Genomic DNA, 72089 nt, shown 5'->3' on the forward strand with positions numbered 1-72089 from the left:
CACTCACCTCTGGCTGACTCTGACAACACCGAAGCAGCTGAACTCACTGCTGGGGTCCTCGGTTCCTCGGGTCCGAACCTACACAGGTGGACTCAAATGAGGGACCAAACATACCTGAACATAACTATAAACTATTCCCCAAAAACCCCCTAAAACAACCATACAAAATCATGCAAAGGAGGCCTAGACAGGGCACTTTCGGCGGCAGGTTCGGCGGCCGAAAGTCCCTCCAGAGCCGAAAGTCAGGCAGGTTCGGTGGCACCTTCGGCGGCCGAAACTCCCAGACAGAGACGAAACTCATGCATGTTCGGCGGCACTTTCGGAGGCCGAAACTCCCAGACAGAGACGAAAGTCTCCTTTCGGGGGCAAGCTTCGGCAGCCGAAAGGCTGCTTCCCCAGCCATGTTCGGCGGCCGAAAGTTCCTTCGGCTGCCGAACCTGGTTTCTGCCAAAGGGCAGAAACTTGGCTCCCAATGCACATTTCGCCTCCAAACTTATCAAACATGCATCAAACCTATTCTACAACACACAAACGCAAGCATACATGTTCCTAGGGGTCTCAAACCATCATAAACCCCATCTACAACACATCAAGCATCCACATTGTTCAAGAACACACATTTATACCCATAAACATAACCATAACCTAAACATGAATTCTAACCCATAGATCTTGCATAAAACTTATTCAAAACATAAAACGAGCTTAAGATCGGCTCTTACCTCTTGAAGATCGAGAGAGACGACCAAAAACTCGGAGTTGGGAGAGATTTGGTTCTTGAACCTCCTAGCTCCAAAACTTTGCTCAAAAGCTTAAATCTTCAAAACCAAGTTAAAACAAGTGAAAATCTTGAAAGATTTAGAGGAAGAACATCAAAAATGGGTGAGGGTCGGCGGAGAGCTCACCTTGGCCGAAAATGGGGAAAAACTCGCCCGTTTTCGGCTAAGGGACCCTTTTATAGTGGCTGGCTAGACCACGTTCGGGGCCCGAATGTGCCTCCGCATGCATGCCATGTTCGGCGGCCGAACTTGAGGTTCGGCGGCCGAACCTGGACTTCCCTCACTTATGCTTTCGGGGGCCTAAAGCACACCCGCAACACATGCATGTTCGGCGGCCGAACTTGAGGTTCGGCGGCCGAACCTGAGTTTTCCTCCAATGCTATTTTCATGCAAAAACTCATTTTCTTTCATGCTTAAAACATAAAACACATTAAAACATTTCATAAAAACATGGTTTTACCCTACTAGAGGCTTCCGACATCCGAGATTCCGCCGGACGGTAGGAATTCCGATACTGGAGTCTAGCGGGGTATTACACACCTCACGTTCTCTTTTTTGCTGGTTTAGCCAATCACAACACAATTCTGTTTTTTGGCCACATCATTTGATCCCATTGTCGTGATAAGTCTATTGGATTCTCTCTGTTCCTTTGGATCAAAGTCGGTCTTTTACCTCTTTTCTCTCTTGAAATGGCTGGCAATTCACAAGCTGCTGAGATTTCTACCAATGTGGACATTATCGGTAGTGGACAAGACACAATCTCTAGGGTCAGTGAAGCATATCCTAACAATCTAAGCATCGAGCAAATACTTGTTATAGATTTGTAAATTAAGAAGAATTGTAGAACAAGAAAGAGAAAAGAGAGAAGAAATTAAGATAAGAATTTGAGATGAGAAAAGAGAATAATTGTATTCATCCAAAAAAACTGACAATGCCGTTCCGTACTGACTCATATATAATCATATTACTAACTAACTTGACAGCTAGGAATATTCCATCAGCTCATTAAGTAAATAACAACTAAAAGCATAAATGGTAAATAACAAAATGGATAGATTAAGCCTTGTTCTTTGGCCCAATGACACCTCTCTTCCTGAGCCCATAACCATGCTTCACAATTCCATCTAAGCCCTGGCCCGATTCTATGACATTACTCCCCCTTTTAAGAGACACCTTGTCCTCAAGGTGAAGTTCTGGAAATTGAGAATAGAGGAAAGTCAAATCCTCCCATGTGCTCTCATCTGGATGTAGATTAACCCATTGCACGAGTGCTTGCTTAACCAGTTGACCATTCCGAATGACTTCTCTCACCTGAAGAATTCCTGCCGGTTCTACCTTAGTAGTGCCATCTGTCGAACAGAGGGGAAGTGGAGTTGTCACAAGAGGATTTCCGACGGCTTTCTTCAGCAGTGATACATGAAAGACGTCGTGGATCTTAGCTTCTTCCGGCAACTTCAACTGGTAAGCCACCTCTCCTATTTTAGCCAAGATCTGATATGGGCCATAATATTTAGCACTTAATTTGAGATTTCGGCGAACTGAGACTGAGCTTTGCCGATATGGTTGTAATTTCAGGTATACGAAATCACTAACTTCAAAGGTTCTTTCCGATCTACCCTTATCGGCTTGCTGTTTCATTCTACTCTGAGCAAGCAGTAACTGATCTCGGATTAAGGAAGTCATATGCTGCCTTTGTTGAACAAATTCCTCAGCCGCGGCAGAAGGTGTGTGAAAATCAGAAATGAAATGGAAGACCGGAGGTTTTATCCCATAAAGAGCTTCGAATGGAGTCATTTTAAGACTGGAGTGGTAATTGGTGTTATACCACCATTCGGCGAGGCTCAACCAATTCTGCATAACCTCTATTTTACTGGGGTCTGTGTGTACACCGTTTTCATCAATTACATGACCCAAGTATTCAACTCTAGTCTGAGCAAAGGAACATTTTGACTGTTTGGCAAACAACTTGTGTTCACTAAGTATGTCAAAGACTTTCTTTAGATGGTTTAAGTGCTCCTCAAGAGTTCTGCTATATATCAAAATATCATCGAAGAAGACTAGAATAAACTGCCTCAAATAAGGCTCAAAGATTTGGTTCATCAAGGATTGGAAGGTAGCAGGAGCATTAGTCAAGCCGAAAGGCATTACCTTAAATTCGTAGTGCCCATGATGAGTTCGGAATGCTGTTTTGTAAACATCTTCCACTCTTACTCGAATTTGATGGTAACCGGCTCGCAAGTCGATTTTGCTGAAGAATCTTGCTCCGTTTAATTCATCCAGTAGATCATCTATGACAGGTATTGGAAATTTATCTTTGACTGTCATCTCATTCAATTGTCTATAATCCACGCAAAAACGCCAAGTTCCATCTTTCTTCTTAACTAACAGGACTGGAGAAGCGAAAGGACTGTGACTACATTGAATCACTCCAGTGTTGAGCATTTCTTTTACCTGTTTTTCTATTTCCGTTTTCTGAAAATAGTTGTGGTGATAAGGTCTGATGTTAACAGGTTTTGTGTTGGGCAGGAGATTAATAGCATGGTCATGTGATCTTTCCGGAGGCAGGGCCGTAGGTGTTGCGAAAATGGTCTCATATTGCTGCAATAATGCCTGAACTGGTTCTGCTATTCCGGTGTTCAACTGATTTTCCACCGTGGGTTCTGTAATTTTGATGGAGAATAGCTGAGCAGGTAGTAACGCTCCCCCTTCTTTGATAAGCCTTGTCATCTTCTTCCCACTCACACAATGCAGCTCTCCTTGGTCTTGGATGCCCTGTAATTTAACCTCATTCCCATCTCTGTTGAAAGTAAGAGTCATGCCCACAAAATCAAAAAGCAAAGGATTATACATGATCATCCAATCCACTCCTAATACAATATCATACCCAACCACTGTAAGAACCCGTAAATCAAAGGCGTACTCCTGTCCCTGCATATTCCATTTCATTCCCTGACATACTGTTTGGCTGAGTATTTGTTCTCCATTAGCTACTGTGACCGAAAGAGTAGCTGTCGTGACAATAGCTGCCTGCACTCTCGCAGCTATCCCAGCATTCATGAAACTATGGGTGCTGCCCGTGTCTAACAAGATTACCACAGGAACTCCATGAATGTTTCCCTTGATCCTCAGCGTATTGGGCGATTTCTGACCTGTTACCGCTGCGAGTGACAGTTCTCCTTTGAGATTTTCTCCTTCGGTTTCCTCACAGGTAAGTTCTTCTTGAACAATGTCATCTATATTGGCTTCCATAGCCAAGAGCGTCTTGTTCTTGCACTGATGTCCAGGGCTGAACCTATCACCACATTTAAAACATAACCCGGCAGCTTTTCTTTGTTCCCATGTACTGGTCTTCCCTCCCGAATCCTTATTAGTTTCTTCTTTCGGTTGCAGGATTGTGGGTTTTGGCGATGGAAAACTGATAGGATAGCTTGACTTCCCCGTAGTAATCTTACCCGGAATCAGTTTATGCCTCCTAAGGACAGCTTCAAACGATTGCTCCTGATATTTTGCTTGAGTGAAAGCCTGATTCAAGGTGATTGGTCTGTGTACCATTAACATAGCTCTGAGTTCCTCACTCAACCCACTTATAAAGCTCGAAATAAAGTATGATTCCGATAGCCCAGGATTGAATTTCTGCATTATTGCCTTCAGTTGCTCAAACCTCTCTTGATAACATACCACAGATTCAGCGCCCTGCTGCAGTTTGTTAAACTCAGCCACGATTTCCATGCTTGATTTCTCTCCAAACCTTTCACACAAATCTTTGGAAAACTGAGACCATGAGGAATTGGTTTGATCGCTGACCCATCCTTGAAGCCAATTGTCAGCTATATCACCAAATCGCATCGTCGCAATCTCAATCTGTTCTTCTTCTGCAATACTATAAAACCGAAAGTATTTTTCACATTTCCGAATAAAGTTCCTTGGGTTCTCACCATTAAAATCTGGGATTTCCACCTTGGGCATTTTTGCTCCCTTAGAGGAGTAGCTACCCTTGGTAGAGGTCGGGCTGTATCCTCCTTTGTCGGTTGTTTTGGGTGTAGGTAAAATTCCTTTACCTGTATTGGATTGAATCTCAGATCCTGAAGCTATTGTGTTAACAGTAACAGCAGCAGGTGAGTCTCTATTTTGCGAGATTTGATCCATCAATAACGTGAACTTGGATTCAAGATCTTCCATCCGTTTGGTTGATCGTTGCTGATTCTCCACTACTTGCTTCATGATTGTAGACTGTTCAGCGAGATTAGCAGATAATTGTTGAAATTGGGTTTCTAATTCCTTGATTGTCATTGTAATAGTCCCGGATCGATTGCTTAATGGTAGAAATTAAGCAACTAAGCTTTGATACCACTGTTATAGATTTGTAAATTAAGAAGAATTGTAGAACAAGAAAGAGAAAAGAGAGAAGAAATTAAGATAAGAATTTGAGATGAGAAAAGAGAATAATTGTATTCATCCAAAAAAACTGACAATGCCGTTCCGTACTGACTCATATATAATCATATTACTAACTAACTTGACAGCTAGGAATATTCCATCAGCTCATTAAGTAAATAACAACTAAAAGCATAAATGGTAAATAACAAAATGGATAGATTAAGCCTTGTTCTTTGGCCCAATGACACCTCTCTTCCTGAGCCCATAACCATGCTTCACAATTCCATCTAAGCCCTGGCCCGATTCTATGACAATACTTTAGTATATCAGAAGGTTACAGGTTATTTTTTAGCAATACAAAGTTCGAGAGAAGGTGTCACTCATGGGAAGGGAGGAAGCCTCCGTAGATGCCTCAAGGACTCGGATAAGGGCAATCCAGACGCAGTCCAAAGGGAAGGACAAGTTTGAGGAAAAGGAGTCCTTAGATGATGCTCTGAAGGACATTGGATAGAAGCTGGTACGAGCTGCTCAAAGGTACCAGAAAGGGCAGGAAGAGGATAAAAGAATGAGCCAAAAGTAAGACCAAAAGTTGGAAAAGTAAAGATATAAGGAGATCACAAAAGTTACCCGGTCTCCCAAGAAAGGAATGATCGAAGTAAGTATAAGAATTATATCCTATTGAATGACTCACGGACACAAATTTTAATGTGGATTAGGAAAAATAATAAGAAGATCAGGTGGCCATCCAAGCTCAATCCTAAGAAAGTTGGAAGGTGAGACAAGACTAAGTATTGTTGTTTTCATAAAGACTAAGAACATGTAACGGAAGAGTGCTAGCAATTTAAAGATGAGATCAAGAGATTAATAAGGAATTACACACTTTGAAAGTTCTCTAGGGAGAGTAGGGAGGAGAGGAGACCGAACCCAAGGCAACCACCCCTGATAGAGAACCTATAGGGGTTATTCATGTGCCTTTAGTGCAGGAGACTCAATCCTTAAAAGAACATATGTAATAGATGCCGAGTCTGGTAAATTGAACGAAATTTGGAAAAGACCATTTAGGGTTCCGGAGGTTATTCGTCCAGGGTCTTATAAGCTGGCCAAACTATATGGCCGAGTCATTCCTTACTCCTGGAATACTTATAATCTAAGAAAACTTTATTAATAATAGTTAATGATGTATTTTTCATGTGTTGTACTTGAGGTCCTCATAATCTACGAGATGCCTTCTTCAAAATAATTAAAAAGAATTCCTAAAAGGCAACAAGGCAGCTTCAGCCAGGACATCCGGGCGTCAGTCCCACATAACAAGGCATCTCATGCCAGACTACAAGGCGAGAATCGCCAGATCCTCCGAGCATTAGACCTACTAAAATAAAGGCCATAAGGCAATCGCCAGGCCATTTGGGTATTGGACCCACTAAAAAAATGCCATAAGGCAATCGCCTGGCCATTCAGGCGTTGGACCCACTAAAATAAAGACCATAAGGCAATCGTCAAGCCATCCGAATATTGGACCCACTAAAACAAAGGCCACAAGGCGGGTTCCTCCAGGCCATAAGACATGGTGTTGGTCCCACTAAAAAAGGCACTCATGCCAGGCCACAAGGTAGGTTTCACCAGGCTAGAAGACTGGGCATTGGTCCCACTAATCAAGGCATTTATACAGGACCACAAGGCAGGTTCTGCTAGGCTCAATGACCGGGCATTAGCTCCCTATAAAAAGTTTCTAAGGCATTTGATGCATATAAAAGTTTCTAAGGCATTTGATTCCCTAAGGTGGGTATCCACTATGTTTAACGACTGGGTGTTAATCCCATATACAGATTTTTCTAAAACCTTGCATGTCGCAATGAGGGTATCTGCTAGGCCACATATCCGAGTGATGATACCGTTTTACAAAAGAGACAAGTTATTTTATGGTCAGCTATTAAACCAATGATCGAGCGATATGATCGGGTGTTCACCTCTTGGCAATTCTTATAAATTATTCAAGTCTGGATTGGCAATAAATAGAAGAAGGTTACAGGCGAGTATCGATCTCACAATGCATGCAAAGATAATAAAAATATTTTTTTTATTTAAGCCTCAGTAAAATTACAAAGAAGGAGGGATGATTTTAGGAGTCTCAATTACATCAACATTCCCTGCATCCATTATATTTTTTGCAGGGGCTTGGTTGATATCATCAATCCTCTTCTCCTTATGCTCGTCCTCTTTGGGAAGGATGTCATCTATCTAAGCAAATTCTTCAAAAGGAAACCACTTCACTAGCTCCTTCTTGACTGAGTCTTGGCCTTCGATAAACATCTCCCTTCCCCGGGCCACCATCTCTTAAAGCTTGGCCTCTAATTTAACAATTCTATTGGAGGCGCCCTAGTTCTCCTCAACCTAAGTTTGCAGCTCCTGGCCTTGGTGCTGAAGCATGGCCACTTAATCCTCAGCACTTTTAGCCTGATTCTCAAGGGCAAGTCGGGAAGCATTGGCCTCACCCATGTCTGTATGGAGTTTGTTTACTGGCTTCAGAGTCTCTCTCATTGTGCCTTCCACCTCAGCAACCCGAGTCTTTGGCCTCAAGCATTCCTTAACCAGGAGTCTTTTGTCCATTTTTGAGCATCAAACTCCCGCCTTAGGACTTTATTGCACTCTTTGGCCATGTAGGCACAAAGGGCACTCTCTAAGGTAGAATGCATGACATTGTCAAAAAGCTCATCAGTCTCGACCTCGTTCAGGCGACGATAGTCTCTGGACCTCAGAGCATTCTTGGTTAACAGGACGGCCAGGCTAGGATCTTCAAAGAGAGAGGACATTCGGATTAGTGCCAGCACCAACCGTTGAATGCTAAGAGGCCACGAGGAATCAACCCCCACGCTCGCAGGAATGGACAGATGCAGAGGCACCTATTGTAGAAGAATCAGCCTGCGAGGGAGTCGAATCTTCTATTGTAAGTTGGGGAGGAGAAGGAGGAAGCATGATCACTTCTTTGGCCCGACGAGCACACTTGGGAAGGGGACCAGTTGCCCTAGTGACAGCTTTGCCTTTGCGGGCAACACACGCCACTTTAGCAAATTTGCTTTTTGACTCGGCCGTATTTGCGTAAATTGAAAAGTAAGTAAGGTAGTTTGAAATCTAAAATAAGGTAGAAAGAGAAATACCCTGATCTCTAGCTAGGAAAGTGCTCTCCCTAAGGCTGGAAAGGCCAGGCGGGTGAGAACCCCGAGTCTGGCTTGCCTAGAGATGACTCTGCCAAGACAAAACCACATTTCTCACCACCTTGGTAATGTCCATTTTCTTTGGGGACTTAGCAATCCTTAAAAGAAAGGCTAAAGGCTCATCCCTATCCCTCCATGGCTAGACCCCATCCTTTCACAACTCCACCCATAGGTTCCAGCTCGTTCGGAGGCGTCCAAAACCCCTGGATGTCTGGTGACTGATACAGATCTAATAGGGAAAATTTTGAACAATGGTGTGGAGCAATCTTATATTATTCAAATGGGTCTAAAAAGAGTTTAAAATCATATTCATATGATTCAAATATACTTGGAGCCTGCTTCAATTCATATGGGGCAGATTTGATGCAACACTTGCAATCATAGACTTAGGGAGCCTAATCAAGCCTATGGGCCAAATCTACACAAATGGAAATCTAAAGTAAAGATCAAGAAAGGTTTTTGTGAAGATTTAGCTTTGTGATGATGGGCTTGTTATGTTTTATTATTTAAACATTTACTTTATTTTGGCTTTGTTTGAGCTTATATTCTGAGCATATTTTATCTTTTAAGTTTTAAAGTGTTAGGTCATGTTTTGGGCTTATATTTAAACACTTATGAATTTGATGTATTATTTGTGTGTGATTGAGTTTAGACCTTGTATGTGATTCGGCCAAGCTTAAGAAGAATGTCTTAGGGTTTTAATTTTATCTTTACTATATAAGGATAAGGAACACTTATAAGAGAAAACTTTTGAATTACAATTTTTAGAATTTTCTTCATGCCTTTGGTGTGTTGATGAGTTGCAAAACTCACAACTTTTTTCTTATTAAATTCCATGATTTTGCTATGATTTTGATATAAATAATTAATTTTTACTTGGGATTTAGTTTTGGATGGGTTTTTAAGCGGAAGTTAAGAAAAGGAGTGAAAAGAGGCTGAATTGGAAGATTTTCGGACTGGGAGGATTACAGCCTTGGGTAAGGTTGTAGCCCAAGGTGATGGACAGCTTCAGATTTCAAAAAATGCCACCTCAGCCCGATTTTTCCACCTAAGTAAGGATAAGATCAGTTTCAAATTGAATTAAACACAATCAGATTAGGATAGAAATAAGATAGGAGCAGTAGAGTTTATTTCAAATTATTAAATTTTATCTTTTTGTTGAGGGAAAAATCTATATAAAGGCTTCCCAAGAATTAAACCTACATCATATTTTTTTTTCCCTCTCCCTCCTCGTCTTATCCTTCTTCTTCTTCTTTTCATCTTCTTTTCTTTAGTTTTTTTTTTTTTGCAATTTTATTATGGCCTTTAGAGGCTAAATAATTCTTTCAGCTGAAGGTTAATCTAAATTGAGTTTTTATTTAAGTTGTGAGATTATGTGCTTAAATTCTCTTCATTTTATTTCTATTTTCTATTAATTTCTGTTTTCGAGGAATATCACCTCCATTGTTGTCCTCTTAGAAATTCAAAAGGTTCATTGAATCCCTTGGAAAAATAACATATTGCTAATTAATCCAATTAAATCTGTAATTATTTAATTAGGTTAATAACAAGTAGAAATTAATATATTCGTTTATGTTAAGGAATTAACAGATTTGAATTAAATAATTTGCATTTTTTTATTGATCAAGTTTGGGTTCTTCTCTCTTAATACAGTTGAATAATTAAATCGACATGTGTGTTGGGATTGTTAGTTGACTAGGAATTAATTTAAGCGCGAGCGGATTAATTTAATTATAAGGAATAATTGAAGAAATTCGCGTGTTTGATCACTATAATAAAAAACTAGATAATAAAATGAATTATTTTTCTAATCAATGATCAACTGCCAAACCTCTCAATTTGATTTCCTTCAGCTGAATTTAATTTAATTATTTATTTTATGATCTCAATTGCATTGCTTGTTTTTTCTTTTAAGTATTTTTGGCTTGCCCAAGGCAAAAATCAATTTCATTAAAAACTCTATTCTTCTCACTTTTTGTATTAAACTACTCTTCTATTTCTACTGGCCATCTAAATTAAACAGAGTTAAGATCTTTGTGAGATCGATACTCACTTACCCTATCTACAAGTTCTTATTAAACCAAGGAAATGGAAGTAAATTTTAATTGACATATTCGACACCCGTCAAATTTTGACGCCGTTGCCGGGGACCTATAACAGTTTATTTTTATGACCAAATCTAAAAATAGCAGAATTTAGTTTGATTTAGAAATCGAGAAGACTGCAAAAAGGTCGAGGAAAGCAACCAAACTGCAAAAACATGCCAATTGGGGAGCCTCTCAACCATCTGCCCGATCCCCTCTGCCAACCGAAGACACCGCATCTTCAACACCAATCGAGCCTCCAATTATCACCAACCGAAGAGACACTATGATCGCTACTACCGCTGAAGAACAACCCCTTTGCTTCACATACCTAATGTTGAATGCACCCTTAAAATTGCGAACAGGTATTATTCATGTGTTACTAAAATTCCAAAGTTTGGAGAATAAAGACCCATTGTCATCTGAAAGAGTTTAATGTGGTTTGTTCACGTATGAGACCATAGGGTATAACTGACAAGCAAATAATGTTAGTAGTTTTTCTTTTTTACTTTGATTGAATTCGCTAAGGATTAGCTCTACTATTTGCCTCCAAATTCAATCACCACTTGGGCGCAAATTAGAGACTTTAGAAAAGTGTTTTTTCCAACAACCAAAACATCATCTATAAGAAAGGAAATAAGTGAAATCAAACAAAGAAAAAATAAAACTCTACTTGAATATTGGGAATGTTATAAGAAATTAATTGCAAGTTTTCCAAAACATCTTAACCTTCACTTCTACAAAGGACTTTTACCATTAGAACGGAGAATAATAGATGCTGCTAGTGGAGGAGCCATTGTGGAAATGGAACCCGAAGAAAGTAAAACTTTAATCTCCAAATTAGCTGTCAACTCTAGACAGTATGGCCAAGAGGAGGACATTTCAAGAAATGCCAACGAGGTAAGTGTAAGGAAACCCATAGATTACTGCAACCCAAAACTACACAAGGAAAAATAAAAATCTATGTTTCCTCTTTTAGGATCCGAGTGTTTCGTTTAATTCGAAAGGAAGGATAAGAGACTAACCTTTTGGACTTAACAAAAAGAGGCAATTCCGGACTGATGGTGCTGCTTTCGAAATGAACACCCTAAATGGTATCCACAAGAACATTTCCATCTGGAATGCTAGCTCTCTCAATGGATGGATAAGCTATGTGCTACCCAATCTGCAACCCAGAAAAACGATCACTCAAAAAAACCTTGCTCCTGCAATTCAAAGGACTTTTATTCGTTTTTCAGTCTTTTCGTTCTTCCACACTTTTTTTCGTAAAAGAGTTGTGTTCATAACCAACTATCACAATCTCGCAGATGCTCAGATATCTATGTGATAAGTTGATCGAGCATAATTTAACCATATTTTTATTATTATTATTACTATTTAAATATGCATTTTTCTAGTTTAATTTATGTATTTATGATATTTTTGCAGAAAAGGAAGAAAATGGAAACTTGGAGAAAATTTGCAGAAAAAGCTGGAAAGATTTGGCCGAAGTGATTTGGCCAAATCTTGCAGAAAGCTAAAGTAGAAAATTGGAATTGACTCACAAAAATGATTTGGGCAAGTGATTTGCCTAAATCAACTGCCCAAATCAAACTGCCTCCGGCAAAATCCAGCAGCGCAGGAAGAGAAAATTCAGAATTCTAAAAATACAAGAGTCCTATCCTACTTCAAACACTACAAGACCAATCCTATGACAACTCTAAGAGCCACACCAAAGAAAGTCCTTCACCAAAGGAGTTTTATTCATAATAAAATACAAAGGCAAAGGAGGAATTAAAAGACCATCAAGAGATCAAGTCAAAATAGGATTCCAATTCCAAGAAAGATTAGGACTCCTCACCTATAAAAAAGGACAGCAACCAACCAGCAAAATATCTTCAGAATTTCAACAGCAACTCTTCCTCCCCTTTCTTCTTTCTTTTTGTGTTCTTTGTCCACCATTAGTGGCTAAACATCTTTTTCTCTAGTTGAAGTTGGAGAAATTTCAGTTTGTGATGAATTGGGAGATTTAAAACTCCATTGTTAAAACTTCTATTTTTCAATATTTATGCAACTTGTTCTTCATGCTATTATTGCTTTGCTATTAGAATCAATTAAGACCTGTTGCTTTTAATTGCATAAGTAATTTATTGTTAGTTTTAATAATTTGGGTCCGTAATTGCTTAGATTGTTTGAATACAAGTACAATTGGTTGCATAATTTAAACTTGACCACGCGGTTGGCAAGGTTAGAATTGGGTTTCTCTATGTCTTAATGCGGTCAACGGTTGAAAAGTAAAAAACCCCAAGGATGTTCTTTGGCAACTCGTTGACTAGTGTTTGATTAGCGAACGTTTTCTAGTCAAACTAAAACTAAGGAGGAATTTGGTTGTGAGAAGCGTATTCCACAACCTAAACTAATTTATTGAAATAAAATAGGAGTATTAAAGAATCAATGATCAATTCCAAAACTGAAATGGATCCTATGCTTCAACTAGAGTCCTTCTCCCATTGTTTTACTCATCTTTTTAATTATTGCTTCCTTTTACTCAGTTTTAATTTTAGTCTACTATCATCTAAAATAAACCCCCATTTTTATTTTATTTTTATTTGTCCAAGTCATAGTTAGGAGAGTCCTTAGTGTCAAATCTCTGTGGTTCGACCCTATTACCACTATCTACAAGTTATTTTTGTTAATTGTTAATAGGATGATTTTTTACGGCTTCGACAATCGCTATAAAAAATTGACGCCGTTGCTGAGATTGATTTAAACTAACAAATTTTCCTTTTATGACTAGGGTTGATAGTAAATAAGCTCTTCTTTACGATCCAGAAATTGAACGTATTGCCAAGAGCTTGAGAAAGCAAGCAAACTAGAAGAATCAAGCCTTAAAACCATCTTCATTAGCAACAACAACAAATCTGGTGACTGCCATACAATCTGCTGCACATATTACTAAGGAACTTGCTGCTACACCTGCTGTTGAACCTACTACACCTGCTGCTATATCTGCTGCACAAATCACTGCTATATCTGCTGCACAAATCATTGCTATATCTGCTGCACAAATCACTGATGTACCTGTTGAACCAGTTGCTGAAACTATTGTACCTGCTGCACTTATTGAATCTGTTGCTGCACCTATTGCTGCACAAGCTGCTGCACCCATAACCAGCCCCTAAAACTACACTAGAATCAGCCCAAAAACCAAAAATTTTTGCTAAAAAAATCCCAGAACCAGCTCCTAAAATAGCAGCTGAATCAGGTACTATAAAGGTAGTCACAACAGCATCTAAAGAGGCAAAAAATGCAGCAGCTGCTGCTCTTGAACTAGCTGCTGTCTTTGCTGAATTTAAAGCTGAAAACAATGAGGTAAGAGCTCCAATGGCATAAGAAATTACTCTTCGTGAACTAGCAACACCCGTGGGTGATCAAGCACCATGGTGCATCACTTACCCATCTTTGACAGCCCCTTTTGAGCTTAAAACCGGATTAATTCACCTACTTCCAAAATTCAGATGTTTGAAAACTGAAGAACCACACAAGCACCTTAAAGAATTTCACATTGTGTACTCAACAATGAGGCCTCAAGGTATTTCCGAAGAGCATGTTAAATTAAGAGCTTTTCCCTTTTCTCTTGATGATTTTGCCAAAGATTGGTTGTTCTATTTACCATCCGGATCCATCACTTCATGGGCTGGGATGGTGAGAGCATTCTTGAGTAAATACTTCCCAACCTCAAAAGCTATTGGCATCAGAAGAGAGATCAGTTGCATCAAGCAAAAGGATTATGAAGAACTATATGAATATTGAAAAAGATTCAATCGATTGTGCACAAGCTGCCCTCAACATGACATCTCTGATAAGTCCCTAATTGAATACTTTTATGGAGGTTTGTTACCTTTAGAAAGGAGGTTGATTGATGCAACGTGTGGAGGATCAATTGAAGATAAAACACCTCAAGCCATAAGGGACCTAATTTCTACAATGGCAGCAGCCTCAAAGCAATATGAAGACCAAGGACAGCTGCCAAGGAGAGTAAATGAGGTAAGTACATCTTCCTTAGCTTCCCAAATTTCTGATCTAACCTCTGTTGTTCGTAGCCTTGTTGTAGGACAGGCCCAACAAGCCCAACAACTTCAGCAATCAAGGCCATGTGGGATATGTGCCATGGTAGGACATCAAACTGACATGTGTCCTTCTCTTCAAGAGGAAGAGCACCAAGTCGATACATTTGGGGGATTTAATCCATACTCTAATACCTACAACCCAGATTGGAGAGGGCACTCGAATTTCAGTTATGTTAGGGCAAACCAATTCCAAAATTATCAGCAAAAGAATTCTGCACAAACAACCCATCAAAAGCAAGGTATGCCTCTTGAAGATATTATTAATTCTCTTGCTAATTTTGTACAAAATTTGGAACGACAGATAAGCTAAGTAGCCACATTAGTGAGTAGACTGGAGTCACAAGAGAAATTACCTTCCCAAATAGAGATTAATCCAAAGCAAAATGTTAGTGCCATCACTTTGAGAAGTGGGAGAGAGTTTCAAAATGATAGAACTGAGCATAGAACTGCCCAAATGCACAAACAGGCTGCTGAAGAGATGCTGCCAGAAAGTGATCCAGGAAGTTAATTTGCCCAAATCACTGGCCAAATTGACTGACAGACAGAACTGCCCAGCAAGAACGATTTGCCCAAACCTCTAGAGAAGGCAAACTTCAATTTGCCCAAATCAACAGTCTAGGTAGAATCCAAGCCAAAGGAGAAAAAGATAGAACAACAATTTGAAGAAAAGTTAAAAGTACCACCTCCCTTTTTAAAAAGGTTTGCAAGGTTTCAAAAAGAAAAAGAAGAAAAAGAAGAAAAAGAAATACTTGAAACCTTTCGCAAAGTGGAAATCAATATACCTTTGCTTGATGCTATCAAACAAATACCAAGGGACACCGGCCAGTAGGATGAGGAGAACAAGAAAATTTTGAAAGAAACAAAAACGGAAGATACATCATACTGCACAGACTAGTCCAGAGGCAATTTGCCCAAATCGCTTGTACAGACAGATTTTGATTTGTCCAAATTATCAGTGCAAGCAGAATTCGATTTGCCCAAATTCAGTACAAGATTGCAGCCACCTTTTATGGAGAAACATGAATTGGAGTTCGAAGTGCTGTCCAATCACCTCAAAAATTCAAACTTAGGGGCTAGAGGCACACCTCACTTGAAAGAGGAGAAACTAATCATGTTACTTCATGAGTACATGAAAGAAATAGGATGGGTTATAACCAAAACGAAAGGCGTGCTGCACTTCTTACTTAATTTTGTTAGGACCCTTTTTCCTCCTCCAATTACTTGAGCCTTGATCAATTTGAGAAAGTCCAGCCCACGACTTTAAACTAGGGCGCTACTGGGAGGCAACCCAGCGGAGGCAATTTGGCCAAGTGATTTGCCCAAATCACTGTCCAAATCAGCAGAACCTCCAGCAGCTGATCAATCTGCAGAATCTCATCTTGACAGAATGGAGGCCTGAATCATACACATGGAGCACTTGCTGCAACTGCTGGTGGATAATTTCCTGCCCACAGACCATGACAGCTAGTGATTTGGCCGAGTGATTTGCCCAAATCATTGACCAAATCACCCACAGGCCAGGAAGTCCCTTTCTCTCTTATTTTCCTTTATATGTTTTGCATTGAGGGCAATGCTTAGACTAGGTGTGGGGGTATTGGGGAAGATTTTTTGCACTATCCTTTGCTATCTTTTTGCCTCTTTTTGATATCTTTATACCCTGTTACACACACCAAATTTTAACACACATTTTTTTCACACATATTCACTTCTGCACACATGCACATACATCCAGACTATATACACACAGATTTTATTTTATCCTTTGCTTTACTCAGCATTGATGGCAAAGTTAAAAGAGCCTCCTATCTCATAACTCCATTAATTTTCCACCCCTTTAAGCCTAAATTGAATCATTTATAGTGTGTTACCTTCACTTAGGGAGTTCTTCTCTTAAATTGAATCTTTACACTTACTATGGTCAAGGAAAAAATATAAATACATGCAATAAAAAGTTAGTGTAACTCTCTGTGAGCTGATTTGTCCGAACTGTTTGAAAAAAAATCAGCAAAAAGCACAAAACTATTCCAATGGTCAAGGACTACGAACAGAGCTATTAGCCGGGGGTGGGTATCACCAATATTCACCTTCGCGTAAAAAGGTTGGTGACTTTTTCAGGCAAGAATAAAAAATGCTGCTGAATAAAAATGCTTTAAAGGGGGCAAGCCACTCTTAGGGGTTGTATTAAGCCTAAAACGAAAGAATAAAGCATGATTAAATAAAAAACTTTCTCTTGGCCACGGTGAGTAAAGGGAAACAAGAAAAGAGAGGACAATCTTAGTGCATGTACTCTACACTGCGATGCTTCAATTTGGGAGTTTAGGGGGGCTGATTAAGTGGTACTTAGGCTCAAAAGAAAGAGGAGCTTGATTGACTAAGTTATTTGTTGCTTGAGGACAAGCAAAAGGCTAGGTGTAGGGGTATTTGATCGAGCATAATTTAGCCACATTTTTATTATCATTATTACTGCTTAAATATGCATTTTTCTAGTTTAATTTATGTTTTTATGATATTTTTGCAGAAAAGGAAGAAAATGGAAACGTGGAGAAAATTTACAGAAAAAGCTGAAAAATCGATTTGGCCGAAGTGATTTGGCCAAATCACTTGTAGAAAGCTGAAGCAAAAAACTGGAATTGACTTACAGAAATGATTTGGGAAAGTGATTTGCTCAAATCAACTGCCCAAATCAAACTGACATCGACAAAATCCAGCAGCGCAGGAAGAGAAGGAAATTTAGAATTCTAAAAATACAAGAGTCCTATCCTACTTCAAACACCACAAGACCAATCTTATGACAACTCCAAGAGCCACACCAAAGAAAGTCCTTCACCAAAGGAGTTTTATTCATAATAAAATACAAAGGCAAAGGAGGAATTAAAAAACCATCAAGAGACCAAGTCAAAATAGGATTCCAATTCCAAGAAAGATTAGGACTCCTCACCTATAAAAAAGGACAACAACCAACTAGCAAAATATCTTCAGAATTTCGGCAGCAACTCTTCCTCCCCTTTCTTCTTTCTTTTTGAGTTCTTTGTCCACCATGAGTGGCTAAACATCTTTTTCTCTAGTTGAAGTTTGAGAAATTTCAGTTTGTGATGAATTGTGAGATTTAAAACTCCATTGTTAAAACTTCTATTTTTCAATATTTATGCAACTTATTCTTCATGCTATTATTGCTTTGCTATTAGAATCAATTAAGGCCTGTTGCTTTTAATTGCATAAGTAATATATTGTTAGTTTTAATAATTTGGGTCCGTAATTGCTTAGATTATTTGAACACAAGTACAATTGGTTTCATAATCTAAACTTGACTACGTGGTTAGCAAGGTTAGAATTGGATTTCTCTATGGCTTAATGCAGTCAACGGTTGAAAAGTAAAAAACCCCAAGGACGTTCCTTGGCAACTCGCTGACTAGTGTTTGATTAGCGAACGTTTCATAGTCAAACTAAAACTAAGGAGGAATTTGGTTGTGAGAAGCGTCTTCCACAATCTAAACTAATTTATTGAAATAAATAGGAGTATCAAAGAATCAATGAGTAATTCTAAAACTGAAATAGATCCTATGCTTCAACTAGAGTCCTTCTCCCATTGTTTTACTCACCTTTTTAATTATTGCTTCCTTTTACTCAGTTTTAATTTTAGTCTACTATCATCTAAAACAAACCCCCATTTTTATTTTACTTTTATTTGCCCAAATCATAGTTATGAGAGTCCTTAGTGTCAAATCCTTGTAGTTCGACCCTATTGCCACTATCTACAAGTTATTTTTGTTGATTGTTAATAGGATTATTTTTTACAGTTTCAACAACTGCTATCATAAGTCCTTTTTCAAAAGGAGAATGAAAAATCTTTTATCTGTAATAGTTACAAATAGACTACAGATCTTTTAAATATTATTATATTATAATAATAAATAATGAATATGAATAATAATGACATCTTTATTATTATTAATTATACTTACGAGCTTTTAGCCCATTAATATGACATAGCACATCAACGACGTTCTTTTGTGTGTGACCCAATAGGCTCACATTAATTGGCAATAGGTCCAGTCCTACAAGATCCATAAATCATAAGTGGTCTCTAGTAAGACATTTTAACTATCCAATTAATATAAGGATTGATAGTCCGATAAGGCCTAATAAACAGAACATGTATTAATTCATTTGTCACACAATATCAGGTTTAAACACAAGTCAAAGTCATGGTCAATGTCAAACTTATAATGTTTAAACTTATGATTTCTCGATCTCTAAGTAGACTGATAAAACCGAATGATATCGATCACACTATCAATTCATTTGAGTACGGCCATGCATTTCTCAGTCTCACTTATCGATTTCGTGAGTCGGATCGATATTAGAATTTAGATTAACATAAATCTAAAATTTATAATAAATTTCAAATTACATCAAGCTCAAAATTTGACTTAAAAAGAAAAGATCAAAATTAAGAAATTAAAAGAAAAGAGTTTCATCATAAACTGGATATATCAATAGAGAGAAAATTCACGTAATCTACATATTGATGCGGAACCCTAACCTATTAGAGATTGAAACGACACATACCCTAGTAAAAAGAATTTAATTCAGAAAATAATTCCCCAATCTAAAGTACCTTTAATTAACATGCAATTAAGAACACTTATAACTGATTAATTTTAAAAGTAGCAATAATAAGAATCATACAAGTTAGTATCAAACCTTATTCGTGATACAATGTCAAAAACCAAGATCTCTCTTAAGCTCTCAAAGAAGAATCGCATAAAGCAATTTTATTAAATAATTGATAATCTGTCTACAATATGAAAAAAAATATACTTTATATACCCTAGAGCAGCCTAGTCTAATTAAAAAAATAATAATAATAATAAGTAAAAACGTGAATAAAGAGTCATGATCTTTGCTACTTTCCACTACTATGCATGGTTAACTACCCACTACTGAATTAGTGATAGGGAATCTATTAATGTAAATACAAAATTTGAATCGTCAATAAGGACACATTCGATCTAATTGACTTGAAATGGCCAGATCGTTCTTCAACTTCAAAATGAACTTGCAAAACTTCAACATATCCCTTCATAAATCCTTGAAGTGCTTCCTTCAACCTCTTGGATCTCAACCTTATAATTGGTCTTTGAGGCAATACTAGCTCATTATTTTTGGTGTTGTTGGTTGTGCTTACATTATTAAAACCCAATAACTTGGGAGAACTCAACTCATCCTCACAATCCACAATATTCTCAAATAATCAAAACAATAATAGTTACATCATAGGGAGCCAAGCTCTCCAAAAAAAATTCAATATCACAGAATACACATTAGTTTGGAGGAATAATGCTTACTTTACAAGCATTAAATCTTACAATTGCTGCAGAGCTTTAGAGTTAAAGTTTAAAAATATCAAAAGAAAACGAAATGGAAAGTACAGTAATCCTACAAGAAATATTTGCAAGTCAATCTTTCAAGGAAGTCCACCTGTCATTTAGAGAAAAATGTTTAAACAGGGGTGAGCGTTCAATTCAACGAATATAGATATTGATTATTAATTTAATTTCTATGATTATCTAATTCTAATGCAATTCTACCATATAATGGTCACAAATTAAATAGTAAAAATAAAATACAACATTTCGCACAAGGTGATTTGGAGCCACTCATACACCCATACACGCACCTAGGGGAGAGCATATCTCGATTCAAACTGAGAAACCAAACCGAACCGACCGATTTCAGTTCAGCAGTTCAGTTAGTTGAAATGTTTGGTTTGGTTTGGTTAGTATTTTTCAGATTGTTTATTTTTCGATTCGGTTCGATTTAAACGTGTTAAATAACCGACTAACCGAACTAACCGATTTTACTATATACTATTATACTAACCCTTACCCAATCTAGCCAGCAGTCCAAGCCCAACCTCTTTCCCCCTCCCTTACCCAACCTAGCTAGCAGCTCAAGCCCAAACGTATTAAATTTGTAAATTTTGATTTTGATATAATCAAACCGAACCGAATCGATTTTTATTAGTTTGATTCGATTTGATTATATCTTAATAATCTATTTGGTTCAATTTCTAATATTTTTAAAATTTGGTCTTCAATTTTTTTGGTTCGGAATCGAACCGACCGATTGCATAGTCCTACACGCACTCATTATACTATATATATGTGTGTGTGTGGGAGGTAACCCCTACATAGCTCTCTTAATTCAATAGGTCAAACGAGACCAACTCAAGCTATTTTCCCTTAATTCCAAATGCGAGAGACAGTGAGCTCAACTCAAGGCGATCTACATCGACTTATATATCTATAAGGACCAAGCCCCAAGCAAAATTAACTTAACCAATCTATCCGTCCTATTTATATCCACAAAATACTCATATACGCTCACTCACTCGGCTCCAAATTAACTCCAAGACGACACTCATAAATAATATCACAATTTATTTATATAATAAATAAATTGTTTATGATAATATAATTGTATATACATACATTCATGATGTATGGGCATGCCAAAATATTTAATAATATTAACATCGTAAAAATAATTAACATCTAATTCTGACCCGTTGTCTAATGGTCCTGTTAGGAAGAAGATGGTTAATTTGAATTACCTATATACAAATACCATAAAATAATAATAAAAAACTATCAATAAAGGAATAACAAGGCAAAGACTTAAAGTTTGCATCGAAATTTTGGCAAAATTTTCCCTATATCTAATATCTAATCATCTTACAAGACGATATACTTTATATTTCTCAATAACCCAAAGGCCTCAGACCTATAACACAATAATACATAACTTTGCTGAGTATTCTCAAACCAATCAACAATAGTAAATTATAAATTTTAACTCGCATTTAAAATCCTCTATAATTCTACAAATATTGAATATGTTAAAAAAAATTCCACAAATTTTCCTAAAGTCCTTAATTATAATATATCGTTATAGCAAATAACGTTATTCAATTATAGTCATCCTAATATATTCAAAATTGTATTAAGGTAAACATGAATATTATAGTAAAATGATAATTTGAGTTTGGGTTTATAAATACTCTTTCTGATACCTAGAACACGTTTAGGGCATCTGAAAATGGTAGAAAAGATTATAATATTGACCCATTTTGGAGGTAAGTTCCATAGCCTGCACGCTCGGACTAAAATTGCAGTTTTGGGTGGCTGTAGAATTTATCCAAAATAAAGGTATCTACACGAAGTCCATAATATCACGCATAAGAATAAATTTTTATTTCATAAAAAACATGACTCTAAAGACTCGAAAACTCACTGCCAAGCTTATGGGTCTCCAAAATTTTTTGGTGTCAAAAAATTATGAAATTGGTATCCACGAAGCTCTCAACGAGTATGACACGTTGGTAACTTTATATATATATATATTTTTTATAGCATATCTAGTTTGAGAGAAATCTCAAGAAAATGTAAAAAGGTCATAAACTTTGAATGTGCAAATCGAATGATGATGGCGGGCAAGATTGGCATCTATGTGAAGTCCGTGAAGAGAAAAATTAAAAGAGTCCAATATTGCCGAAAATGGTGGTCGGAGGTGGGAGAAATCGAGAAAAAACTGATGGGAAGAAAAAGAGAAGGAAAAGAAAGGGGGAGGATGTTGCGTGAGAGAGGAGAAAAGGAGTTGCACTCGGTTCGATTCAATTGATTCGATTCAATCGATTCGATCTGATTAATTTGATCTAATCAGTTCAATTTGATCATCAGTTTGATTCGATCGGTTTGATTTATTTATTTATTATTTTTTATAATTTTATTTCTAGTATTTTTAATCTGCCCTTGTAACGGTAGATGAATTTTAAAAAAGAAATAAAATTCATGGAAGTCTAAGAAATTATAAAAAAAAAAAACAATAAATTTTAAAATTTGTCACGTTATCTTTAAATAGTTTAAAATAAATTTTTAAAATTATATAAAATAAAAATATAAAATTTTAAAAGTTAAAGAAAATTTTATAATAAATTTAAATTTAAAAATATTAAATTATTGCATTGATAATAATAAGAGAAATAAATAAAAATTTGAGACGTTACAATGATCTTTCTTTGATATCGAGTCCGCACAACCATTTGCTCCCTATAAATATGGTTGAAAGTGATACACCATCAAGCATTTACGAGTCTTCTAATAGCCATGGTAATATCGTGCAGCTCTCTTAGGGCTGCAATCTTTCTATTCAACATATCAATTGCCATTTTGTTGTTGCTCTTTAAGACAAGATTATGAACGCCAACCTCGCCACAAGTCTGATCCCTTCATGGATTGCTTTTAGCTCTGCGCCTACGATGCTTGTTGTCCCAAAATTTGCAGCAAACCCCTTTATCCAGTCACCTTTGTGGTATCGGACTAGTCCACCTCCAGCAGCTCTGTTTCTTTCAGTGTGCTAAGAAGCGTCCATATTAATCTTAAGGAAACTCTTTCGGTTTTGTCCATAATACCCAAACCGGTTCTCTAAGATTATTTAAACCAGCTCCAAGAACCTGAGTACAAACATGTTTGAAATCATCATCAATCATAATTCAATATGCCATAAAAAGTCACAGCTGAGGTGAACGACTGTCGTGATAGATATCAACATTTTCATTTAAGGGTAAATTACACCTTAACCTTTGAATTTTAGCATAATTCCATATTAATTTCTATATTTTTAAAATTAAATACTCAAATTCTTTTATAATTATTCCTTCTAAATTAGAGATTCTTTCATCTATAAAGTTAATAGAAAAATAAATATTTTAAATACCTAAAATACTATCGTGACTACTTAAATCCCTGTCAATGCAGGTGAATCATTTTATCTTGAAAAATTACACTTTAATGCATAAATTTTTGCGCAATTAATATATCAGTCTCTATATTTTTAAAATTGAACCTTTGAATCTCTTTATATTCAGTTCGTCAAAAATAACTATCCTTCTATCTATTATAGATGTTAGTTTAAAGTTATTGGATGGTCAAACTTATGAAAATAAATTTTTTCTAAAATAATCTTTGTAAAAATCTACAACTTACTTAAAACTACTTGGTATCACCTAAAAATAGTTGAAATTGTAAGTTTTTTTTAAAATTGAATGAAAAAGCTATTTTTGAAAGTTTTAAAATTATTAAGTACTGAAATATTTTAATGAATGGAAATCGAAGAATAAAAATATTAAAAAATTAATTAAATATAATAATATGGACAAAAGTTATTAGGGATTTAAGTATTTTTTCAAATAAAAAATGAATAATTAAAATACTTAAAGTTTAATAAATGACAAAAATGATTGTAACCCTAATTCCTTAACCTTTCTAGTTTAAAAGGGGGGCAATATAGATTTTTTCCATACTTTTAATGATAAAATATGAATGGAAGGACTGAAATTTAGATAGACTGATTATAGAGTAATTTAAGTATCTGATTTAAAAATATAAGAACCTATATATCAATTATATTAAAATTTATAGACTAAAATATAATTTACCTTTTTAAAAAGACAATATAGACATTTTCATAATTTTAATGACAAAAAAAATAATCTCTAATTTGAACGGACTAATTATTTAATTGTTCGATTTAAAAAATATAAAGAAAAAAATAAGATAAATATATAATATTTTATGAAAAATAAAAATGGTTCATATATATTATATAGAATACACTTTGTGGCAATAAATTAATGTAAATTATTTTTTATTTTTACATTTTGCCTTGTAAGAGGAAATTATATCAACCTTGGCTTATGGGATTATAGAAAAACGGAGTCAAAGATAAATGAAAATTTTGGAAATGTTGAAAAATGATTAAAAGCATATAATTAAAGGCAAATTCAGCAATCTGTTTCAGTCTATATAGTGTTCCAACTATGTCTGCATTGCAATTTAAAAAATTACCATATATATTCCTGTTCGTATCCGTACCATATAATCACAAAACACGTATCGCACGTGTAAAAAGTTGGAAGGAGATGTATTTTACAATTCCCAGTTTACGAACAAAAAGCATTCATAGAGTAGAACATCAACAACAAGCTCTTTTATCCACTGTAGACTCGGTCTAGGCAAGTTTTTCCTTCTTCCTCTATTACCTTTCATACTCATCTTCATAGCTCTCACATGTAAAGCTCAAAAAATTCTTTTGTTCAATTCATAACTCAAGGGTATTATCAGTACCCATGAGTGTAACCAACATAGTTAATTCGAGGTCCAATAATATGGTGATTATACAGAGGATCTCCATAATCAACAGCCTTTATCACCACAGCTTCACGCCGGCCATCCTGCTCTTGAACAGCCCCAAACACAATCTCATTTGTCTCACAGCTCTTTTCATAGTATGTGTTTGGTTTAGATGTACAATGCCTCTGATGATGCTGATGCTGTTACAGGTGATGGTGCTGCATCTGCATTTGCTGCTGCTGTTTCTGTTGGTCATGAATGGATAGGTTTTAGTTGGGGTAGGAGTTCTGGTTCCTATTGATGATGGCTCATCTTCATCTGGAATCACAAAACTTCCTTTCATTGGCCATGCATTTGAATGTTGGAGATGTTGCTGGTACTGGTATTGCTGTTGAACACAAGCCTCCCAATGGAACCAAAAACACCCCCGTCAGGTTTCTCACCTTCACATTCATTTGTAACTGAAAGCGGGCTGACTGATTTTGGAGGACCTTGGTATGGTGCATTTAGTGCAACTTTCTTTATATAAGCTGTTGAATCCTATAAAAGAAAAAGAAAAGGCATTTGAAACACTCTCAACATCCAAAGCATGCAACACATCATGCAGACCTCTTTTATAAAAATAAGTTTACGAACAGATGCTTCTTCGATTGCCAAAGACATGGGAGAAAATAACTCATTCTAAGCTGAATAATTTCAAAATTAATAAACTAAAAAAACAAAAAGAAAAGAAAAATCTGATCTGCTCATTTTAGACAAGATAGGAGCATTGCCTTTAATTATCTAAAGAGAGATTTACTTACATAATTGGAGGAAAATAGTGCTTGAACCCTGCGCTGCAACAATGCTACCATGTAACCAAAGAATGCTGCAGCAGCTAGCACTGCTACCCCTAAAATGACAAACACAAAACATAGATTTCCATGATCATAGGGAAACAAACATACATATGGATGCAAGTTGGAATATTTAGCTATACCTAAGTGGAAACTATCATCATATTGATAGCTACAATCTTCATCATGGAGTTGAATCTCTCGAATTGCCTGGTTTCCTCGATCTATAACAAAAAGAGAGCAGCTACTTCCAATATAAACCACATCAAAATCATTTGAAAACTTTGCATCTTCACTTGGACCATCAACATGATCATCTCCATCAACCCATTTTCCACCTGCAATAGTTGTAATCCCTGCATAAAGATAGTTATATTTGTAACCGCTGTTAGGAATAGCCAGTGAAATTTCCAAAACCAAAAAGTCTATGAAATCAGAAGGTTTAGGATATAATGGAGGAAACATTTGCTGTTTCTCATAGACTCAAGTCCATGAACTTACCTCCATCACTTATCTTTCTGATAGCCATGTTCATTGTGTCTGCTATATATATGTTTCCTTGGTCATAGACTGTAAGGCCTTTCGGGTGGTTCATTCTTGCTTCTCTTAGCCTCCTATCTACATGTCCAGTGTACCCTTCAGATGATCCAGCAATCAGCTTGGGCCTTCTATCTGCATTTCCTCACTCCACCTCAGTAAATAATTAAAGACTGATAGGCTCTACATCTACCACAAATTTATTGCACTTTTCCAGGAAAAACCAGTAGATAATAGCAAAAGAACAAAGAGGAAGAATCTGCACCATTGAAAAACTTATCAGTTATCTTGTGAATAGTTACAGATTCTTTTTGAATGTTTAACAAGAGTAACTACCCTTGAAAAGCAACTATTGAAATTTGGTTCTCATTATTGAAATGGATTACGGCTTCAAGCTTCTTGAAGAAACTTGAATAACAGACTAATTTTTAAGTACACAACATAAAAAGATTAAAGATTGTGAAGAGATAAAGAGATATAACACGAGTGATTAGCAAGGTTGCTCTAATACACGAGTGATTAGAGACTTGTAGTTAACAAAAGCATATCATACACATTTGTAATCTTCCTTTTATTTCTCTCTCCTTTTGATGATAATTTGGAAACTGCCGACTGATTTAAAAAGACAGTGAATCAAAGAAAGAAATCCCAACTATGAAGCTACCTTGAGTTTGTACTGTATACATTTTCACCAAAATACAATTCAAGAACATTTCTAAAAGCAACTATGCAAAAATCAACTTACATCTAGATAATGGTGTTGGGATCTTGTAAATATTACTGTTCTCTGAATCCAAAACCAGAAGCTCTCCACTTGGAGATAACTCAACTGAGTATGGTTCAGTTCCAAGCTTACTTCCATCAAACACCGTCTCCACCGTGTATCCATCTTCAAATTTCATCATCGAACTGCTAGAGACAGCTGAAATATCGATACCCATAGAGTCCATCACATATAAAGAACCTCCAAAAAAGAGAAAATAACAAAATGAGGTCTTACAGGACGCGAGACCTGTATCTGTTTTAGTGTTGGATTTGAGAGACCAGAGGCACTTAACAAGTGCAGAGACGATATTGGATACAACCCCATTTACGATTTCTGCATGTATAGTAAAATGCAAAAAAGAGTTGAATTAAAAGATGTGTATAGAAACAGAGAAGTAAGCAAAAAATGCCAAGAACAAGAAGGGAAAAACGTAAGGAACAGAGTAAAATGTGAGCTTATACTTACTGGCAGGATGTGCGGCTGAAACTGAGGAAGGCAAAAACAATCCAATGTGAGCTTACACTATGGAGAAGCAAAAAGATGAAGGCAAAAACAATCCAATTCTTAAGCATTTTTGGGTTGTTTCCCCCCCCCCCCCCCCCCCCCCCCCCCCCTTTCTTTTTCCTCCTTAGCTGAGGAAGCCGAAGGAGAAGGAGAAAATGCTCGGATGTGAAGAGTTAAGTTTCTCAGTCATTACTAATTACTCACTTGATGAGGCCCCACTGTTCTAGTTCGGGACTTTTCCTTCGTTTGCTTTTACATCGTAACTAGGCAAATTGCCCGCAACATTAAATATTAAAATATTTTATATTATTATTATTATAAAATTATTTTATAAAATAATATAAATTTTTTTTATTTATATTTTTTATATAAATTCATTCTACTTATTAAAAAAAAATAAATTTTCTTTTATATTTAAATTTTAAATTTTAAATTATTGATCGATAATAATATATCATAATATATTATTTTATCTCTTAAAATTTCAAATAATATAGAAAGATATTAATTAAATATATAATTTATTACTATAAAATTTTAAAATAATTGTAGAGAAAAATTAGAAATTAATTTTTAATTTTAAAATAAAAAATTTTAAATATTAATTAAGTATAAAATCATATATAAAGAAATTTCATTATATAAAAGAAATTAAAAATTTTAATACTTATTATTATATAATAAATTATATACTTATTATAATAATTTAGATTTAATAATTTAATTATTTAAAATTTATAACACTTGATTTAAAGTATTAAAAAATATTATTTTATTTTTTATTATACTTTAATTATTTGTATTTATTTTTTATAAATTATTTAAATAAAATAATATTTTATGCAATTAATTCTATTGATTCTTTAATTATTTTATACTTTATCACTTATAATTCTCTATAAATAAATAAAAATATATAACATTTGTTAATTAGATATTATATATAATTTTAAAAAATATCAAATAAATAAACTACTGTTAGATAATAAAAACTTTTTACATAATATATATCTATATAACTTTATAACAGTGTTTTATTTTATTATCTAAATACCTTTTTATATTATAGTTTTTTTTTTTTGAAATGGAGTTATTTAATTTTTATAAACATATTTTTAATATTTTAATTATTATTAAATAAAAATACAATAAATTTTTTAATAATAAAATACGATAAAAATTTTATTATGATATTATATTAAAAAATAGTAGAAAATTAAAAAATTAATAACAATAAATATATGTATTTATTATATTAAAAAATAGAAAACTAAAAAGTCATATATTAATAGTGATGATAAAAATAATAAATTTTATTTAATATATATATATATTAATTATTATTTTATATAAAAATAAAATTAAAATATAAAAAGTTATAAATTTAGATATATTTAATAGAAAAACAAAGAAATAACATAACTATTGAATATTAAATATTATTAAATTGATAATTGAATAAATAAGTAAATTATATATAAAAAAAAGTTTACACTTGTGGTATATAACAAAATAAAATAATATTACATTTAAATATAAATAATATTTTTAAAGAAAAAAGAAAAATATTAATTTTAAGTAACAATTTTATTAAATAATTAGGGGTGTAAATGAATTAAATTATTCGTGAACTATTTAAGATTCGACTCGATAAAAATTCAATTGAACTAGGCTAAATTTCTAAACGAGTCAAATTCACATGTAGTTTTTAGACTAATTTAGTAAATGAGACAAACTTAAATTTTATAGTGTTGGACTCTTTAATAACAGTGACAATAAATATAATAGAAATTCTATTTCTTAGAGTAGAGAATGGTAGAAAATTAAAAGGTAATACTATTAATAATAGTGATTAAAAAATAATAAATTATATTTATTATATATATATTAATTATTATTTTATATAAAAATAAATTGCACCACATGTGATAAATACGTAAAATTAATTATATTATTTATCAATCTCTCATATATAAATTTAATAGTGACACTTATCAAACTCTTATTAATGTATTTTAGAGTTCAATTATATCTATATATATAAATTTATTATTTAGTAATAATAAAAAAATAATTAAAAAAATATATTACAAATTATTTAAATGGTATTATCAAGGAAAACAATCAACTCAGCTCTATCATATACAGAACTCAGAAAATTGCATAACATTTCTTTTGCTTTTGAAGCTGTACTGTATAACTTATAATTAGACAAAGTAGACCATCCCCACCTCTAGAGTTGATGCATGAGGTATGCTCAAAGCATAAGTTGGTCCTCTTGAATTTTTTCTCAAGAAATCATACCCATAATTAATCACTACTTTCTTCATCCAACTTGATCCTCTCTTTGCCCTCACGTACGAATGCCCCAGTATAAATGCCATTCCTGCTTCTCTTGCTTCCATTAATTCCTGCAACTCCTCTTTCACTTCCCTGTCAATGTGTGGACTTTCAGGCACAATGAACCTCACTCTCTTTCTTGCCCTTTTGGGAGACTGCATCTCCCTCATCTTTGAAGTTCCTACCATATCAGAAGAATATGCATCATCTTCACACAGTTTAATCCCTTCGAAATTCGAAGATGAAGTCCCAACAACTGTCATTTTTTCTTCGTCTCTCAAATCTTCTATTCCCATATTACATTCAGGCTTTTCTGACCTGATAAATTCAGCAATACTGCAGACAAGATCTTTCTCAAATTCCACATCATCCTTGTGAATGTCACGGTAACCATAACGTGCAATGCATCTATACAGACGGTACTCTTTTGGACCAACTCTTCCCACTAAGAACCTTTCCTCAGGTCTGACATGTGGCACTGCCACAGATTTGATGCAGAGGAAGACCACAACCTGGTGGAAAGCAGGAAGATTGGTGACAAAGTGAGAGAATATAGCTGGAATCCCAGAGACAAGCTCGGTATGAATGAGGCCAATCCCTCGAACCCTGACGATTCCAAGACTGGGACCTAGACTGAGGAGCCAGTTGATGGAGACCTTATTTTGAACATCAGCTTCATATTTCTTGAGTGTTCCATAATGCCAGACATACATAACAACTAGGAAGATAAAAGAAAGAGCAATAGGTACCCAAGCCCCTTCAAGGAACTTGATAAGGGATGCTGAGAAGTAGAGGGCTTCAATAGAGCCAAAGAAGAATATGAAACATATAGCTAGAAATACATTTTTGTGCCAGCATAGGACCATGACCAGAGACATTAGGCAGGTTGTTACCAGCATTACAGTTACAACTGCCAAACCTGCCAGATAATTAGAAAACAATGCTGTTAGCTTGGCCATAATTAGCGATTTCCATTCATTACAATAAAAAATTGACTCAAAATTATCACCGAATTCAACAGATTTATACTAGTCAAGAATAGGTGAAATGATACCTGCTGCATTTCCCATGTGTTTTGTGTTTCTGAAACCAATTGTAACAGCCAAACATAACAGCATTAGTATCCAGTTCACCTCTGGAATGTAAATCTGCCCATGTATTTTCGATGAAGTGTGCACAATTTTGACCTTTGGGAAGCAACCAAGAGCAGAACACTGTTTGATTATTGAAAAAGTGCCAGTAATGATGGCTTGACTTCCCACCACTGCTGCGAGAATGGCAACTGCCAGGACAGGCCATCTTATTTTCTCTGAAATGATGAGAATGCCATTGGCTGCATTATTATACTTTAGGAAGATCAAGGGGAATGCCCTTTCAAAAATGATGACGCTGGTAACTTACCAGGTACAGATACATAGAAGCCGATCTGATAATCAGTTTCATTTATATGATGCTTAGAAAGATAAGCAGCTTGTCCCATATAAGCAAGAATCAAGGAAGGGTAAACCACAAAGGTAAAAGCAATCTGCAGAAGGTGAATTTCTGTTATAGTAGTTGATTGAAATTGTTATGAGTTCTGCAAGCAAATTTTATCATTAATTCTTTTACTAACATATGAGTTACACAAGTGAAACTCATATAGTTATGAAGATAGTTATGCTTATGCAATTGCTTTAGGAGAAGTTTTGGAATTTTTCTGCTTAAATCTCTTGAAACTAAGATACAAAAGTTATATCAGTTACCTTGATCGACAATTGTGAGAAGTGCCCAAGATCAGCAAACATAGCTTCTGAGCCTTAAATAAACAAAAAAAAAAAATGGGCATTAAAGAAGCATAATATGGGCTAGTAGATAAGTGGTGAGAGGACACAGTTTACATACAGACTTGTACCTGTTATACACAACAATATCCCACCTAAGGACATCCAACCTCCCCTCTGGGTCTTCTTCAAAAATTTGTACATGTAGTATGGGGACAGTGCTTGGTAAACATGGGGATTCCATTGCAAAATATTGTAGACGCCAATAGCACTTATGCATAACAGCCATGTAATCACTACAGGTGCAAAGAGGAATCCTACTCGGTGGGTTCCATAATGTTGGAGAGTGAACAAAAATACAAGTATTGCACAAACAACTGGCAGTTCAACATCTGCAGAATCGTTAACTTTTGCTAAATAAACAACCAGTCGTTTCAAAACATAAAGGAGATAATACTATTGCTGTTTTGACTTGTAGAAATATAATATTTTGTTATATTTTACAATAGAGATTACTAACCTATTTATACATGAGAGACGGTAACTAAACTGAAAGGAAAATCAAGCATATGATTATACAATCCCTGAGATTAAGTAACTAACCCATCTATCAATATTTATTTTCTATATTAACATATTTACTTCCTGTATAACTAGTAACACTCCCCCTAAGTTGAATCATAGATATTTATCATACCCAACTTGTTAAAAAAATATTTTATTCGAGACCCATTTAAAGTTTTGGTGAATAGATCACCCAATTGCTCTCCTGTTTTCACATAATTGGTGTGGAGATTAAATTTTCTTGAATCTTTTCACGGATGAAATGACAGTCAACTTCAATATACTTAGTTCATTCATGGCATACTGGATTGGAAGTAATGTGAAGAGCAGTCTGATTATCAGGCCAAAGTTTCGTGGGTGATGCAACATTATACCAACTTCTTTCACTAGATAATTTATCCACAAAATTTCACAAGTCAATTGAGTCATGGCCCTATATTCTGACTCGGTACTGAATCTGGATACCACATTTTGCTTCTTACTTTTTCAAGATACTAGGTTTTCTCCAATAAATACACAATAGCCTGTAGTCGACCTTCTATCACTTTTGGATCCCGTCTAGTCAGCATCAGAAAAACACTCTAGTGCAGTATGCCCATGATCTCTGTAGAGTATACCAAGTCCAGGAGTCCCTTTTAGATAATATAGAATTTGTTCTAGAGCGGCCCAATGTTACATCGTAGGTGCAGACATGAACTGACTTACAACACTTACTGCAAAAGCAATATCTGGCCGAGTCATTATCATAAGGTAGTTCAGCTTTCCAACCAACCTCCTGTACCTCTCTGGATCATCATAAGAGTCTCCGTCATCTTTTGTAAGACATATATTAGGAATCATTAGTGTGCTACATGGTTTAGCTCCCATCTTTCCAGTTTCTGCAAGTAAGTCAAGAACATACTTCATTTGAGACAGGAAAATTCCCTTATAACTCCTCAAGACTTCGACTCTTAAGAAATATTTAAACTGACCCAAGTCTTTGGTATGAAAACTCGCATGCAAGTAGTTTTTGAGAGAAGAGATTCCAATATTATCATTCCCTGTAATGACAATATCATCAACATATACAATAAGGAGAATAATACCAGTATCTGAATTTCTATAGAAGACTGAATGGTCACACTTGCTTTTTTCCAACCCAAATTTTTAAACAACTTCACTGAACTTTCCAAACCATGCACGGGGACTCTACTTTAAACCATATAAAGATTTCTTCAAATGGCAGACTTTCCCATACTCCCCCTGGGCAACAAACCTTGGTGGTTGCTCCATATACACCTCCTCTTGGAGGTTACTGTAACGACCCCAAAAAGGACCGTCACCGGCGCTAGGATTCAGGTCGGCTTAAGGCCGCCAGAACCCGTAGCAAGCCTGCTATACTCTCTGTGTACCTGTAACCTCATACATGATCATATATTTTTAGTGAAAATAAAACTCTTTTCTGAACCAAGGCTTAACCTGTGCATGCACTATCTCTGTACTCTGTACTCATGTACTCTGTACTCTGTATCCCTGACTAGAGCTTGCTCTAGATAGGTAACTCATACCTGTTAAGCCTGGTTTTCACATACAGGAAAACATATAACATATACAAATCATGTAAAAAAAACATACATTACTAGGTCTAGGTCAAGCAACAACTATTACATCTCTTTAATTTTACATGTCCACTCTAAGCTATTACATATCTCTTCTCTCTTCCTGTACTCTGCTCGACTGTCCCTGTACACTGTACACTGAACCTGCAAAACTGGGGTTAAGGGAGTGGGATGAGCTCTATAGCCCAGTGAGTAGAACAGTAATACATCTCAGTAAACTATGATCTCATGGAATGCATCATATCACAGACAAGCCACATCAAGAGTAAACCTGTCACCACATAGTCCCAGTAACTCTGTGCCAGGGCGTAGAATCGAGCACCTGGTCTTCCTGTCATATATGTATATGTGTATATAACACCTGTAAACTTACCATTGCCAGGGCGTAGTCAAAGGCTCCTGGACTTTGCTATATACCTGCCAGGGCGTAGTCAAAGGCTCCTGGTCTTTGCTATACGTGCCAGGGCGTAGTCAAAGGCTCCTGGTCTTCCTGTCTGTGACTATTGGATCATTCAGCATTTACTCACATCATCAAATACCAATGCAATGCAACATATTCGTGAAGACTAATGCAATCAACCTATAGCATAAACATGATGCATGAGATATGCTAAAAGCAGTTTGTGATTCAATTAAAAGTCATAAGTTTAGTTCCACTCACCTCTGGCTCTGGACTGACTGACTCTGCAGGTTCTGAATCTCTGGAGCAGTACTCACTGCTGCTCTCTCTGGTTCCTCTGGTCTGTACCTATACAGATGGACTCAAATGAGGGACCAAACTAACGTATCAATACTTCTATTAAACTCCCCAAGAACTCCCTGAAACTCACTTAACTAGCCATGCAAGAACATGCAAAAGAAAAGCTGGACAGAACACTTTCGGCGGCAGGTTCGGCGGCCGAATGTCCTTTCCAGAGACGAAACTCAAGCACCTTCGGCGGCCGAATCTCAAGCTTCGGCGGCCGAACCCTTTCGGGGGCAAGTTTCGGGGGCCAAAACATACTCCAGAGACGAAAGTCTCTAACCTTCGGCGGCACCTTCGGCGGCCGAATCCCCCAAACAGAGCCGAACATGCACAACTCACGGGGGCAAGCTATGGCAGCCTAAGCCACCATGCAAGAGGTTCGGCGGCCGAATGGACTTTCGGCTGCCGAACCTGAGTTCCTCCAGAACTCAGTTTCAACGACAAACCATCTCCTTCTTTCCTTCAACTTCTCAAACCATGCAAACTTCACCTCCTCAACATACATATACTCAGGTATATGATCACAGGGGTCCAAGACTAGCTAATAACCCCAAACAACAAAACAAACATAACATATACACATGTATACATGCATAAAACATCAAAAACACCATTAAAAACCTAAGCATGCATCTCCTTCCTCCAATCCCCCTAAAACCTTCAGAAAACATATTCAAGAACATCACTTACCTCCTGTAGTAAGAAACTACACACTCTGAACAAGGGAAAACGGATCACCTCCTCTCACACCCTCAAACTCTCTCAAACTCACTTTTTGCTTCACAACCGTTCTAAACTTGGTGAATGAGCAAACTCCTGCATGAGCTGCTCTAAACACTTGCAGAAGAGTCAGCAAAAACGTGGCTAATTCATGGCAAGAATCTGAGGCCAACATCTGTCAAAAGCCATGACTCAGCTTGGCTGGCCAACTCATCGTCGGCTGCCCACTCACGTGCAAGACCATGCAACATTCGGGGGCCGAACTTCCCTTCGGAAGCCAAACACTTTCGGCGGCCGAACTTACTTTCGGCGGCCGAACTTGGCTCATCTGCCTTAGGTCATTTCAACTCAAACACTCACTGCCCTTAGCCTAAAACATCTCATCAAACACAACACTTAAGACCATAAAACCCACTTCGACATCCTGGATTCCACTGGTAAACAGGAATGCCGACACCGGACTCACGCCGGGTATTACATTCTCCCCTCCTTACGAACATTCGTCCTCGAATGTTCTTAAACACATAAAAACAAAACACAAGGAGGAAACTAACCTCAAAACAAACATGGATACTGCTGGAGCATAGACTCTCGCGTCTCCCAGGTGCACTCTTCTAAATTATGGTGGTTCCATAACACTTTCACCATCGGAATCTCTTTGTTCCTTAACTGTCTGATCTGCGTGTCCAGAATCCGCACTGGCTGCTCTAAATAGGTGAGATCTGTCTGAATCTCCACCTCAGGCTCATTCAGAACCTGATTCGGATCTGACACAAACTGTCGTAGCATAGAAACATGAAATACCGGGTGAATCCTTTCCATAGAAGTAGGTAAATCCAGCTTATACGACACATTTCCGATCCTCTGCAACACCTCAAAGGGTCCAATGTACCGTGGAGCTAACTTACCTTTTTTCCCAAAACGAACCACTCCTTTCATTGGAGACACTTTCAGCAATACCCAATTACCCTCCTGAAACTCCAACTGCTTTCTACGAACGTCTGCATAACTTTTCTGTCTACTCTGAGCTGTTCTGATTCGCTCTCTGATAATGGGCACCATTCTACTGGTAAGGTCTACTAACTCTGGCCCTGCAAGAGCCTTCTCTCCTACCTCTTCCCAGCAAACAGGGGATCTGCACTTCCTCCCATATAAGGCTTCATAAGGAGCCATTCCAATGCTAGCATGATGACTGTTATTGTAAGCAAACTCCACCAAAGGTAGATGCTGTCTCCAAGAACCGCCAAAGTCTAACACACATAGGCGAAGCATATCCTCTATGGTCTGGATGGTCCTTTCTGACTGTCCATCAGTCTGTGGGTGGAAAGCAGTACTAAAATCCAATCTCGTGCCCATCGCACTTTGCAGACTCCGCCAAAAGCGAGAAGTAAACTGAGGTCCTCTGTCTGAAACTATAGACACTGGAACTCCATGTAACCTCACTATCTCATCCAGATAGACCTGTGCTAGCTTATCCACAGAATAGTTACTCCGTACTGGAAGAAAATGAGCAGATTTCATGAGTCTGTCCACAATCACCCATATCGAGTCTATCCTGTTGGACGCTACTGGTAAACCCACTACAAAATCCATGGCTATGTTCTCCCATTTCCACTCTGGAATCGGTAATGGGTTAAGCATTCCTGCTGGTTTCTGATGCTCTAATTTCACCCTCTGACAAATCTCACAGGCTGTCACAAACTGCGCCACTTCTTTTTTCATGGCTGGCCACCAATAAATCTGTTTTAGATCCTGATACATCTTGGTAGCTCCTGGGTGAATACTATACTTCGCATTATGAGCTTCCCTCATAATGTCTTTCTTCACACTACCTCTATCTGGTACACAAAGTCGATTTCCATAGCGAAGGATCCCTTTGCTGTCAAATCTAAACTCTGCACTATTGCCTGACTGAACAGTCCTGGCAATTTTCATCAACTCAGGGTCCTCATGCTGTCTCTGAGCTATCTGCTCCAGAAACACAGGTGTCACTCTCATCTGTGCTATCAATGCACCTGTACCAGACAACTCTAACTGTAACCCCTCGGCAAAGAGCTTATAAAGCTCTATCACAACTGGTCTCCGCTCTGCTGCTATATGGGATAAACTGCCTAGTGACTTCCGGCTTAGGGCGTCTGCGACAACATTCGCCTTACCCGGGTGATACTGGATCTTACAATCATAATCACTGAGCAATTCGACCCATCTTCTCTGCCGCAAATTCAGTTCTCTCTGACTTAAGATGTACTGTAAACTCTTGTGATCAGTGAAAATCTCGCATTTAACCCCGTAGAGGTAATGCCGCCACATCTTAAGTGCAAAGATAACTGCTGCCATCTCGAGGTCATGGGTAGGGTAATTCAACTCGTGCTTCTTCAACTGTCTAGAAGCATAAGCGATTACTCTATCACTCTGCATCAATACACAACCCAATCCCACTCGAGATGCATCGCAGAACACTGTGAAATCCTCATGACTGACAGGCAGAGCTAACACTGGTGCTGTTGTTAATCTTCTCTTGAGCTCTTCAAAGCTCTCGTCACACTGGTCTGCCCAGATAAACTTCTGGTTCTTCTGAGTCAATTTGGTCATAGGAGCTGCTATCCTTGAGAAGTTCTGCACGAACCTCCTGTAGTAACCTGCCAGTCCCAGAAAGCTTTTAATCTCAGTCACTGTAGTGGGTCTGGGCCAGTTAGCTACAGCCTCTATCTTCTTGGGATCTACCTCAATACCCTCTGCTGATACTACATGTCCCAAGAAGGAAATACTCCTCAACCAAAACTCACACTTCGAGAACTTAGCATATAAACCATGCTCTCTCAGTGTCTGCAAAACTATCCGCAGATGCTGGGCATGCTCCTCTGCATCTCTGGAATACACTAAGATATCATCGATAAATACAATGACAAAGTGATCCAGAAACTCACTGAATACCCTGTTCATGAGATCCATAAATGCTGCAGGGGCGTTAGTCAACCCGAACGGCATCACTAAAAACTCATAATGCCCATATCTGGTCCGAAAAGCTGTCTTAGGCACATCTGCCTCTCTGACTCTCAACTGATGATACCCAGATCTCAGATCTATTTTCGAGAAACAACCTGCTCCAGCTAGCTGGTCAAATAGATCATCAATCCGAGGTAAGGGATACCTATTCTTGATAGTGACCTTGTTCAACTGTCTGTAGTCGATACAAAGTCTAAGGGATCCATCCTTCTTTCTGACAAAGAGCACTGGCGCACCCCAAGGTGAGGTACTAGGGCGGATGAAACCCTTATCTACCAAGTCCTGCAACTGTGCTTTTAACTCGGTTAACTCAGCTGGCGCCATCCTGTAGGGAGGAATAGAGATAGGTCTAGTACCTGGCAGTAATTCAATTTCAAACCCTATCTCCCTATCAGGTGGTAGTCCTGGCAAATCGTCTGGGAACACATCGAGAAACTCTCGGACTACTGGTACTGTGGCTGGTTCCCTAACCTGACTGTCTAGCTCTCTCACATGAGCTAGAAACCCCTGACAACCCCTCTTAAGCAAACGACGAGCCTGAAGGGCTGAAATCATACCTCTGGGTGTACCTCTCCTGTCTCCTCTGAAGACACACTCTGACCCATCCTGGTCTCTGAGACTCACTATCTTTTCTCGACAGTCCAACGTAGCACCATATGCAGATAGCCAATCCATCCCTAGAATGACATCAAAATCTGTCAAATCTAGAACCACAAGATCAGCTGGAAGGCATCTACCCTCTATGAATACTGGACTGAAACGACAGACTGACACTGCCACTGATGGGTCACATCTAGGTCCACTGACCCAGAGAGGATACTCTAACTCAGAACTGATCAAACCCAATCGCTCTATGGCTCTCGAAGCAATAAAGGAATGAGAAGCACCGGGGTCCATCAAAGCATACACATCTGAACACCCAATGATGAGATTACCTGACACCACTGTGTTCGATGTGTTAGCCTCCTCCTGTGTCACTGTGAAAATTCGTGCTGGGGCTACCGGATTTCCACCTCGGGAACCTGCTGCGGAAGTAGAGGCTACCCCTCTCCCTCTACCTCTGCCACTCGTCTGAGGCATGACTGAAGCTACTGGCCGTACAACTGGCTGTACCACACTGCCTGAACTCATCTGCTGGGATGGTGCAAAAGTCATCTGCGGACAATCCCGAGCAATATGCCCTTCCTGTCCACATCGAAAACAAGCTGAAGATCCCAACCGACAAACTCCTCCATGTGGTTTTCCGCATCGTCTGCAGACTGGAGCTGTGCCAGAGCTTGAGCCACTACCTATTCCCAGACCTGACTTGACTTTACTCTGAAAACACACATATAACATACTACTTTAGCACATAAACAACACATAACAATAAGGCACATGCATAACTCATGGCATATCACAGATAGGACGCAAGACCCTATCCTAGTGGACATGATTTCCTATTGTGCTTGACCACTGCTAACCTGTCTGAGCCCAACACTGTCTCTATAGGTCCGATCATGTGAACCTAGGGCTCTGATACCAATCTGTAACGACCCCAAAAAGGACCGTCACCGGCGCTAGGATTCAGGTCGGCTTAAGGCCGCCAGAACCCGTAGCAAGCCTGCTATACTCTCTGTGTACCTGTAACCTCATACATGATCATATATTTTTAGTGAAAATAAAACTCTTTTCTGAACCAAGGCTTAACCTGTGCATGCACTATCTCTGTACTCTGTACTCATGTACTCTGTACTCTGTATCCCTGACTAGAGCTTGCTCTAGATAGGTAACTCATACCTGTTAAGCCTGGTTTTCACATACAGGAAAACATATAACATATACAAATCATGTAAAAAAAACATACATTACTAGGTCTAGGTCAAGCAACAACTATTACATCTCTTTAATTTTACATGTCCACTCTAAGCTATTACATATCTCTTCTCTCTTCCTGTACTCTGCTCGACTGTCCCTGTACACTGTACACTGAACCTGCAAAACTGGGGTTAAGGGAGTGGGATGAGCTCTATAGCCCAGTGAGTAGAACAGTAATACATCTCAGTAAACTATGATCTCATGGAATGCATCATATCACAGACAAGCCACATCAAGAGTAAACCTGTCACCACATAGTCCCAGTAACTCTGTGCCAGGGCGTAGAATCGAGCACCTGGTCTTCCTGTCATATATGTATATGTGTATATAACACCTGTAAACTTACCATTGCCAGGGCGTAGTCAAAGGCTCCTGGACTTTGCTATATACCTGCCAGGGCGTAGTCAAAGGCTCCTGGTCTTTGCTATACGTGCCAGGGCGTAGTCAAAGGCTCCTGGTCTTCCTGTCTGTGACTATTGGATCATTCAGCATTTACTCACATCATCAAATACCAATGCAATGCAACATATTCGTGAAGACTAATGCAATCAACCTATAGCATAAACATGATGCATGAGATATGCTAAAAGCAGTTTGTGATTCAATTAAAAGTCATAAGTTTAGTTCCACTCACCTCTGGCTCTGGACTGACTGACTCTGCAGGTTCTGAATCTCTGGAGCAGTACTCACTGCTGCTCTCTCTGGTTCCTCTGGTCTGTACCTATACAGATGGACTCAAATGAGGGACCAAACTAACGTATCAATACTTCTATTAAACTCCCCAAGAACTCCCTGAAACTCACTTAACTAGCCATGCAAGAACATGCAAAAGAAAAGCTGGACAGAACACTTTCGGCGGCAGGTTCGGCGGCCGAATGTCCTTTCCAGAGACGAAACTCAAGCACCTTCGGCGGCCGAATCTCAAGCTTCGGCGGCCGAACCCTTTCGGGGGCAAGTTTCGGGGGCCAAAACATACTCCAGAGACGAAAGTCTCTAACCTTCGGCGGCACCTTCGGCGGCCGAATCCCCCAAACAGAGCCGAACATGCACAACTCACGGGGGCAAGCTATGGCAGCCTAAGCCACCATGCAAGAGGTTCGGCGGCCGAATGGACTTTCGGCTGCCGAACCTGAGTTCCTCCAGAACTCAGTTTCAACGACAAACCATCTCCTTCTTTCCTTCAACTTCTCAAACCATGCAAACTTCACCTCCTCAACATACATATACTCAGGTATATGATCACAGGGGTCCAAGACTAGCTAATAACCCCAAACAACAAAACAAACATAACATATACACATGTATACATGCATAAAACATCAAAAACACCATTAAAAACCTAAGCATGCATCTCCTTCCTCCAATCCCCCTAAAACCTTCAGAAAACATATTCAAGAACATCACTTACCTCCTGTAGTAAGAAACTACACACTCTGAACAAGGGAAAACGGATCACCTCCTCTCACACCCTCAAACTCTCTCAAACTCACTTTTTGCTTCACAACCGTTCTAAACTTGGTGAATGAGCAAACTCCTGCATGAGCTGCTCTAAACACTTGCAGAAGAGTCAGCAAAAACGTGGCTAATTCATGGCAAGAATCTGAGGCCAACATCTGTCAAAAGCCATGACTCAGCTTGGCTGGCCAACTCATCGTCGGCTGCCCACTCACGTGCAAGACCATGCAACATTCGGGGGCCGAACTTCCCTTCGGAAGCCAAACACTTTCGGCGGCCGAACTTACTTTCGGCGGCCGAACTTGGCTCATCTGCCTTAGGTCATTTCAACTCAAACACTCACTGCCCTTAGCCTAAAACATCTCATCAAACACAACACTTAAGACCATAAAACCCACTTCGACATCCTGGATTCCACTGGTAAACAGGAATGCCGACACCGGACTCACGCCGGGTATTACAGTTACCATGTAAAAATGCATTTCTGATATCTAATTGGTATAAAGGCCAATGCTAAGAAGCAACTAGGGAGATGAACAAGCGGACTGAGGTCATTTTTGCCACAGGAGAAAAAGTGTCAGAATAGTCAACGCCATAGGTTTGGGCATAACCTTTGGCGACAAGACAAGCCTTAAGCCTCGCTATGGAGTCATCTAGATTGACTTTGACGGCAAAAACCCATTTACAACCTACAGCCTTCTTGCCAGAGGGTAAATCAACTAGTTTCTAAGTATGATTTTCATCTAGAGTCTTGATCTCCTCAAACATTGCATCACGCCATCCAGAATGAGCCAGGGCCTCTTTAACTGTCTTAGGCAAAGAAATGGAATCTAGAGAGACAATTAAGGAGGTAGGAGACAGGTGATCATAAGACAGAAAATTAGCAACAGAATAGATAGATTTACACTGTAGTTTACCTTTACGAAGACTAATGGGGAGGTCAAGGTCAGTCGGTGTGGATCTGATGGCGAAGAGGATTCTGGTGCAAGACATATATCATCAGGTACTGGTCTCCGAGAGAAACTTAAACAACTGACAGGTTAACAGGAGGTTGAGTATTATGAGGAATGTTACCATCAGATTGTGAAGTAGAAGGCATACTCGAAGAGGTTCCACCATCAGATATGATTCTATAGATGGGCCACTCATTATCATCCTCTTGATCAGGAGAGATTTGTGCAACAGGATAAAAAGGAACTTTCTCGGAAAAGACTACATCTGTTGAGACCAGATACTTGTTGAGGTCTGGAGAGTAACACCGATACCCCTTCTGAAGGTGAGAATATCTCAAGAAAACACACTTCAAAGCTTTAGGATCAAGTTTAGTCACATGAGGTCTGACATCCTGAACATAGCAGGTATTGCCAAACAGCCGTGATTCGAAAGGAAATAATAGCTTCTTAGGAAATAATAGCTTCTTAGGAAAGAGGACATTATAAGGAGTATTACCATTTAGTACTGCGGAGGGCATGCGATTAATGAGAAAGCATGCAGTAGAGACAACATCAGCCCAAAATTGTTTAGGAACTTGCATTTGAAACAATAGAGCTCTAGCAGTCTCAAGAAGATATCGATTCTTCCTTTCAGCTACCCCATTTTGAGCGGGTGTATCAACACATGACGATTGGTGAAGAATACCATGTTGAGTCATATAAGCCTGGAATCAGCTACCCCATTTTGAGCGGGTGTATCAACACATGACGATTGATGAAGAATACCATGTTGAGTCATATAAGCCTGGAATGATTCTGACATATATTCTTTAACATTGTCGCTCCGCAAAATTTTCATAGAAACATTAAATTAAGTCTTGATTTCAGCACAAAAGGCAGAAAAATGAAAAAACACTTCTGAACGATGCTTCATAAAATAAATCCAAGTTATTCTAGAGTAATCATCCACAAAAGTGATAAAATATCTGAATCCAGTCTTAGATCCAACCGGACATGGGCCCCAAATATCTGAATGAACTAATTCAAAAGCAGACTCAACTCGTTTATTGACTCTAGGACTTAAAGAGATTCGATGATGTTTTGCAAAATGACATGACTCACATTCTAGTAAAAATACCTCATGAAATTGAGGGTATAACTTCTTCAAAACCGGTAAAGAAGGGTGTTCCAACCGACAATGTGCTTCAAACGGAGACACAACACTAGAGCAGCCAACAGGCTGAGACACCCATGCATCCAAAATGTAGAAACCCCCAGATACATGTCATTTACCAATAATCTACTTCGTCACAAGATTCTAAATGAGACAATGATCAGGAAAAAAGGAAACACAATAATTTAGGTCTTTGGTAAGTTTACTGACAGAGATTAAATTAAAGGCAAGATTAGGTAAACTTAACACAGATGATAGGGTAATAGGAGTAGGTTTAACAGTCCCAGAACCCTCAACATTATAGGTTGACACATAAGCTATAATAAAAGGAGAAGGTGTTTTATGAGATCAAAAGCTAGTAAGAATATGAGGATTATCTGTCATGTGATCTGTGGCACCAGAATCAATAACCCATTTATATGAAGAGGAGATAAGACACGTTTTACCTGTCTCAGTCGCTACTGAAGACGTTGAGATAATTTTAATAATATGGGTCTTACTGTCAAAAACCATTTCAACCAAAACTCTATACTCCTTTATCTTCAAACGAATTAAAGGAAGATAACCCAACACCCAAACGGCAAACAAACCACAAATCTGATAAGCGGGTTGCAAGACAACTAAATGCCTCCACTCAACACCCAAACGGCAAACGAACCACAGATTTGACAAGCGGGTTGCAAGACAACTTCGGCGTCCTCTCTAGGTGGACAATGAGAGATAAATATTACTCTAAATGGGTAACATAAAAGAAGGAGTTCTAAGTCTCCAAAAATTTTAAAATTTGACAAGAGAGAAAAAAAATTAAATCTCTATGAGAATGACTATGATACCATATAGAAATATAATATTTTGTTATATTTCACAATAGGGATTACAACCTATTTACACATGAGAGACTGTATCTAAATAAAAAGGAAAATCAAGCCTACGATTATACAATTCCTGAGATTAAGTAACTAACCCATCTATCAATATTTATTTCCTATATTAACATATTTACTTCCTATATAACCTGTAACATGATTTAAACGTCTTATTAACCTTGAACTATTACCAGAATTAATGAACTAAGATAAGTTGTATGTTTTGCAGAAGAATAGTTGCTGCAAAAATAGGAAGAGAAGATAAAAAAATGTTTTGAATGTGAAATACAGTAGAAGATGGCATCCATTTGAAACATACACCTCAGAAAAAAGAAAAAAAAAAAACAAGGATTTCTAAAGAAATACTATAAAGAAGATCAGTGAGCAGTGTATGCACAGTGAAAGTGTATAACATCATCAAGTCTAAATGATAAAGCAACTTAAACCATAGTGGAAATTTTGTTTCCCACAAATTGCAAAAGCTTCCAATCAAATTAAAGGAAGTAGGACCAGCACAATGAATGATACGCACTGTTTACAAATTTCAGAAAATGAAATGGTGAGTTTATTAGGTATGTCTTCAGAAATCCATAGTTAAAAGAAATGATTTGACCAAATCAGTAGTAGCGGTCATTGAAAATAATGATGAATTCCTTCCAATATCAATATCCACACAATTCTTTGGGCAACAAGGAGAGGTTGGAGGCTTGAGGGGCACTTGGTTGCAATCATAATACCAAATCAATTTCATCAGTTGGAAAATGCCCATTTGAGAAGCAGATCAGATATGAATTAAGCTGATTGCACTAGATTATTCTATAATGGTTTTCTCTATTCATTGTCTTATCCAAACTAAACCAGAAGTTACTTTTTTTTTTTTTCTCCACCTTGTAATGACAGTTTAACTTTATGAAAGGCACAGCTTTAAATTATTAATCTTTTAATTTCAAGGGCTCTTCTCTTGCCCTTCTGTTGCATGCTCACTTTATATAAAACATTGATGTTATCAACTTGACCTTCCACATTAATAAATTAATTATTTTTATTAGCTTTGACAGCGATTTGACTTTGATTAAAACAGGAGGTTTGTCTTGATTATATTTGCAGGGACCCGCAATAAAGCATATGGCTATTGAAATTTGGTAAGCTGCTTTTCCATATTTTCACGTCTGCACATTGCAAAGTGAGGCAGACGTAAAGCTTTGAAATTTCAAACTTTCATGCTTTTAAGCATGATATTAAATTAAACATAAGATACTACTAATCTCTAACACTGATCTGCTAAACCTAAGATAATACTAATCTCTAACAGTGATCTGCTATCCTTGATTACTTTTCTTCACGACATATATAGGAAAAAGAAACCAGAGAAATGATCTTAAGATTTTTCAGACAGACCAACCAAGAAAACCAGCCACCTAAAGTAGGTGTGACTTTATGCATACCAGTTAACCAGGAGTCTTTCTAATGTGTATCATATGCTTCTTTTTTTTTTTTTCTTCTCACTTTGTAATCCCAAATATATCTCACTTTTTGGCCTTACTTCTGGGATATCAAATGCTGATTGCAGACAGAAATGACTACAAAATACATCTGCAAAATCTACACAAGTATCTGAGAATTTCCAATATGAATAGATCATATCCAAATGCACTAAAAAGACAAATTTATTCTTGATAGATAATAACACAGTGGCTTCAATGGAAGGAACTTACACTGATGCTGCTCTTTTGACATGGATAGCTCCAGCCCAGACACAGCAGAGAAAACTGCAGAAATAGCGAAAAAAGAAAACAAGAAGCAATTCTCAGACTTTAAGATTCTATCCTTGGACTATAAATTCTTAAATTCCAGAAAAATTATAGCCACAAATACCAGAAATTGCAGGTGTAAGGACTCCATCCCCAATCACCATACAAGTCCCAATCAAAGACAAAACAAGCAACATCCTTTGCAATACTCTACACTTCTCCAACGTTGATTTCAGACTAGACCCATTACCACTCTTGTAATTGGACATAGACCCATCTTTCTTGTACTCTGATAGCTCCTCATCTGCGACCTGGCAATTGGGTATGGAGCTAACCCTGGCATGGCGGCAAAGCAATGAATACAAAGCAAAAGTGCCACCTTCGCCATTATCATCAGCTCTAAGAACAATAAAGACATATTTAACCAGTGGAATTAGTGTCAATGTCCAAAATACGAAGGATAAGACACCATAAATCTCCTCATTGGTCTCTGAGTGCTGAATGTCCTCTGCAAAAGTGCTTTTGTAAACATATAATGGAGAAGTGCTTAAATCTCCATAGACCACACCTAAACTCTGATAAGCCAAAGTTAACAGAGTCTTCCATGAATCTCTCTGCAAAATACGAGAAGAAGAACATGAACAAAAAGCTGAAAGCAAACAAATTAATGATAGCCACATGTCATACCTTGATTGGGTTATCGTGAATCACACCTTCAAGATCCATCACAGGCAGCTCTAGTCTTTTTTAGAAGCTAATGAAGTTCCATTCTTAAGCAAAATAAAGAGCACCACCCAGATGGATAAACACCTTCCACAGCTCAAAAAAATAAAAAACCGAAGAAATTAATTTTAAGGTCCAACGGAAGTCTTAAATGTTTAATTTTTTATACATGTGGATGGTACAAGGTAGTTCAATCAAGACCCACCAAAAATATGTTTAAAAATGAAGAGCAAAACAAACGAATATTAATAAAGAGAATGGTTCTTGAAATTGCAGATAGAGAATCTATATAATATTATGGCTGTATTTCTGAGAGAGAGAAGCAAGAGAGAGAGAGAGTTAGTTTTGATGTTTTAAATGGAAGCTTTGGCATTTGGTTTGCCCTGCAAACTTTATTATATGCCTTTTGGGGTTCTAGATATAGTATCTTTGGCTTACTCTGATGGAGAAAGAATGCAAAACAGAGAGAAAAAACAGCAATGGACCAGAAAGAGAGAGAGAAGGGAAGTGCTGACTCCGACAAAAAAAAAAAAAAAAGGAAGTGCTGTATTAACTGGGCATGCACTAACTCAACTTCTTTATAGTAAAACCTAACAGTGGACCAGTGGAAAAGGAAGATTCAGAAAAGTCTGACATGGCCATTTCACTATACAACAATGGCCATTCTCATATTCTAATTTTATCAGCTTCTTAATATACCAATATATCTATATTTAATTAATCCTATCAACAGTAATATCATATCAATATAAATATATTTTTTAGAAACATTGCTTAATAGTTTTTCCAATCTCATTTTGAATTCTGAAAATTTATTTAAATTTGATCTATTATTAATTTAAAACATCTCATTTATTTAATTACATAAAATCATAATTTGTGATGATGAAGTCCTTCTAGATGTGGCTAATAGAAAAGAAGTAATACTCTAATGCTAATTATTTTACTATTAACTCAGTGGTGATTAAGATGAATCATTGACTTTACAGGAATGTAATTGCAGCACGTGATCGATGAAGATTGGAATAATTAGCTAATCATAAATACTAAAAATAATTTGAATTTAAAAAAAAAAAGAGAGATTTTATGGAATAATTAGATATATCGACAGGGAAAAAGATTTTGCATTATTTGATTATTTTATCCTATGCTTCCTGTTTTTGATAGTTGAACTTTAATCAGTAGAAAAATCCTTGAAATGGCAATTCAGGAGAATATTGTTTTACTTTCTATTTCTTAAGCAATCTTGGCTTTTGAATTTTGGGCTAAGAGAAACTCAAATTCATATTAGCATCTGATACCTTCTCTGATTGGTCACCTGGTAATTAAATTTTGGAGGTCTAATATTCTGTCCGAGTATTTCTCATACTGTGATTGTCAAGATGTTCATGCATGCAGAGGCAATCTATGTTCAGCTAATATGTAGAATCATTATTCCAATTTAAGACGTGTCATTCTTTTTCTATATAGAGATGAAGGATACCAGCAAAGCAATGAAACTGTTTAAAAGAATGATTTAATTTTATTTTTAAAATAATAATCATAACAATTAGTTTGAGAGAAAATAAAATATTAATAAGTGAGAGCAAAGATGAGATAAGAAAATCTGCTTACAAAGAAAAGATAAGAGAAGTGATGTGGGCATGAAGCAATTAATAATTTATTTGGTGGGTGACCACTTTCCACTTTGTTTTTCTTCTTCTTGTTGTTGTTGGGTTTTGCTTTTGGGTTTTGGAATCTCAAAGTGGAATAATATATTTATGTTCAAGTTGGATCCCATTATCTTTAGTTCTTTGTAATCCAAGCAGTTTCTATCATAACCTAAAAAGTATTGAAACACAGCATTCTCTATCATCTTATTTCTTCTTTTTTCTTTCTTTTTTGTCTTTAATATTATCTTTTTCATGCTGAATTGATATCACTTATCACTAACTCTTTATTATTATTATTATTAGTTTAGTTATCTTTTCAAAAGGAAAATTTTATTTATTTATCAACTTACCAATGTGTCCATATTTAATACATATTATAACATAAAATTACCTATTTTTAAGAATGTTTTATAATTGAAAAAAATATATATATATATATTTAATAAAGTATAAATTTTAGAAAATATTTTAAATATAGTTTCATGGAGTAATGAACTTTGCAAAATGCTATAATTTTGTGGGTTGTCGGCTTGTTCATCCGATCATATTTATTTCTCCTTCTCCTTCTAGTAGGGGTGAGCAATATTCGGTTCAAATCGAAAAAATCGATCGAACTAAATCAATTTAAAAATTTAGTTCCGTTTTTTATATATTTCGGTTCGGTTCAATTTTTAATTTCAGAAATTTCGATTATTTCAGTTTGGTTCGGTTTTAATCAGAAAAAAATCAAAAAAATTGAATTGAACCGATTAGTGATAATAATATATTTTTTCAATAATATAGAGAAATTAAATCATATTAAAATTAAAATATTTTAATTAAATTTTAAAATATTAAAAATAAAGTGTAAAAAATAAAAAAATCATTAAAAATTGAAATCGATCAAACCGAACTGAATCAAATCGAATCAGACCGATTCGATTCGATTCAATTTCTGACCAAAATCGGTTCTGTTCGATTTTCATAAATACTAAAATTTCAATTTTCAATTTATTCAGTTTGATTCGATTTTAAACCAAACCGACCGAATACTCGTCCCTCCTACGTATTAGATTTAGTCAACAAGGAGTTTCTTCGCCTTATCTCATTTATCCTGTTATTTAGGATTTGATTTGATCCCCTCTTCTCTTCTGTTTAACAATAAATAAATAAAAATCAATTTTAGTTCAATTTCTTACCTAATCCATATAGCAAAGCCAAAAAAAAAAAAAAACTTTTGTTATGTATGCAAATCATGTACGTAACCTCGACAAGTCATTATTACCAACACCAAATTTATTAAACAATGTTAATTAAATTATTAGATAGACAATGTGATGTTTCTAATTAGACCTAGAAAAAGTTACATAAACTCTGTTTTTCTCTGCGGTAAACTCTGTTTTTCTCTGCAGTAACAAAAGATTCTTTATCGAAATTTGGTAATATTTTTCCATGTCTTATAATTATTTATTTTAATTAATTCATTAATAGATATTGCTAAATTTGTGTAAATAAATTGCTGATAATTATTATTAACACTATATTTTAAATTTTCAATAATATATAAACTTATCGTCAAATTTTAGATAATGGTAGTGATTTGTTATATATATAGTCAGTGAAGAACTCAAGGGTGGGCAAAGGGCATGGCAGTCTCAACATTTTAAAATTTTTATAGTGATTTTTATGTAATTTTCATTAATTTTAGATAAATAAATAAAAAATTATCATTCGATCCCTAAAATTTTTTAAAAAATTATTAATTTATCCTATTTAAATATTATTCAATTAAAATATTTTTATATTTTATGAAATAAGTTGTTTAATTTTTATAAATTCATTGACCTGTCTTGAATATTTATATTATTTAATTCATATAATGTATCATTTAATTTCTATATATTTAAATATTTATACTATTTATTCTCTTTAAATAAAAGGAAAACAAATTAGTTAACAGTTATTTTGACTAAATAATTTAATTTTATAAAATGTTGATAACTAAATAATTTAATTTTATAAAATATATCAACATTTTAATAAATTACTAAAATTTTTAAAAATTTAAAAATTTAATAATAATTTTTTATAAATAAAGTTGTAACACTAATATCATTTTAAAACGGTTCCTTAGAGGTGAGCATTCGATCGGTTCGGTTTAAAATCGAATCGAATCGAATAAATCGAAAATTGAAATTTTAGTATTTATAAAAATCGAATCGAATTGATTTTGGTCAGAAACCGAATCGAACCAAATCGATCTGATTCAGTTCGGTTCGATTCGGTTTGATTTGATCAGTTTCGATTTTTAATAATTTTTTTACTTTTTTTACACTTGATTTTTAATTTCTCTATATTATTGAAAAAATATATTATTATCACTAATCGGTTCGGTTCGATTTTTTCAGTTTTTTCTGATCAAAACTAAACCGAACCAAAATAACGAAAATTTCTGAAATTAAAAACCGAACCGAACAGAAATGTATAAAAAACTGAACCAAATTTTTAAATCGATTCGATTCGGTCAATTTTTTCGGTTTGAACCGAATAATGTTGATCCCTAATCATCCTAATCTATGTTTTTTTATTTTTTTTTTATTTTTTTCAATTTAAAAAATTTATGTTTAACCTTTGAGATTTTAACTTTACAAGTATTCTGTTTAATTTTTTATTTTTAAAATATTTATAAAGTAAATTATTCACTAATTATTTAATTTATTGATTTAATATATATATATATAAATTTTGTTATAGTTAAAATTAAAATACTTGAAATTATAAAAATTATGATAATTAAATATAAATTAATCATTATTAAGAAAATATTAAATTGATTATATAAATTATTAATTGCTTATCATTTCATAAAAATTTAAAACATAATAATATTAGTGAAAATATATATTTAATAAGAAATAAAATTATTTTTATTTATCTCTAATTACGTGATTAAAATTATATATTAGGCTATTCAAATTTAGAAAATAAATCTTAAATTTATAGAAAAACTAATTTTAAGAGTAATAGTTAAATTGTTTAATGGATTTTATGGGCTATTTAATTTAAAAAAAATTACTATTTTCAAAAATATTAAATTTAAAACTCTTAAATATAAATTAAAATATTAAATCACTAATATTTTTATATAATATAAAAAATTTAGCAATTAAAATTTAAAATATTACATAAAATAAATATTTACTAAGATAAGTTAATTTTTTATATAAAAATAAAAAAATTATTTGTCAGCTATTCCTTTCTATTTATACTATATATATAAAAATAAAAATAATAATGGAATTGCTGAATTTACTCTTATATTATTTAACTATTTATTATTAACTTTAAATTTTAAAATGGATAACTATTTTATTATTTAAATAATTTTTTAATATAGTTTTAGATATTTATCAATTAAAATTAATGCATGTTTAAATTTCTTATTTATGATTTTAATTAATTTTATTTGACAATTATGTAAAATAATTATTAAAAATTAATAATTTTGGTAATCTTTAAATTAATTTTTTTTAGATAAGATTATTAAAATAATAAGTTTAAATATTAAAAATATTAAAATAATTATCATACATAGTATTATTAGATTTATATTTAAATCTTAAATAATTACGAAAAATAATATAAAACAAAAATTTTATTAATATTAAAATATTCGATAATAAAGTGATTTTTCTAATTATTAGTAATTATATAAAAAATTGTAATAAATATTAATTAATTATAAAAAATAATATTTTTGATAATATAAAATTTTTAATAATAGATTCATCTTTTAATTATAACAATTATATTTTATTTAAAAAAAATAATTATTATTATCAAAATTAATTTAAAATTGGTAATTTAAATAGTTCATAATTTTATTTTTTAAATTTAATTTTTAAAGTAAATGATAATTTTATTGTTTATATTAATTTTAGTTAACTAAAGAAAATTTCAAAAAGATATACAAAAGGTAATAAAATTAAATTTTTTAAAACACTTAAATTATTTATAATAATATTTAATTATTTAAATAGTTGATAATTTTATTTTTAAAATAGATGATAGTTTATTCTTTATATTAATTTTAGTTAATTAAGAAAAATTTCAAAAAAATACAAAATATAATAAGATTAAATTTTTTAAATAAAAATATAAACTAGATGTTAATATATATATATATATATATATATATATATATTAGTATAAATTATTTAATATTATGCTATGATATGATTATTATAAAATTATATCATATAATAAAATTAATGTAAAACTAAATTTTTGAATATTTGCAACAAAGTATAATTAATCGGTTTATTTATTAATAATTAATTAAATAATTAATTAATTAAAATTTTTTTTCAATTAATTAAATTTGTAGTTTAGACTTTTTATAATAGCTGATATAGGATATAATAATTAAAGCTGAATTTAATTAGAGTTATTGTATGAATAAACATGTAAATTCAATATAACATTTTTATATTATTTTTAATTAAGATTATATTTTTTCTTTTTTCTTTTTATATAAATAAGTGTATAAACTAATAATAAAAAAAAATTCATGCAGCACTAAAAACATACTTATACAAACACTATATCAATAGATTTACTTCTCATTTCAAAGATGAATAAGTTTTTTAAATTGCAAAACAATTTAGAATTGTATTTATTATTTTAAATAAATCAAAATAACTAAACATGGAACAATCCACTATGGCTTCTTGTGCTTTGGGATATTTTAAAATTAATTTATTGAATATTTATATTAATTATTTAAGTAATATGTATATATATATATATAATATTATAAAAGTGAGATAAATATTTAATGTTATTATTATAAAAGTGAGATAAATATCTAATGTTATTAATTTTAAATTTAAAAGATTTAATTATTTGTTATTATAATAATAAATTATTGAATTTAAATAAATTTTAACATTTACAAAATTTAATTATAAATTCATAATCTATATCTGTAATAATAGGATTTTCTAATATATTTTTATATTATTTAAGAGATAGATTACTAATATATTGAGATTTAATAGGGTAGGCTCAAGTTTTATTTTGGTAAGTTTAGTCTGATTGACATATAACTATCGTTCTACTTTTATAATATTTTTAATATTTTCAAGTTGAGTCAACTAATATTTCCAAGTTACACCAATGATCGAAGGTTTTAGATGAGAATTCGACAAATGTCACAACGAATAGTTGATAAGTTAGTTAAGATTTTTGGTGCAATTGATGAAAGCAAATCTTCACTCTCACTCAACGCAATACACGCCAAAGGCATGAAAAGAAATTCTGAAAATTTAGATTCAAAGCTAACTCTTATAAGTGTTTCTTATCCTTATATAGTAAGGAGAGAAAATAAAACCATAAAACACTCTTTTTAGGTCTGTCCAAAATATACACAAGACTCAAACCCAATCACACGCTAAAATAACACATCAGATATATAAGTATTAAAACATAAGGCCAAAACATGGCCCAACGCTCTAAAACTTAAAAGATAAAATATGACTAGAATACAAGCCCAAACAAAACTAAAATAAAATATAAGTATTTAATTAATAAAACATAGCAAGCCCATTATAACAAAACTGAATCTTCATAAAAGCCTTTCTTGATCTTCTCTTTAGGCTTTCCTTTCTATAGTTTTAGCCCATATATTTGATTAGGCTCTCTAAGCCTATGATTGCAAGTGTTGCACCAAATCTGTCCCATATAAGTTGAAGCATGCCCCAAATATATATGGATCATATGAATATGATTTTGAACTCCTTTTAGATCCATTTGAATGACATAAGTTTGCTCCACTCCATTGTTAGAAATTTGCCCTATTGGATTCGTATCAACCATTTATAGGATTAGGGCTTGATGCGGAACTCAGGACCAACTTGTGATCAAAAATCCCGTCACACAACTTGATAAAAAATGAAGCAAAGATATCTTCCAGAATGTTGCTTTACTATACCCTTTGATACGAGCAAGGAAATGACACGATGTTTCAAAGATTTAAAATGTGAAACTCTAAATCATGACAAATCAAGCTACTATTGCTTAATTCAAGACTTACGAGATGAGAACTACATTTGGGAAACATGAGAGAATACGAAAATAAGCAACACACTCTTCAATACATGTAGACGTGCAATATAATTTCAGATTGTGTAATGCATGTATAGTCAAATTGCATTTAAACCAATTTTGTTATTTTATTATTTTGTGAGATTTGTTTTAAATTAATTTGGCCTATATTAGAAGCCAAATTTGTGCAACACATTTAGGAATGAGATTTCTCCAAGACAATTTAGAAAAATGATCTTTAATGTAATATAGGTTTGACTATTTAACTAGATACACTTCCTATATTGTAATTACACATTCCTACAATAGAATTAGGGCTTGGAGGCTATAAAAACACCCTTAAGGTGGGAGTCACTGTAACGACCCGAAAATCGGACCGCTACCGGCGCTAGGATCCAGATCGGCATAAGGCCGCCGGGAACCGTAGCAAGCCTGACATATAACCTGTAAACCTGTTCAATCCCATACATGATCATACATAACATAAACCTGTAGTCTCTCTCATATATCAACCAAGCATAACCTGTGCATAAACATAAACGTGAACATAAACCTCCACTGGAGTCCTCATCAAATGCTCCAATGGGGTATCTCATCATACATAAGCTTGGTTGAAACAGAAACATTATAAACATATCTATAGATCATGTATCAAAAGGGATAACAATACTCATAGGGTCAAGCACATCTATAACCTCAATATACCTCATTACATAACATACTGTAATCTCTTACATTACATCATAGTACAATTGTCATGTCCACCATCTAACTATTACATAAACATACTTCAAAACTCTGGCTAACCTCCTGGTCTACCCTGTACCTGCATATCTGGGGTTAGGGGAGAGGGGTGAGCTACAAAGCCCAGTGAGCAGAATAGTGAAATCATATATTAAAATTTCATGCTTTCATGAAATGCAACACATCACAACAAATCACATCTCGGATGGTATTGTCACCTATAGTCCTCTCCATTCCAAAGTGCCGGGACGTAGAATGGGTACAACCGGTCTTTCTCTTAACATAACATATCATACATACCAATGTGCCAGGGACGTAGAATGGGTACAACCTGGACTTTCTCTTACATCGTGCCAGGGACGTAGAATGGGTACAACCTGGACTTCCATACCATATCATGCCGTAACATCATCATACCATATGAGGACTAAAGGATCATCCAATAACCAATCCACATCAACATCATAAATGCAATGCAACATATTCGTGAATACTAATGGAAACAACCTATTATATCTCATGGCATTCATGATGCATGGATCATGCTCAAAATTCATATTTCATTTATTTTAAAACTTAAGGTTTATTCCACTCACCTCTGGCTAGCTCTGACAAACTCTGTAGCAGCTGGCTCACTGCTGGGGTCCTCGGTTCCTCGGGTCCGAACCTACACAGGTGGACTCCAATGAGGGACCAAACATACATAAACATAACTCTAATATACTCCCCAAAAACCCCCTAAAACATCATAATACAATTACATAAAAACATGCAAGAAATGGCTGGACAGGGCACTTTCGGCGGCAGGTTCGGCGGTCGAAAGTCCCTCCAGAGCCGAAAGTCAGGCACTTTCGGCGGCACCTTCGGCGGCCGAAAGTCCCAGACAGAGACGAAAGTCTCTTTTCGGGGGCAAGCTTCGGCAGCCGAATGCTGCCTCCACTAGGGGATTCGGCGGCCGAAAGTTCCTTCGGCTGCCGAACCTGGTTTCTCCCAAATGGGCAGAAACTTGGCTCAAATGAACCTCTTGCCTCCCAAAGCCTCAAATCATGCATAAACCTGTTCTAAAACATGCATACACATCATACATCACACCTAGGAGTCTCAAACTATCAAATACCCCAACTACAACACTTCAAACATGCCACATTGTTCAAAAACATAACATTTGCTTAAAAACTCATACAACCCTATACATGCCATTCTACCCCATAAAACAACTTAAAACTTACTTAAAACATACAATGAGCTTAAGATTGGCTCTTACCTCTTGGTGATAGAGAGAGAGACGACCTAAACTCGGAGATCCAAGCAAATGAGCTCCTGAGTTCCCAAAGCTCCAAAACTTGTCTTAAATGCTCAAAACTTGCAATGAGAGGTGAAAACTCAAGAAAAATGGAGGAGATTTGGAGAAAGAACACAAGATCTGGGGAGAGGGAGGTCGGAAGCTAGCTGTGGCCGAAAATGGGAGAAAGCTCGCCCATTTCGGCTAAGTGACCCTTTTATAGGTGGCTGGCCAGGCCACGTTCGGGGGCCGAAAGTGCCTCCGCATGCATGCCATGTTCGGCGGCCGAACTTGGGTTTCGGCGGCCGAACCTGGACTTCCCTCACTCATGCTTTCGGGGGCCTAACGTGCCTCCAAAACGCATGCATGTTCGGCGGCCGAACTTGACTTTCGGCGGCCGAACCTGGGTTTTCCTCCAAAGACTTTTCATGCAAAAACTCATTTAATTTTCATACTTAAAACCATGAAATACCTTAAAACATTTTATGAAAACATGTTTCTACCCTACTAGAGGCTTCCGACATCCGAGATTCCACCGGACGGTAGGAATTCCGATACCGGAGTCTAGCCGGGTATTACAGTCACAATTAGCCAATTAATAAATAAAAGATGATGTTATGAACAATATTTGGTTTTTCTCCATTATTTAGCAACTTATCAAGGTTTAACCTTGTGGCATTTTAATATGGATCTCCTCCATACTTAGTTAATTTATCAAGAATTTCTTATGGCATTCTCGAAATTGAAATCGCTTGATTATCTATATTTCTATACTTCCCAAATATAGTGCTCATTGCCTAAGTCTTGAATTAAGCGATGGTAGCTTGATTTTTCATGATTTGGACTTTTTCATTTTAAACCTTTGAAGTATCATGTCATTTCCTTACTCGTATCATTCTCTCCTTCTTCGAAAAGATTCGTCCTCGAATCTTCAACTATAATGATAAGAAAAGAATCGATATACATGGGATCCTCTTTGAATTCAGAATGACATTTTGCAAATGAGGCACTAAACTTTGACATCTCTCCTTTTTTTTTCTTTTTTTTTTAAATCAAACAATTGAAATGATTTTTTTCTTTACTCTTCTTTTTTTATCTCTCACTTTTTTAAAAAAAAAACTCACACAACTAAAATAAAAAAATTTTTTCTTTATTTTTTCCTTTTCTTTTTTGTAAGAGAAACTATAAGATAAACTGAAATAAAATTAATAAGATAGACTAAAAAAATATAAAAAAAACTTACGAAATAAATAAATATTGATAAATAGAAATTTATCTATCATCATGCTCTGATCCCAATTGATGCGGAACCCAGGACTAACATGTGATCAAAAACCCCGTCGCACAACTTGATAAAAAAACAAAGCAAAGATATCTTCCGAAAGGTTGCTCTACCAAACCCCTAACTAACCATTGTCATTAGAAATATAGATAATCAAGTGAAGATTGTTATACTACACCCCTAACCAACTAATGTGATTAGAAATCTAGATAATTAAGTGATTCCAGTTTTGAGAATACCACAAGAAATCCTTGATAAGTTAACTAAGTATAGATGATATCCATATTAGAACGCCATAAGGTTAAACCTTGATAAGTTGCTAAATAATGGAGAAGAACCAAATATTATTCATAAAATTATATTTCTTCATTGGCTAATTGTGGTTACCACCTTAAGGGTGTTTTTATAGTTTCCAAACCCTAATTCTATTGTATGTAGGTGTAATTACAATATAGAAGTGTATCTAGTCAAACAGTCAAATCTAAATTATATTAAAGATCATTTTCCTAAATTATCTTGGAGAAATCTACTCTTTAAATGGACTGCACAAATTTGGTTTCTAATATAGGCCAAATTAATTTAAAACAAATCACACAAAATACTAAAATAATAAAATTGGTTTAAATGCAATTTGACCATACATGCATTACGCTATTTGAAATTGTATTGTGCGTCTTCATGTATTGAAGAGTGTGTTGCTTATTTCCTTATTCTCTCATACTTTTCAAATATAGTACTCATCTCGTAAGTCTTAAATTAAGCGATGGTAGCTTGATTTGTCATGATTTGGATTTTTCCATTTTAAATCTTTGAAGCATCATGCCATTTCCTTGCTCATATAGATATCTTTCAAAATGTTGCTCTACTACACCCCTAACTAGCGAATATGATTAAAAACACAGATAATGGAGTGAAGGTTACTCTATCACACTCCTAACTAACCAATGTGATTAGAAACATAGATAATGGAGCGAAGGTTGTTCTACTACACCCCGTAACTAACCAATGTGATTAGAAACATAGATAATCAAGCGATTCTGACTTTTCCATTTTAAATCTTTGAAGCATCATGCCATTTCCTTGCTCATATAGATATCTTTGAAAAGGTTGCTCTATTACACCCCTAACTAGCGAATGTGATTAAAAACATAGATAATGGAGTGAAGGTTACTCTACCACACCCCTAACCAACCAATGTGATTAGAAACATAGATAATGGAGTGAAGGTTATTCTACTACACCCCGTAACTAACCAATGTGATTAGAAACATAGATAATCAAGCGATTCTGACTTTTCCATTTTAAATCTTTGAAGCATCATGCCATTTCCTTGCTCATATAGATATCTTTGAAAAGGTTGCTCTACTATACCCCTAACTAGCGAATGTGATTAAAAACATAGATAATGGAGCGAAGGTTACTCTACCACACCCCTAACCAATCAATGTTATTAGAAACATAGATAATGGAGCGAAGGTTGCTCTACTACACCCCTAACTAACCAATGTGATTATAAACATAGATAATCAAGCGATTCTAGTTTTGAGAACACCACAAGAAATTCTTAATAAGTTAACTACGTATGGAGCAGATCCATATTAGAATACCATAAGGTTAAACTTTGATAAGTTGTTAAATAATAGAGAAAAATCAAATATTATTTATAGCATCATCTTTCTTCATTGGTTAATTGTGGCTGCCACCTTAAAGGTGTTTTTATAGCCTTCGAACCCTAATTTTATTGTAGGAAGGTGTAATTACAATATAGGAAGTGTATCTAGTCAAATAGTCAAATTTAGATTACATTAAAGATCATTTTTATAAATTTTCTCAGAGAAATATCCTTCCTAAATGGGTTTCACGAATTTTTCTTCTAATATAGGCCAAATTAATTTTAAAAAAATTCCACAAAACACTAAAATACCAAAGTAACAAAATTGGCCTAAATGCAATCTGACCATACATGCATTACGCGATCTGAAATTGTATTGCGCGTCTTCATGTATTGAAGAGTGTGTTGCTTATTTCCTTATTTTCCCATACTTCCCAAATATAGTGCTCATCTTGTAAGTCTTGAATTAAGCGATGGTAGCTTGATTTGTCATGATTTGGACTTTTTCATTTTAAATTTTTGAAGTATCATGTCATTTCTTTGCTCGTATCACAATCTTCTTAAACTTGATTGAACCACATACAAGACCCAAACTCAATCACACATTAAAATAATACATCAAACTCATAAATATTAAAACATAATCCCAAAATATAGTCTAACACTCTAAAACTTAAAAGATAAAATATAGTCAGAATACAAGTCCAAACAAAGCCAAAATAAAGCAAATGTTTAAATAATAAAATATAGCAAGCCCATTATGACAAAGCTGAATCTTCATAAAAATATTTTTTTATCTTCACTTTATTCTTCTCTTTGTGTAGCTTTGTCCTATAGATTTGATTGCAAGTGTTGCACCAAATTCGCCCCATATAAATTGAAGTATGTCCCAAGTGTATTTGGATCATATGAATATGATTTTAAACTCCCTTTAGACCTATTTGAATGATATAAGGTTGCTCCACACTGTTGTTGAAAATTTACCCTATTGAATCCGTATCATTTTCTCCTTCTTTAGAAAAGATTCGTCCTCGAATTTTGATCATCTTCATGTCAAGAATGAAAGCTTTAGGAATCAATGCATCTTCAAAGACCTCCTTTTGAATATATGGAAATAGCATGAAACTTTCGTCATGGATGTTTTCATCAACAAGCTGCACATCAAGAACAAATGAACTAGGCATAACAATGTTAGTATAGAAAAATCCTGTAGATGTGATCCATTCTCCTCAACAACTTCCAAAACAGTCCCATTCGCCTCCTCCAACTCATCAATCATGTCCTCCCTATGTCCAACATCATTCACAATCCCTTCTATAAGCTCATTGTGACATGGAGCAACCAGTTTTAGACTTTATGGCAGACTTAGACCAGACCTAACTTTTGCTGCCGACGTCCAATAGAGACCCACGATAGCTTTTTGGAAAGAAAATTTTGAGATGCACGACTTTCAAAAGTGTGACAAGGGTCACAAACCTGTCACAAAGTTTGATATGGAAATTCTATCATTTAGGGGGGTCAATTTTACATTTTAATTATTTTTTTCGATATTTTGGATATTTTCATAATTTTGCATATTAGGGTTTTGTTTCTATTATAAATAGCCTCTCTTGACTATTAGAAACTCACTTTTTCAATTTTTGAGAAATTTTAATAAGACTTTTCATCTTGTAGCCTATCTTTTCTCTTATTTTGTCTTAATCAAACGATATTTGTTAAAACTCCTAACGGAATCTAAATACTCCTTTATCATATTGATGGAATTTTCAACAACAACTACATTAACGTCATGCATTACTATTTCCTCTTCAATTTCAGTCTCTATGAAGGTAGATATTGGAACTTTAGCCTCTTCTTTCTTCTTTTCTTTCTCCATCTTCCTTCCTTGCACTAGTTTTGCCAACTTATTATTCAAATCCCTATAATATTGTGAAAGGATGAATCTCTGGCGCATCAACTCATCATCTCGGACTTAAGACCTATTGGAATTAAGAGTTCTTTGAGGCATTCTTGTAGAAGTGGAAGCCTGTGAGTCTTTCAAACTCTCTATAGCTTCGGCCAACCTCTCAAGATTCCTATAGAGTTTTCTAAACTCATCACCAACTGACTTTTTGAAGAGTTTATAATCACTAGCCATGTTCGATTCACTTTCCATGTCCGATTCACTTTCATCATCACTATTCACCACCTTTTTGTCTTTACTCATTCTGCCTTAAATCAACAAAGAATAAAGAGAACTAGCAAATATGGTATTAGAAACAAAGCACTCAAGTGTTTGCATTCTTATCGCTCTTTTGCTGATTCTTCAATTGCACTTTAAAATTTAAGGTCAATCAACCAACCACAAGATGCGTTTAAAGAAATAAAAAAGAAAAAGAAATAAAGAAGAAAATGTAAAGAAAGAAGGAAGTATGTAAAAACTAGAAAGAAGACACTAATAATTTAGAAAATAATACAAGGACAAGATTTTGTGCTAATTGAAAATTATCACCTAGAGTATAAATACAAGCAAACAATACTCTAGAAATGTCAAGAAAGCAAAAGCAAGTATAAACCAAAAACAGAAACTTAGAATTCAAATGGAAAGAAATCTGAACAAAAGTTTAAGTTTAATTCACTTCAAAGCAAATTAAATATGGATCTATTTAAATCTATCCTAAAAGACAAGTATCAAAACCTTACAAATAGAATCAGAAAAAGAAAATTAAATTTCACTCAATTTCAGCGTTATGGAAGAATTTTCTGATCTTAAAATAAGGATTTGCTTTCATCAATTGTATCAAAAATCTCGGCTAACTTATCAACTATCCTTTGTGGCATTTATTGAATTCTCATTTAAATCTTTCGATCAATAGTGTTTCAGCTTCTCTAAGTGTGAGGTGTCATAGGAGGTGAATTTATTAAATTTTTGAATTTCATATGCGTGTGGGTTTGAGACTTATATTATAGGGTTTCACGTCAGAACCTAATGAAAAATTTTTCTTATTTATATTTAAAAGAAAATTACTTAAATAAATCCATATTTAATTTATAAATTTTTAGGGGACAATAGTCTCTTGGTGATTGCTAGGTTCATTAATGTCTAATTTATACATTTATTATTTTATTTAGTAATATAATTTAATATTTATAATATTTAATATTTTTAAAATGATATTGTAAATATTGATATTAAAAATAAATTTAGATTAAACTTTAGGAGTAAAAATTTATAGTAAAATTTGAATAATTACATTGCTATTAAATTAAATTTCTCGACCACCTTGATACTATAATAATTACAGATAAATAAAAGAATTTTGGCCATCATTTGTTTTAATTTTAAATTTGAATAATTACATTGCTATTGCTATTTGAATAATTACATTGCTATTAATTACCTTGACAAAAAATAAAGATTTATATTCAATTCGCTGCGAACCATCATTTGTTTTAATTTTAAACTATTAGCTACATTTTATTTGGTCTTTTTAAATTTTATCTATATTTATTTAATAATTTTTATAGTTATTTTTTTATAATAGTGATTTGATTAGTGTATTCAATAAATTTTCATATTTTTGTATCTAATATTGAAAAGTAATAAACTTGATTTTAATTAATTTGATATAAAACTTTTTAAACTCAGAAAATACAATTTTATGGCATAGCAAATGATAAATTTTGCATTTAATATAATTTTTTACTGATAAAATTTTGGCCAATTAATTTAAAAAGCCTAACATTTGTACATAATTATCTTTTAATTTAATTTTTTAAATTTTGATTTAATTGGCTCAATTTTTATATTTTATCTGCAAATTTTTAAATTTGATAATTTTAATAGTTTAGGTGGCATGCCACGTATCTTATCATTATTATTTTTTTATAAACTAATAATCAAATGACTGAAAAAGTCACAACATTTATATTATTCTGCATTCTAATCTAAATGTTTAAATTTTAAATAAATTGGTTCAATGTTTGTATTTATATATAATTTTAATCAATTTTTAAAAATTAAAATATAAGAGTTAACATAAAATATCAAAGGTAATATTTTATTATTTTTTGAATATAAACTAATTTTATATATAAAAATAATATTAAATAATACTTATTTTAATTAAATAATATATTTAATTTTAAAGATAATAATAATCTACCGGTTAAATATGCAATCGACAATTTCAACCATAAATAGATTTTATTTTGCATCAATAAGTATGAATATTTTATAATATATATATTATTTTTAATTATTATTACAAAATATTTCAATCATAAATAGATTTTATTTTGTATTAGTAATTATGAATATTTTATAATAGATATATTATTTTTAATTATTATTACAAAATATTTATAATTATTACTGTGTTGAAGATGTGAACTACAGATTTGAAAATTAGATTATTTATTTTTAATTTTAATTTTAAAAATTGATAAAAAAATTACACCCAAATACGCTAATTTACCAAAATTTAAACATTTAAATTAAAATATAAAATAATATAAATATTGCACCTTTTTCAATCAATTGATCAATTAAATAATAATAATAATAATAATAATAATAATAATAATAATAATAATAATAATAATAATAATAATAATAATAATAATAATAATAATACATGTGATATGCCACCTAAACTATTAAATTTTTATATAGACTATCAAATTTAAAAATTTACAAATTGACTAAAATTATATCAAGCTCGACTAATTAAATCAAAATTAAAAAATTAAATTAAAATGTAAACGCGTAAATATTGAGTCTTTTTTAATTAATTAGTCTAAAATTTTTTATTAGTGATTGGTACATTATTTTATTTTTTTAAGCTGTTAATATGCTTTGTTGTAAATTTTATTTAACAATACTATAATAATTACAGATAAATAATAAAAATAAAAAATAATTACTATAGTGTTCGTATAGTTTTTTTTTTAATCAAAATGAGAGTTCAGCTCATGTTATTAATATCAAAGGATAATGCGTCGTACAAGAATAAAGGAGGGCATACCCCCAATCAAAATCAGACATAGAACCAACCGCCCTTGCAACTGTATGAGCAACTTGGTTTGCTGATCTCCTAACAAAAGCAAATGAAACATACTGTAGCTCATGAAAAAGAGCCTTACAATCATTAATCATCAACTCAAAATATGAAGAATCAAAGTGTGGAGAATTCAAAGCGTTAACAACCAGCTCACAATCCGTCTCCACACAAACTAGAAAATAATTTTTAGACTTCAACCAGCTCAATGCCTCCCTAAAACATAACACTTCACCCAATAGAGGATCCATTAAACCAGGCACAACCATAAATTGACCTTCACAACAGTACCCCAATGAATTTCGGACCACCATTCCCAACCCATATAAACCATTAACCTGTACTGAAATGTCTATATTGTATTTATATTGTCCAAGGGGAGGAGGTTGCCAAACTGTTGCAGCTAGTGGTTTAGTACTAGAATCTGTAACTCTAAAATGTAAACGAGCCATCTGCCATTCTTCTAACACTGCTCTAACCCTATTAACCACGTAAATAAGCTGCTGAAAAATCTGATTCCATATAACATCATTACGGTATGTTCATAAGCTTCATATCAATATAAAAACCTCTTCACGTTGAGACACAGGCAAAGAAGTAAGAACATAAGACAGCATAGTGTTGAGAGAAGAAAAAGATACCCACCCTAAATTTGACAGCAACCAACAAGATCTTGCAAAAGAGCAACAATAGAGAACATAAAAGTATGTTTCCAGACCAACACCACAAACGGGGCAACACTCATCAATATCCATATGACGAACTCGAAGATTATGTTTACAAGGCAAAACATTTCGTAAAATACGCCAAATGAGAAGCATTACCTTAGCTGGAACACCAACTTTCCATATGAGATGCCATGGAAAACTATGGTAAGATACATCAACAATATTATCCTCTAATGCCACCCGATAGTCTTCCATCACAACATACTCACCCTTTCGATTTAAAGCCCAGCACCAATCATCATCGCATTCCCTAAGAGATAAAAGAATATGCAAAATGTTGTTAGAATCATGCTGCTGAAAATGAGTCCGAATTAACTTAGCATTCCACGTCCTATTCAAAATCAAATCGAAAACCCTAACAAAAGGTATGTTCTCAGCAACCTCAGTCTGAATATAAGGATCACCTGCTTCTAAAATCCAAGGATCAGTCCAAATGGGAGTGGAACACCCATCCCCAATCCGTTGCCTGTAGCCATAAGTTAAAATAGAGCGAGAAGCACAAATACTTCTCCAAATCTAACTCGGACCATTACCCACAGGAGCTTGGAAAAAATCAGAATGGGGAAAATACTTCACCTTTAACACTTTAGAAGCCAAAGTATTAGGATACTTCAAAAGCCTCCAACCCTGCTTAGCCACTAAAGCAAAATTAAACTGTCGTAATTCCCGGTATCCTAAACCACCAGCTACCTTTAGAACTGCAAGCTGTTTCCATTGAAACCACCTTACACCACCACCAGTGTCTTTCCCATTTTCCTAAAAGAAACTATTCATTACAGTCTCAATACCTTTACAAGTATCCACAGGTAACAAAAATAATGGCATAATATAATTGGGAACTGACTGCACAACAGTACGCAAAAGAATATCTCTCCCAGCCTTGGAAAGAAATTTTGTCTTCCATCCTTGGATACGCTTTGCCACTTTGTCAACCACATAATTAAAAATTAATTTCTTATCTCTACTAACGACCGAAGGCATGCCAAGATAATTATCGTGATTTTCCACCTCCTGCACTCTCAAACATTGACAAATACTTGCACGAAGCCCATAATCCGTATTAGAAGTAAACATCACTGCCAACTTATCATAATTTATCCTCTGCCCAGATGCTTGTTCATAAAGAGTCAAGCAATACTTCAACTGATGCGCTTCCTCACTGAAGCTCTAATAAAGAAGAGGGAGTCATCTGCAAAAAATAAATGAGAAACTGGAATGGCTCTCTTTGTAACAGTAGCACCATGCAACTGACCCTAAGCCTGGAATTTAGACAAAACCGCTGATAATCCTTCAACACAAATAATAAAAAGGTAAGGAGAGAGAGGATCATCTTGACGCAAACCTCTTTCCGGAATTAACAGGCCATAGTCCTCACTGCCTCTCACAAAAAAATAAGAAACGGAAGTAACAATTTTCATGATGCGAGAGACCCAGGACTCATCAAAACCCAACTTTAACATAATAAGCTTTAAATAATTCCATTCTATACGATCATAAGCCTTGCTCATATCAGTCTTTAATGCCAACACCCCCCGCTTGCCTTGCTTCTTTTGCTTTAAAGAATGGAAAAGCTCATATGCCACAATAATATTATCAGTGATGCGACGATGTGGAATAAAAGCACTCTAGGCTTCAGAGATGACTTGTGAAAGAGCAAGCTTCAATCTATTAGCCATAGCCTTACACACAATACGATCAACCACATTACTAAGAGAAATCGGTCTCAAGTTCCACCCCTCATACACAATCTGTCGACACTCAGATTCCAGGGACCATGAGTTTTCAAAACGAAACCGTTTACGTACAAATTTATGAAGCTGCACCCCTAGCGACAAGAACAACCCCTAGCGACAAGAACAACGACAAGTGATCTGAGGCCGGATTATCCTACACAAAGAGCCTGCCCATATTAAAAATAGATTGCCAATGAGAAGTTGACACTGCCCGATCCAACCTCTCTTGAACAAACTCCAACTCTCTTCTATTTTCCTAAGTAAAGCGGCTACCAAGGAAACTAAGATTATGTAAACCGCAATCATCAAGAGCTTGACAAAACCCCTCAAGTAACCAACGTGGATGATCCCTTCTGCCTCATTTTTCAGAATGATACAAAATATCATTGAAGTCTCCAAGCACGCACCAAGGAAAGACAGATTTGAATCTAAGAGAGCGCAATAAATCCCATCCCTGACTTCGTTGAGCTCTATTTGGGAAGCCATAGAAGCCAGTTAATCTCCAAGATGCCATACCCTCAATACACACTTCGACATCTATGTGATGTTGTAAATAGCTAATTAGTTTGGCCATCCCAACATCTTTCTAGAAAAATGCCATACCACCTCCTATTCCAACCGGATCAACAACAAAAGATCCCTTAAAGCCCAACTGCTTTCTAACCTTTAAAACACTACTTTGTTTTATTTTTGTTTCAATAAGAAAAATAAAACTAGGTTTCTTATCGGACACGATGTCCTTTAGGGCCCGAACTGCTTTTGGGTTCCCAAGCCTGCGGCAATTCCAGCTTATACTGCTCATTGGGCCAGGCGGGCCTGGAAACTAGAGCCTGCTCCATCTACGTTTTTTGGATCCACTTCCAAAGTCTCCGGAATAACCTCCTCATCCATTATATCCACATCCAACTCATTCATTCTCCTACGTTTTTGTTCTGTAACTATTAATTGATCTGGATCAAGATTTTCAAAATTGAAAAATAACTCCTTCCCATTCACGCTACTACTGGCCAAAGGATTAGACTCAACATTTTTTGAATTTTGAAAATGGCTCGCATCAACAGACTTGCCTTTCGGATCCTTATCCAGATCCTACATTCCCCTATCCTTCTCTGCTGTCAGACCCGCCCCTGGGATAGCCTGTAAACCACCAACGTCCTCCATTAGGAAATCATTTTCAGACCTAAGCCATTTAGCACCTATCGCTGGCGGCTACCGAACTGCGGCTCATATCCAAGGACCATAAGCAAATTTATCTCATGGAAAATTAGGCACATCAAATAACTTAGAACATGACCGATCCGAATGCCCAAGGATTCCACATAAATAACAAAAAATGTTGAGCTTTTCATATTTAAAATGGACCCATTGTCATGCACCCTTAGGTTTCCTCACTTGCAGCTTACGCTTCAATGGTAATCGCACATCCACATTAACCCTAATACGCATGTAATCATGCCAGACTTGTTTAAAGTTTTTGGGATTAGCTGCAATGAAAGAACCAATAAAATTTCCAATATCCTGAGCGTACTTCTCATACCAAAAACCCAGTGGAACATCATAGACTTGTACTCACATGGCTAACTTCATTAACTCCACCTGCTTTGGGTTCTCCTCTAGCTTTAACTTATGTAACAAAATGGGTATTTGCTGGTAATTCCATGGATTATATCTCAAAACATTGTCAATATCCCAAGGATGAAAGAACTGGAACAAGAAAACATTATTCTCCATTTCTTTAACATGCACCCCTTTGGTAGGCTTCCAAGCAAGAGCAAGAACATGTTGAAATGAATTGAAATTTATAGGTCTTTCTGTCAAAACACGCCCCACCAAACAATACCGCTAGAAATGAACAGAGATAGATTTTTCGCCTTAGCAGACTCCTCAGCATAATCCAACTTATCCTCCTCCTCCCTAATGTGCAAACGACCGTAAATTTCTTCAATCAAACAATCCTCCATACCTCCACACTTTAAAGAATCAGAATAAAATAGAAGAGAAAAAGAAGACGAGTGAAAGAAATAAAAGACTATAGAAAAATCGAAAAACAAGATCAACCACGCTCGGGAGAAAGAGAAAAAACTTGCTATGCAAAGCAAGAGAAAAAATTAAGGGAACCCCTAGTGTTAGTATAGTTTATTATAATTAATTAAAATATTTTTATAATTTTAGAATTATATTAGAATATTCTTATATTTTTATTCCATTAATTATTAAAAATGACATTCGTTAGTTTCTATCCATTTTAACCTTAATCTATTATTACTCAAATTTGAAAAAAGTTTTGAAATTATATCCTTATAATTTATTTTAACTAATAACACTAAGATCTCCTTATATTTTTATTTTCTTAACTCAAAAGAATAATCATTAATTGATCCTTACATTTTATTTTCTTAACTCAAAAGAATAATCATTAATTAGTTTTTATCCATTTATATCATTAATCTACTGAGCATAGCTGAAAAAACTTTTTTGTATATTTAAATTAATCTCATATTAAATAAGACTCAACACTCACCATATTATACTCATGTCTCATCGGTTGGCTTGCAATTTTTCACGCTATTAATATTTCGCTGTTGATTGTAAATTTTTATTTTTTAGAAGAAATATAAAGAGATATAAAAAAAATATGAAAATGGAGAATATGAAGGCAAATGGAAGTGATAGTGAGTTTTATTTAATGAGGAGATTTAAATATAAAAAATTATTTTGAACTTGACTAATAAATTAACTGTAAAAATCGATAAAAACTAATTACTATCATTTTTAGTTAATATAATAAAAATATAAAAGTGTTTTTAATGTAATCTTAAAATTACATGGATAGTTTAATTAGTTAGAATAAACTAAATATAAAAATAAATAAAAATTAACGGATATTATTTGTAATTTACGGAATACAAATCAATAGGTATTTTAATATAATTTTAAAATCATATGAGTATTTTAATTAGTTAGAACAAATTATAAGAGTGTAATAATAATTATGTCTTAAAATAATCTATAAAATTTTAACGTAGTTCATTTCTTTCAATATAAGGATGCATCAATAATATCTATTTATCACTGTACTCCAATAAATTATTAACTCACTGCTACCCTCTCATAATAAATTTTCTATAGAAATAACACTATATATGGGCAAAATTCTTCTTCACCTTTTATTAAAATAGGCAAGAGTATTTTTCCACAATGAACAAAAAACTACTCTCTATAATGGGCAAAGCTAAATAGTCTCACTATCGTAGGAATCATCAGTATTCGGTTTAAATCGAAAAAATCGACCAAACCGAATTAATTTTAAAATTTAGTTCGGTTTTTTATTCAATTCGGTTCGGTTCAGTTTTTAATTTTAAAAATTTTGATTATTTTGATTCGGTTCGGTTTTAATCAGAAAAAAATTAGAAAAACCAAATCGAACTGATTAGCGATAATAATATGTTATTTTCAATAATATAAAAAAATTAAATTATATTAAGATTAAAATATTTTAATTAAATTTTAAAATATTAAAAATAAAGTGTAAAAAATAAAAAATTTATTTAAAATCGAAACCGATCGAACTGAATTGAACCGAATCAGACCGGTTCAGTTTGATTCGATTTCTGACCAAAATCGATTCGGTTCGGTTTATATAAATACTAAAATTTTTATTTTCAGTTAATTCAGTTCGGTTCGATTTTAAACCGAACCGACCGAATACTCACTCCTACTCTATCGTATTGCTTTATAATGGTAAACACCTCGACCCCGATCTGATTATAAATCTCTTCCAATTTTAGAGTAACACGAGATCCATTTTATATGAACCTCGAATTATTGAAGAATATGTAATTTAATAAAAACTAATTAGTAAGATTATGAAATCCAATGAATAAGTTACATAATTTTATATTTAGTATAAATTTTAATAAAAATAATAATATAATCATTTTAATAACATCCGATAAAATATTACGTTTGATAAAAAAAAAAATATCTAGACAAATGCAATCTAATTTTTAAATAAAATTGCTCTTATATTTTTATATATATAAAACTAATATTAATAGATTGAACTAAAAGTATGATTTGAATGGAATGAAATAAAATATATAATTTGATTGATTGATTTTGAAATTTTAATAAATTTTGAAAGTTAGTTCTGGGTAAAATTAATATAATAAAATTAATTGATTAATTAAATAATAACTTTAATCGATTAAAATACGTTTATATATTTTTTACATCAATTTAAAATTATAAGATTTCAGATAATTCACAGTATTCCGGTTTAGTTGACCTGATTAGTTAGTGTAGATTATTTAATAATTTTTTGATATTATCTATTTCTTTTTTATCATTATTTTTTATTATTATACTCATAAAATAAGTATTTTTTTTTTTGAAATAGGGGTTGGGGGAGTCGAACCTTAGTAATTTCAAGACTACAGGATGCACTTTCCACCAGGTTAAGCCTTGGAGTGCACTCATAAAATAAGTATTGTCACTTAATGTTTGATATTTAATGTTATTGTAATGCTATTCTAATTATTCCATTCGAATTTTATTTTTTTTCTTTTATTAATAATTTTCTTAGATATTCTTTTTTGAAAAATTTATGATAGAAGTCAATAAATAATTTAAGTAATTTAAATATTATTTAAGAAATTAAATTAAATTTATTAATATTTTATTCTTGCTAAGGATTTTTTCGAAAATGTTTAATACTAAGTTATTATAATAATAAAACATTAAATTTTAATATTTATCAAATTAATATAATACAATATATCATATAAAAATAATAAAAAATAATGTTTTCAATGGGTAATTGATGCGAAATGAATAATATTTAAAGAATATTTATAGTATTAAAGTGAGATAGATTTCTAATATTATTATTTTTTAACTTTATTATAATAATAATTTATTGAATTTACATAAATTTTAATATTTAAAAATTTCAATTAAATTTATAATATGTAATTGGATTATTATTATGCAATTAGATTTATATTTTAAAGAATATGATGATTTTATTGTTTAAATTAATTTAA

General features: G+C 34.3%; 4 protein-coding genes across 6 annotated transcripts; all 4 read right to left on the reverse strand.

Annotated features, from left to right (window-relative positions):
* Positions 1-2627: 2627 nt before the first annotated feature.
* LOC122721970 lies at positions 2628-5069 on the reverse strand (the record flags this gene model as incomplete). The annotated part of the gene is made up of 1 exon (XM_043951391.1): positions 2628-5069. A coding segment is annotated over exon 1 (2442 nt), but the record flags the coding sequence as incomplete, so codon positions are not given.
* A 19382-nt stretch (positions 5070-24451) lies between these two features.
* Positions 24452-27384, reverse strand: LOC110607841. Its single transcript, XM_043951392.1, has 8 exons — positions 27359-27384; positions 27140-27226; positions 26873-27049; positions 26092-26262; positions 25734-25946; positions 25558-25646; positions 25097-25294; positions 24452-24957 (listed from the first exon to the last, which is right to left on the reverse strand). Exons 3-8 carry the CDS (start codon positions 27030-27032, stop codon positions 24742-24744), a joined length of 1047 nt encoding a protein of 348 aa, XP_043807327.1. The 5' UTR covers positions 27033-27049; positions 27140-27226; positions 27359-27384; the 3' UTR covers positions 24452-24741.
* Positions 27385-29505: 2121 nt separating this feature from the next.
* LOC110607840 (potassium transporter 8) lies at positions 29506-47421 on the reverse strand. 3 transcript variants are annotated; one of them, XM_043951070.1, is made up of 8 exons: positions 46853-47421; positions 46290-46779; positions 46130-46183; positions 31629-31874; positions 31480-31532; positions 31139-31262; positions 30792-31046; positions 29506-30656 (listed from the first exon to the last, which is right to left on the reverse strand). In XM_043951070.1, the coding sequence occupies exons 1-8, from the start codon at positions 46889-46891 to the stop codon at positions 29605-29607; spliced, it is 2313 nt and encodes a 770-aa protein (XP_043807005.1). In that variant the 5' UTR covers positions 46892-47421; the 3' UTR covers positions 29506-29604. The 3 variants fall into 3 exon arrangements, with proteins under 3 accessions (XP_043807005.1, XP_021602697.1, XP_043807006.1); XM_021747005.2 differs by having other exon boundaries at positions 31629-31889; XM_043951071.1 differs by lacking the exon at positions 31629-31874.
* Positions 47422-61516: 14095 nt separating this feature from the next.
* Positions 61517-67530, reverse strand: LOC122721971. Its single transcript, XM_043951393.1, has 8 exons — positions 67266-67530; positions 66955-67136; positions 66589-66864; positions 66164-66478; positions 65883-66067; positions 65153-65777; positions 64551-65095; positions 61517-61751 (listed from the first exon to the last, which is right to left on the reverse strand). The coding sequence occupies exons 1-8, from the start codon at positions 67528-67530 to the stop codon at positions 61517-61519; spliced, it is 2628 nt and encodes an 875-aa protein (XP_043807328.1).
* Positions 67531-72089: the final 4559 nt, after the last annotated feature.

This window comes from Manihot esculenta, chromosome 15 (genome assembly GCF_001659605.2).
Source record: "Manihot esculenta cultivar AM560-2 chromosome 15, M.esculenta_v8, whole genome shotgun sequence".
Classification (NCBI taxonomy): domain Eukaryota; kingdom Viridiplantae; phylum Streptophyta; class Magnoliopsida; order Malpighiales; family Euphorbiaceae; genus Manihot; species Manihot esculenta.

Bases quoted from the DNA above. Each gene is read 5' to 3' on its own strand.
- LOC110607841 (XM_043951392.1), bottom strand. From the start codon at position 27,032: ATGATGAAATTTGAAGATGGATACACGGTGGAGACGGTGTTTGATGGA. The intron at 25,947-26,091 runs GTAAGTTCATGG...ATCTTTATGCAG, and splicing joins CAGAAAGATAAGTGATGGAG to GGATTACAACTATTGCAGGT. The intron at 24,958-25,096 runs TGAAAGGAAGTT...CATCACCTGTAA, and splicing joins ACATTCAAATGCATGGCCAA to CAGCATCAGCATCATCAGAG.
- LOC122721971 (XM_043951393.1), bottom strand. From the start codon at position 67,530: ATGGCTTCCCAAATAGAGCTCAACGAAGTCAGGGATGGGATTTATTGC. The intron at 66,865-66,954 runs GTCATCTCTGAA...CATTCTTTAAAG, and splicing joins TGAAGCTTGCTCTTTCACAA to CAAAAGAAGCAAGGCAAGCG. The intron at 66,068-66,163 runs GTTGTGCAGTCA...AGTTTCTTTTAG, and splicing joins GAGATATTCTTTTGCGTACT to GAAAATGGGAAAGACACTGG.
- LOC110607840 (XM_021747005.2), bottom strand. From the start codon at position 46,891: ATGGATCTTGAAGGTGTGATTCACGATAACCCAATCAAG. The intron at 31,890-46,129 runs GTAAGTTCCTTC...ACGATTCTGCAG, and splicing joins GTCAAAAGAGCAGCATCAGT to ATGTTGAACTGCCAGTTGTT. The intron at 31,047-31,138 runs GTAAGTTACCAG...TCATCATTTCAG, and splicing joins CTTCTATGTATCTGTACCTG to AGAAAATAAGATGGCCTGTC.